The sequence below is a fragment of the Macrotis lagotis genome, chromosome 3, assembly GCF_037893015.1.
Source record: "Macrotis lagotis isolate mMagLag1 chromosome 3, bilby.v1.9.chrom.fasta, whole genome shotgun sequence".
Classification (NCBI taxonomy): Eukaryota; Metazoa; Chordata; class Mammalia; order Peramelemorphia; family Peramelidae; genus Macrotis; species Macrotis lagotis.
The window spans coordinates 128,296,916-128,357,863 of record NC_133660.1 but is presented as its reverse complement, the minus strand read 5'-3'; the positions used below and the strand labels follow the sequence as shown (position 1 = coordinate 128,357,863).

The 60,948-nt window shown below is 35.0% G+C and overlaps 1 protein-coding gene across 1 annotated transcript; it reads left to right on the top strand.

Moving 5' to 3' along the window:
* Positions 1-8,979: 8,979 nt before the first annotated feature.
* Positions 8,980-27,356, top strand: ZNF330 (zinc finger protein 330). Its single transcript, XM_074229253.1, has 10 exons — positions 8,980-9,343; positions 14,033-14,164; positions 17,235-17,254; positions 17,359-17,429; positions 19,516-19,595; positions 21,337-21,463; positions 21,862-21,966; positions 23,821-23,867; positions 25,158-25,275; positions 26,601-27,356. The coding sequence occupies exons 2-10, from the start codon at positions 14,045-14,047 to the stop codon at positions 26,867-26,869; spliced, it is 957 nt and encodes a 318-aa protein (XP_074085354.1). The 5' UTR covers positions 8,980-9,343; positions 14,033-14,044; the 3' UTR covers positions 26,870-27,356.
* Positions 27,357-60,948: the final 33,592 nt, after the last annotated feature.

Sequence of the window (60,948 nt, the reverse complement as noted above, 5' to 3'; positions counted from 1 at the left end):
AAACTAACATCTCACATCCTATACCAAGATAAGGTTGAAATGGTTAAAGGATTTAGACATAAAGGAAGATGCCATAAGCCAATTAGGAGAACCAGTAATAGTTGTATCTGTCAGATCTTAAAAGGAAAGCAGTTTATGACCAAAGAAGAGATAGAGAACATTATAAAATACAAAGTGGAAAATTTTGATTTCATTAAATTGAAAAGGTTTTACACAAATAAAACCAATACAACCAAGATTAAAAGGAATACAATAAATTGGGAAGCAATTTTCATAGCTAGAGTCTGATAAAGGATTCATTTTTAAAACTACATAGAGAACTGAGTCAAATTTATAAGAATATAAGTTATTCTCCAATTGATCAATGGTCAAAAGATATGAATAGGCAGTTTTCAGATGAAGAAATTAAAACTTTAATCTTATGAAAATTTCTCTAAATCATTATTGATTAAGAAATGTACATTAAAACAATTTTGAGCTATTACTGTGCACCTATCATGTTGGTCAATATGAGAAAAAAGGAAAATGGTCATTGCTGATGGGAATGTGGAAAAACTGGGACACTAACAGGTTTCTGGTGGAGTTGTGTGATGATCCAACCTTTATGGATAGCAATTTGTAACTACACTCAAAGGACAATAAAACTGTGCATACTCTTTGATCCAGTAATACCAAAACTAGGTTTGTATCCCAAAGTGATCACAAAAAAGGTCAAAACCCCCACAAGTGCAAAGGTACTTATAGAAGTTTCTTCCATAATGGCAAAGAATTGGAAATTAAGGGGATGCCCATCAATTGGAGAATGGCTGAACAAATTGTGGTTTTATGCATATGATTGAATACTATTGTTCTGTAAGAAATCATGAGGGGTAGGACTTCAGAAAAAGACTGGAAAGACTTGTATTAACTGATACTGAGAGAAGCGAACAGAACCAGAAGAACATTGTACACATTAATAGCAACATTGTATGATGCTCAACTATGATGGACTTGTTCATCTCAATAGCAAAATAATTAAAGGCAGTTCTAAAGGACTTGTGATGGAAATTACCACTCACATCCAGAGCAAGAACTTTAGAGTCTGAATGCAGACCAAAGCTTACTATTTTTAATTTTTCAATTTTGTTTTATGTTTTATGGTTTTTTCCCTCTCATGGTTTTTTCCCTTTTTGTTCTGATTCTTTTTTCACAACATGATTAATATGGAAATATGTTTAATATAGTAATACATCTATAAGTTTTTTTAGACTGCTTTCTATTAGGAGGAGAGGGGAGGGAAGGAAGGGAGGGAGAAAAATGTGAAACTCAAAACTTTACCAAAAAAATGATTATTGAAACACTTCTTGCATGAAGTTGGAAAAATTAATAATTTAAAAAACTTAATGAGGACCCTCCAAAGATACTTTATTTATGTGGATTATGTTTATTCACATTTACTGTTAAATATTATTCTTTATTATAATTTGCAATTTATTTATTGTTTATGAATAGTATTAGAAATTAATTATTATTATTATGAAAATAGCTTTGACTTCACATGTCCTTTGTGAAGGGGCCTTAGGGACCCTCAGGAGTACCTAGACTACATTTGAGGAACTACTGCTCTATACCATCTTGCCTTTCAAGAAGAGACAAAAAGGGAGGTTTGGTACTCTGTTCTGAATGAAGGTAGATCTCTTTTCTAATTTAATGGTAGAGTTGCCTAGAGGTAGAAACCATAAAACATCACAATTTGGTGAATTTATAACTCTATTTGAAAAATACAATAAAGCTAAGAATTGGAAAAGATCAGGCATGAAGCCCCTCAACAGTCTTGTAAAATTTTAATATGAACAAAATTCTTACCCATGGTCCTACAACCTAGAATTTCTGTAACAAAATGTTTCATTATCCTATGGGTAAACCTGAGGGTGAAAATTTATGAATATAGTTCAGATGATCGTTAGAGAATAGATGCTTAGTCCCTGAGTCCATATTTGTAGTTTGGTTGTTTTTGCTAACATAAGGTCTATTGATGTGATCTTTAATAATCTAGGATCGACTTTATGTTGTTTGACATTCTGAGTTGCTTTGACTTGCACATGAATTGCATATGGATTTACAAGAGGCAGAGTTGTGCAAAATATTCAGCCTCATTCTCTCTTCCTGTTACTGGACAAAAGTCAAGGCAACTAGTTATGACCTAGGATGAAGTATTCCACAGTCCCTACTTAAATTGCCTTCATGGCCACTGGAACAAATTGCTCTCATTCTTTCATTCCACCAGGGAAAGTTTTTACATGCTTGGGGAAAGAAATCCCCCTAACTCACTGATAGTTTTGAGGTCATTGGTTTCCATCTGCAAAGATGGCTGTTACATGTGCTAGAACTTCTTGGAGTTACAGGTGAGAGTTGGGTAAAAGTGTACACCAAAGGTAGATGAGCAGCCCTCATACCAGAGATGTTAGTTTTATCTAAACACCCCATATATCCTACTTCATACTCTCATAAAGTGAATTAAAGTAAGTCTTTGGGGAAAATTACTCTGCACAGGAGGGAGAATCTGCTTAGCATTTCTTAATTTTGAGTATTTGTGATTTGTTCAAGTGAAGGGATTTTCTAATGGTGATGAGATCACAGATTCTTGAAGCATAAATTGAGCTTAGTCGAATTAGTTTTTTATACTTTCACATTGATCATGATAGTAAAGATTCACACTAGGGTGCTAGAATTCAACATCTGCTCTGAGGTTTTGTGTGAGAACTGAGGCTACACAATATGTCCTTGTATACTAGAGAGTTCTCATGACTCAAAGTAAGAAATTCTCCCAGGATGAGTTTAGGGAGATGAAAGGAGGAAAAAGGAAAGAATCAGGAGAGTCTTGATATCATGCATCTTCCATGGTCCTTGGAGATTTTTCTAACCAGCATTGTAAATTTCTGTTTCCTCTTACATTGTTTGAAAGAAATGATAAAAATAATATAGTACAGACTATACACATCCTTGTATGTGGGAACCAGATATGTACTAGGTTTTCAAGTCAACTACCAGATTACTGTACTCTCCAGCAGAAGGTTTCACCAAGTAAATAAAAATGGCAGCAACCATTATTTATATATATATAGATTATATATAAATATTATATATATATATTATCTCTTTCTTTGAGGAAGCCTATTTACCCACTTTTGAGCAGACATACACATGCCAACAGAATTGTACAAAACTGTAAAGGTCCCTCTTCAGTAGACAGACTTTTGTGCCTTTCACTTAAAGTTGGCATCATCTAAGATGTTATCAAAATGCACCACTTTGTAGAAAAACTTGTTAATTCCATTATCTGGATTATGTATGGTCTCTGAAATCTCAAACATCACACAATTTGAAAGATATACAGGATGATCAGGGGCAAAATTTGGGAGGTGGGTTAGTGTAATGTTCTGGTTTGAGGTCTTACTAGGGGCTTCATACAAGAATTAGACCAGGATTTTTTTTGGTAAAAAGGATATCATTTGGTGAAATTGAGAAAAGACTTGAAATATAACTTGAAACATCCAAAACTAGGAGCACAGATAGAGACAAAAACAATAAAAAAGGAAAAACATGATTTGGAAACATCATCCCATCCTCCATCACTTACTTCTGAAACTCCAAACCAAGGTATGCGCTAATACCTCCAGAAATGAATGGAAAAGGATATGTTAGCAATATATATATACATATACATATACATATACATATACATATGTATATTATATGTGTATATACACACACATCATAAGCAAGGATGTTTCTAGGACTTCAAGTGTGATGATCTTGAGATCAAAGTAAAAGGAGGAGGTTCATGACTGATCTGAGGAAGGCTTTTTCTTGGACTTGGTGAGTGTTACACTAAGTTCTTACCATTCCTTTAGTTCAATGGGTGAGTTTCCTTAATCTTTTCTCACTCTATGCATTGTTAGCTCTGGAATGGAGAAGAGGATTAGGGGTCTTTGACTGGATGTTGCAGTTTGTTTCTTGGCTCTGATATCATAGATAAGGAGCCACCAAGGTTGTATCATGGAATATCAAGATGGTAGCTATTGGGAAGTTTGAGGCATAGAGATTCTGGAAAAAGGAAGATATGTTGAATAGAAAGGCATGTCTAGCACAGAAACTTCTTGTTGCAAGCTCAGGAAACCAAAGGAGGATTCAGAATTACCCCAGGAGGAAAGAAGAGTTGTATAATAGATAATACACTGGATGAGGAGCCATGAGTGATAAGAGTTTGAAATAAATTTCCTATATTTACTATTTGTGAGACCTAGAGTAAGATATTTCCCTTAACTATAAAATGAAATTCTAATACTACCAGTTACTGATCATACTAGATTCTGAGAATCAAGAAAGATAATGCATGAATCACTTTGCAAACCTGAAATGTCAGTTATAGTGATAACTGTTGTTATTGGACAAAGTTTTCCTCCCCTTGTATCAGGGAATTGAAATTTCCCAGGATATAGGAGAGTGTTATCATTATTCTATAAATAAGCAGAGCTCTGAAATAAAAAGATCTCCAGGGAATTTTCTAAAATGAACAAATAGAATTTTTAAAAGGAACAAATGTAATATTAGTGCTGTGTTGATTCAATGGGAAGAACTATGAGCAGTGAGTAGAAGTTGTAGGTAGATAAGGAAGAGCTTTCCAGCAAGGAAAGCTATCCCTTAATGTCATCAGTAACTTTGTTAAGTATTGAGCTCTCCATCAATTAAAACATTTAAGAAGAGGCTGAATCCTTATCAGGGACATTGCAAAACACAGCATTGGGAGGGAGGTGACCCCTAAGGTACTCTCAAATCAGATTTATAAATATATCAATCTGTGTTAATGAGTTTTTAAGCCAGCCTTCCAACTTGTAATGCAAAGCACTTCTGGCAAGGCGATTATCACAAATCTGTTTTGATTCATTGAACTTTGCCAGGGAAAAATGTATATTGATCTAAAGAATAAAAGTTTTAATCTGGGCAGGATGTGTTTTGAGATCTGGCAAGTCCTCTTGGTAGAAAGTATAAAGTTAAATAAAGTATATGTATTTAAATTTCTATACTTAAATAGATTATAATCAAGAAGCACAAATTTGAAGTTGTGATGCTTTGCCAACATCAAACAAGAAAATTAAAGCAATCAGAGACTGCTTCAGCAATTTTGCTATTCTCTCATAACTGTCAGTGTCAGAAACCAAATGGAAAAATGTATTTTCATTAGCTTCAAAATTGAGGTGGGGCAGAAAGAGTAGAAGAATTTATTAAATTTATTATGTGGCAGGAAGTTTACAAACATCCCATTTGATTCTGTGATGCAGGTACTATTCCTATCCCCATTAAATGGTTGAGGAAGGTGAGGCCAACATCCTTTGCCAAGAATCTTAAAGCTAATGTCTGAGAGAGGATTTTAACTCAGATCTTCCTGATTCTGGACCCAGTGCTTTATCCATTTAACCATCTAGTTTCTTCTCTTGGTAACTTTCAAATAATAAAAGTGATCAAGAAGGTAAATTTGTAAGAGTTTTCTTATCCTGGATTCCTCTGAACCACTGAAATTCTATGTCTTAGGACCTATATTTTATATACATATACTTTTATATAAAACATTATATAAATATATACATGATAAATACATGTATAATATAAAACATAAAAATGTCATATGTACTATATACATATATGTGTGTATATATATATATATATATATAAGCTACAGGATTCTGACTTGTAGAGATGTTACATCCTCCTTGTTGCAGCTGCATCTAGTGAAGGGAAACTAACTACCTTCTGAAACATTCCAGCCCACTTTTGGGTAGCACTGATTGTTAGGTGCTGTGTTCAATGATACATGTCCTGACCTAGGTCTTGCCACTGGACTTTGATGACTTTGGAGAGTGAGACAGTGACTTCACACAGTTCTGCCTCACTTAATTCATTTGCAAATCAAGACATGACCCTCCTAATGTCTTTGGTCCTCTTTGAGAAAGAAGGGTGAACAAAAACAAATGTTAGAAGTTTTCTGTCTTGCCAAGGAAGACTTGAGTTAGGAAAGGATAGGATCAAGAATAAAAGGAGGGGGAGGTGGCTTTAAAAAGAATGCTCCCTTCTTTCTCAGACAAGAACAAAAGAGAATAAGAAAGGATGTGCAGTTTGGGAGTGTGATTCATTCAACAAACATTTCTTAAATGTCCACCATCTGTCAGGCTCTGAGATTACAAAAACAAAAGTAAGACAGTCCCTGTCCATAAGATGTATCCACTCTGTTAGTAAGGAGACAACATGTGTATATCTAAAGAAACCTAAAATATATAGAGGGGGATTTGGGGAGTGGGTGGGGATAGAACACTAGAAATGGTGTTGGGGATCATAAAAAGATATCTTTGAAGAAATAGCATCTGAGTTGAGCTTTGAAGAAAACTAGGAATTCCAATAGGTGGAGGAAAGGAGGAAAGGAGAGGAAAGAACTCATTTCAATCATGAGAGATGGCCATAGGGGAGATGGAGTGTCTTATTAGGAAAACAGTATGGATGCTAGTTTGACTGGACCATAGAAAGTATGAAGGACAGCACTATGGAAAAAGCCTGGTAAGGTAGGCTGTAATTGGACTGTGACAGTCTTTTAAACTCTAACTGAAGAATTTGTAGACTTTTCAGGAGGCAATAGGGAGCTAGAGAAGCTTCTTGAAGAGGAAACAATCTGTATTTTACAAATATCAATATAGCTGTTTTGTGATAGGTAGATGGAAGAAATGAGAAACTAGAGTCAGGGAGACCAATTAAGGGTTTCCAGTCATAGAACAGAACAAGTTAGAGGTGATGAGATTCTGAACTAAGATTGGTGGTCTTGTGAATAATAATGTTTGTTCTCCATTCTTGAAGAAGACCATGACACATCAGGGAGGTGATCCATGACAAGCATGTGAATTGGATTTGAGTGAGGGGGACTGTACTAGGTCACCAGTCTCACTTTCTCCTTCAGAGTCATATAGGTCCAATGACCAGATATGAATCAGGACCATTGGAAATGGTACTGGATGTAGGCAATCAGGATTAAATGACTTGCCCAAGGTCACACAGCTAGTAAGTATCAAATGTCTGAGACCAGACACCCATCCTCCTGACTCCAAGGCCAGTGCTCTATTCACTGTACAACCTAGCTATCCAATCTTGTAAGTAAAGAAAAAAGGGGTAGAAGCAAGAAGCAAGGCTTGGCAATTTATTGGGAAATAGAGGGGGGAAAGCACTGACCTACATGAGAGGACTTGGTTCAATTCTCACCTCTAATGCTTGCTACCTGTGTGACTTGGCCAAGGCAACAACCTATATGTTCATATGTTTTTCCTATATTAGATTGGAAGTTCCTTGAGGCCAGACTCTCCCTTTTACTTTTGTTGTATCTCCAGCATTTAATTCAGTAGCCAACACATGATAGGTATTAAATAAATATTTGTTGAAATAATTTGAACCTCTGTGGGTCTCAGTTTCATCATCTATAAAGTGAGGGAAGACTCAGGTGACCTCTGAGGTCCCTCCCAGCTCTATAGCTATGGATCTTATGACTGAGATGATGAGCCTTGGCAGAGTCCAAAGGCAGTGGGTGAAGCCTTAAACAGAGATAGGAAAGTTAGGAAGGGAAAACTCAGTTCTTTGTTTCTTCTCTTCTGCTTTCCTTCTTCCCCAGTGGGTCTAACTTTCCCTTCCTGTCTTCCTACCCTCATCCTTTTGGGCAGGAGGTTAATCTGGGGCCTATGAACTTGGGAAAAAAATGCACAATCTGTCTATATATCTATTTCTATCAATCTATATCACCTATTTATGATGTCTATCTCTCTATATCACCTGTTTGATAATATGTCTATCTACATATATCTTTATAATTTCTATATCTCATCTATCATATGTCTATCTGTTTATCATCTACTTATATCTATATCAGTCATCTATCAAATGTTTACCTTTTTGTCTATCATCTATCATCTATTTATATCTTTCTGTCAATCTATCTCTATTACCTATCATTTTTATCTATTTCTCTCTACACCTATTAATTGCCTATGTCAATGTATCATCTATATCTATCTCTATCACCTATTATGTCTGTCTATCATCTATCTATATCTATCTCACCTATCATATCCTATCTATGTATCAATCTATCATCTATATCATTTTATCTATATCACTTATCTGTCATATGCCTCTCTATATATCTATGTATCTATTATCTATCATCTATATCTATCTGCCTCTATTACTTTTCTGTCATCTATGTATCCATCAAACTATCTTTTGACAACAATGGCCCATGAACTTTTTAAAAAATGTTTTAATCATTCTGGTCCGTGAACTTGTTTAAAAATCTTTTTTAACTATGGTTCATGAAATTGTTAATTTTTATGACTTATTAATGAGTTTTTCTTTTCTTTCTTTTTTCTTTTCTTTTTTTTTTTTAGTTTTTGCTAGGCAATGGGGTTGGTTAAGTGGCTTGCCCAAGGCCACACAACTAGGAAATTATTAAGTGTCTGAGGTCGGATTTGAACTCAGGTCCTCCTGACTCCAAGGCCTGTGCTCTATCTACTGCACCACCTAGCTGCTCCTATTAATTAGTTTTTCAAAAAATAATTGAATAATTTTCCTTTTATGAATTTTCCTAGTGACACAAAAAAGGTTAAGAACTCCTGATCTAGTGGAAACCCTCCTTCCTAATCTCCCAGGGACTCTGCTGCACTTTAGTTTCCTCCATGAGGGAGCCCCGCCCCCCCGATGCCAGCCCCGCCCCTCGGAAGGCAGCCCCGCCCAGATGTCAGCCCCGCCCCCGGATGTCAGCCCCGCCCCTCGGAAAGCAGCTTGGCAGCTCGGAAGGCTCGCCCCGCCTACGTGTGGGCGCGCATGCGTGCGTGGTGACGTCCGGCGGACGCCGCCTGGCCCGCCCCTCCGGCCCGTCCTCCCCTCCACAGTGGCCCTTGGCGCCTCCGCCCGCTGTCACTCAGCCGCCGTCAGCGTGGCCCCGCGGGCGCCTCCGCCGTTGGTCCGTGAGGACGCGGGGCAGCGCGGCCTGTGGGAGAGGCCCGGAGGCGGGGGAGGCTGTGCCGGGCGGCGGGGCCTGGCTCGCGGCTCATTCGCCGCGGCCGGGGCTCAGCCCCGCGTTCTTGGGGAAGGCAGCGCCCCCGCTCCCCGGGAGGGGTCCCCGAGTGGCGTCGGGGCGACGCTCTGACCGGCGCCCCCCTTGTTTTACAGCTGAGGAAACTGAGGCGCGCGAGGGGCGCTGACGGCCTGGAGGGCGGCCCTCGCACCCGAGGCCTCCCAGGCGGAGCGGCCTCCTCCGGCCGGCCTCGTCCAGGTAGGGTGGCGAGTCGGGGCCCGGGGGACACCAAGTAAAGCTTCGGGAGGTGAGAAACCCCAACTCTGCGGCCCCCGAGGGGCTCCCCCTGCCCGGGCCCCGCCCCCACGTGGCCGCCTCCTTTCCTGTGAGCGCCCTTGACCTCTGTGGCCGCTCCCACTTATCCCCCCACAGGGGTCATGCTCCTAATTTCACAGAGGAGGAAAGAGGTCTCCTAGGAATGAAGTGGCAGGCCAGAGGCTTCTCCCCATCTAACTGTAATTTCCCCCCCAAAAAAGTGATTGATCTTTTTTTACTTTGTAAAGAACCCTTGTGGAAGGGCCTCACCCTCTTTCCAGTTTTCAACAGTTTCTTGTCCAATTAGGAAATACTTTCCCACTTTTCATTCGGTACTGTAGTTTCTTAAATATAAGAAATTTAGGGTTGGGAAGAGACAGAGAAAAGGAAATCTAAAGAACAGTCATTTGAAATTTCATGCTCCTATTTGAGACAGGTATCTGGAAAAGTCCTTATGCCTTTTAGTGCTACTGCACACATTTTATCCTTAAGATTTTTGTGGGGACAGTGGATAGAGCACCGGTCCTGGAGTCAGGGGGACCTGAGTTCAAATGCTGCCTCAGACACTTAACAATTACCTCCCTGTGTGGCCTTGGGCAAGCCACTTAACCCCACAGCCTTGCAAAAACCTTAAAAAAAAAGTTGCTTGTTAGACTTCTGTAAAAACCTTAAAAAAAAGATTTTTGTCATTTTCACAGTGGGCTAAGTAGATTAATAATCATTGACCTTTAAAATTTGAAAAGCACTTCATATATGTAATCTTACTTGATCCTTAGAAGAATCCTGTGAGATGAGTGCTACAAATAGCAAGAATCTTTTGGAATTCAGTTTAATTCAGTTTCATTAAATTCATCAAACATGTATTAAGAGCCTTCTCTTTGGAGGATACAAAACCAAAATGGAAATAGCTCTAAATTGAGCATGTAGTTAATATTTATTATTCCTATTTACAAATCTTTATTCAACTTTACCAAGCTCTAAACTTTTGCAACTTATCATTCATTCAGCAAGCATTTATTAAAAAGTTGCTTGTAGGGTGCAGTGGGTAGAGCACCTGCCCTGGAGTCAGGAGGACCTGAGTTCAAATGTGGCCTCAGACATTTAATAATTACCTAATTGTGTGACCTTGGGCAAGCCACTTAACCCCATTGCCTTGCAAAAACCTAAAAAAAAAAAACGTTGCTTGTTAGACCTCTGCATTTGGTACTCCTGAAATTCAGAGCTTAGATAAAAGATGCCTCAACATAAAGGAAATAGTAAAGAAATCTGGTTATATTACTTGCATAGTTTTTTTTTCTAGGTGTTTTTCAGTTGTGTCTGACTCTTTTGTGACCTTTTTTGGAGTTTTTTTTGGAACATATTCTGAAATGATTTGCCTTTTCTTTCTCCAACTTATTTTACAGATGAGGAAATTGAGGCAAAGAGGGTTAAGTGATTTGAATAGGGTCACACAGCTAATAAGAGTTTGAGGCTGGATTTAAACTCAAGGAGAGAGAGGTAACTTTCTGTCTCCAGGCCAGATACTTTATCCACTATGTGATCTAGCTGCCATTTAGCTCCATAAGCTGCAAATTAAAAGTTTGCTATAAAGGAAAAAAAAATGTAATTTTAGGACTATCAGAAGTAGTTTGGGCTTCATCAGAAGATTATGGGATCCCTCCTAATCCCATACCTGATACTAGAAGTCTTTAAACAGAAGCTAAACATCCATTTGTTGGAGTTTTCTAGAAGGGAATCTTTTCCAGGTACAGGTTGAACTAAGTGGGCCATTAAGGTATCCCCCAACTGAGATTGTACTTTGCAGGCAACAGTCTTTTCCACTGACCTAGTTCCTGAGAAAGTCTGTCTAGGAGTTGGGGAATCTGTCTTTTTTTTTTTTTTTAGCATAAAAGGCTTAATGAACATTTCTTTTTCTGAAGCACCACAAATATTCCAGAGGTATTTTCTTAGACTCTGGAGATACTTGTGACTTTTCACCCATAGAAATGCCCTGCATTGAGTATCATAGACCTAGAACTGAAAAGACATCTCAAGACCTGCCACCTGACCACGCAGGGCCTAGTCCAAACCCCTTTTACTTCAGATGAGGACAGTGAGACCTGAGCAGGTTAAAGGTTTTGTCAGAGGTCATGGAGTGAGGAGTGTCAGAGTTCTTTCAAATGGATCCTGCATTCTAGATCAAAATATCCAATGCAGTTTCCTGTTACTGATAGGGAGTGGAAACCCAAAGAAGAGTCATGATTTGTATGGTATGTAGGTAGATTATGTAGATAGCTAGTGACAACCAGGACTCATATCCAGGTCCTCTGATTCTGACTCTGCTTCAGTTATTCATTAATAAAAAATATATACATTGTTGAAGGTTCCCAAAATCAACCAGATTCACAAACTGGGAAGCAATTCTTTTTCCCTCCTCCCTATAGCCAATTATTTGCCAAGTCTTATAAATTTTATTTTCATAACATCTTTCATCATGCCTGTCCCCCTCTCTAATCACAGTCACCATCCTATTTCAAACTCTGATCACTTCTTACAAGAACTGCAGGATTCCTATGGGAGTTCAAAATCTGAATGAGTTTCAGTAAAAGGAGTAATCTTGCAAGATTTTAGTGCTAATCAAAAAAGTGAGTTCCCCTTCACTGAAGACCCTTTAAATGAAAGTTAGATGATTACTTGTCTTAAATGTTGTAGATGGAATTCATGTTCAAGTGTTTTATAAGCTGTTTGTGTTGCCTGCTGTGTTTAAATTTCCTGGGGCTAAACTACCTTGATTTTATCATTCTCATGGATTTGTGGTTTTAGGCTCAGTTCAGTAATTGTATTTCCATGGTAAGCTTTTGTAATATTGTATGTCCCTTAAGAAGCTAAACACCAAGCAATCAACCATTCGACCAATTTACAGACTTAATATCTTCCTTCCAGAGTTGTTGCATAGATGAATGGACACCTTGAATTGGTTGCCCTGAAAGTTAGAGCATGGATTAAATTGAATGCTTTGATTTTATTGATTATAAATTTGAGGCCCAGAGAGATCAAATTTACATAGTTTGTAAACTTGAATTCAGCTCAATTCCAAATCCAGTACTCTTTCCTTACAGCATTATTGTAGCCATTAAGGTCATTGTCCTGATAGATAACATCCCTGTCCAAGTGATGCATATTGTTGCCCAGTGTGTTCTTTATTCATTTCCGCCCCCTTTTATTTGGTTAGTCCTACCTCTTAAATGGCAATGTATTTCTTGAGGAGACCCTATAGCATACTTAGTCCTGATATAATTACTGTCATCTATAAATGAATCTGGTGAACCCTTCTATTCTGTTGTGTATGAGTTCTCTTCTATTTGGGATTTGAAATCTGTCTCTGCCTCTCACTAGCTTTGGGAATTGGGACAAATCATTTAACTTCACTGAGTCTCATTTCTTATCTGTAAAATGATATGGTTGGAGTAGCAGATGCATATGATTCCTTCCATCTCTAACTCTATGATCTGATGATTTTTGTACATACCTCACATGAAAAGGTGGTCTGTAGTCTTAAGAGAGTAGACTTCATTTTTCAAATGAAAAAGTTACTGCTTTACATTTAGGATGGGATATATCAGTTCTTTGGAATGTCACATGGCTAGCCTCAGCTTTAGAACTATGTGGCCTCTTTAGTTTTGCTTGATTTGTTTATAGAAAGGCAATAAAAAAGACTTCTTTTGTGAAAGCTTCCTGATTCATACTAAATAGATTTTATTTTCCTGTAAAATCAGGGTTATTTAACCTATGATAATATAGAAAATTTTCCTTCTGAAATTTCAGAGCATGGCTTAATGGCTAATTTCCAACTGACTAAATAAGAGAACTATTAAATTAGGGAATGGTAGATCACTAACTTATGTGAAAAAAATAAAATTATTAAAAACAACTTGAATATATTATATTTTATTATATTAAAATTACTTATAATTTAGACTATATGATTAGTCACATAAAAGATATGACATGAAGATATTCTCTCTTACAGAATGGATATTTGTGAATAATGATGTCAAGTTTATTATATTTAAATTTAGTTTTTCAGGTCAGCAGAACAATAAATTATAAATCTGTTTTTGTATCATTTTGATGGAGCAGTAAAGGATCATATATATGTATGTATACACACACACAAAAGCTTGGATGCTTTTTTTCAAGGTGGGAATTATAGTGCTTCTTTTGAAGAATTCAGCACAAATAAAATTTTAATTATGTATTTTAGAATTATTTTGTGAATGCAAATAAGTGCTTTATTTTTAAAAGACTGTTTTTTGTTTTTATTTTGCAAGACAATGGGGTTAAGTGACTTGGCTAAGGTCACACAGCTAAGTAATTATTAAGTGTAGGAGGTCAAATTTGAACTCAGGTCCTCCTGAATCCAGGGCCAGTGCTCTATCCACTGCACCACCTAGACACCCCAGGACTTTGTTTTTGAGAATAACACTAATTTCTTTGTCAGGTAACATAGCTCATGTATTACATATTTCAAAAAATTTGCATAATGTGGTTAATCCATCAAAATTACCAGATTGAGAGAACATTATTATATAATTTTAGTTGGGATAAAGTAGAAGATGCACCAGATCTCAAATCTTTTCCTCTTATCTGCAGAAAGTACGCAAAATGCCTAAAAAAAAGACTGGAGCAAGGAAGAAAGCTGAAAGCCGTCGAGAACGTGAAAAACAACTAAGAGCAGCAAGAAGCAATATTGATTTAGCTAAACATCCATGTAATGCATCAATGGTAATTTTCCCCCCATTTCAATTAACTACACATTAAGTAAATCCTGCACTCCTGACACACACACACATACACACACCCCTTCCTCCCTACATTACCCCCACACATGACTTTGTTCTGGACCTTTGACCTTCAAAAATCTAAATAGTCACTTCTTTAAAGAGCTACTAGATGCACTTATACATAATTATTGTATGACTGGAAAAAATCAAACTTTGAGAAAAAGGTATAACCTGAACTGATGAAAGAGTGTTTAAAAGGTAGAGGAAAGCTGGGAGTGCATTCTTGGCAGGAGGAACAGTTTTTACTGGAAGATTTGCATTGGAATTCGATGTTGAATTTGGGGAAAGGCAAGGAGGTCAGTTTGGCTGGAGCATGGAGTATTTAAAGGGATGTAATGTAAAATAAACCCAGATTGTAGAGGGCTTTAAATGCCAAATCAGTGTTTGTATTTTATTCTAGAGCATGAGGGAACCACTAAAAATTCTTTTTGCAGTGGTCAGATTTGTGTTTTAATATTATTAATTTGGCACCTGTTTGGAGGATAAATTGGAAAAGAGAGTAGCAACATGGAGATCAGTAAGGAGGCTATTTCTGTGGGTTTTGTGAGATTGTCACCGGGATTAGAGGGAAAAGGGAGTGGATGTAAGAGATGCTAGAAAGGTAAAATCGAGAGGACCTGGCAACTAATTGGATGTGGAGAGGATGATCTGGAGAGGTGATTGAGGGTGCCCTCAAAAGAGATAGGCATGTTTGGAGGAGAGATGGGTTTTGGGGAAATTTTGTTTTTGACAGATTGATTTGTGATTGTAATGGAGAGGCCAAACAGACAGTTATTGTTTCTGGATGTGAATCAAGTAGTGATGTTGAGGGAGAGATGGATTAGAGAATCTGTAGATGAGGAGATACCCATAGGAATTGTTGAGATAACCCAGCTTGACAGTGTAGAAAGAGAAGAGGTGATGATTTAGAGCAAAAATTGATGAAGCCAGATGATGTTATTTATAGATTACAGTGAAAACATGAGTTCCATTATTTACATTGTGTTATCACGTTTAAATTTAGTCTGGAAATTGATGTGACATGATGCTTGTTTCCATGTATGTACATACCTATGTTTCCTGCACTGATTATATTTCATTTTATCCTCTGAATAACACCTGGCATAAGGTATGCTAAACAGAGACTATATCTCCATAAGGAAATATTTCATTGTTAGTGGTTTAGAAGAGTTGTCTCCAAAATAATATTTTAATAATGATAACAGGATATATTGTTATAACTTTATGTGCTAATCAACTATTTAGGTATTGAACTCTGGATTTTAGTTCTGTTCTATGAGAAGTTTTCTGATAAAGAGTCAGCAAATCCCTTCCACATTCCCTAGCTCTTGCCCTGGTTAGTTAGCATTGGAAGCTTATCAACATTCTTGATCTCTGTAGTTTGGGATGCTTACAGACTTGGAAGGACTGTATTCTGTAAAAAACTGGGTAGCAAAGTTTCAAAATCTCTAGGATCTGAAGGTAAAAGAGTAGACTTTAGGGTCTGCTGTTCCTTCTTGGATGGTTCTCTTGGGACACGGGAGAACCCAACTGTCAAAGTACAGTGACATAGCTCCATCTCTTGAGGACCCAGTCCTCTTGACTCTCTTAAGAAATGGGTGAAACCCACCAGGAAGACATAGAGAGCATTTTTTATTGAAAGTGTCAGAGAATAAGAAATGTCCAAAGTGATTAAACTGTTATGATCAACAGTTATCAAGGGAATGGAAACCAGTGGGTAATACTTAAATTTCCCTAACTTTTCACTTCTCATCTTCTACCTCTTCAGCTCCCTTTACATACATGGATATCTTTTTGCTTCTCTTTTACTCTATTATAAGTCTCTTGAATGGTTAATTTAGTCATTTTGCTGCTTATATCTCTGAAAAGGACCCGGGTAATTTCATTGATCCTTGTTCATTACAGATCTCACTACAATAGACATGAGGGATGTTGTCTGTAGCTCTGTTCATCTCTTTCTCTAGTAGAAGCTGTCCTGTTTGGAGTTCGACTGAGATGGTAGTCAGATGGATAATTTTGTGGGGTCTTCCCATCCTGATGCTCCTCAGTTCCAGTCTCTTTACAGGATTCCATGTTCATCCTCTCTTCTTCATTCTAATCCTCCAAAACTTAGCCCAGCCTCTGTATTCTTTATGAACTCTTGGTATTATACATTGATACTAACATAAGAGTTCTTTTCCTCATGTTCTTATTTCTTAGACTGCTGATCTATGTACCTCTCATACTCTGAAGAAGGTAATCTTATTGAAGACTAGAACCAACTTTCTTTTGTCTTTGTATCCTTGGTGTCCAGCAGAAGCCTTCTCACAGAATAGTTATGTAATAAATGTTACACTGTCTGAATTTCATTTATAGCGATGTTCCTTCCCTTATTTGTTCATTTTTCTCTATACTTGTGCTACATTCCTGGTTTGGTCTGATGTTTCCCCAAGAACTGCTATTATATCACTGCCCCTACCACTTGTGTAGAAAGCCCTTCCAGGAGGAATTTCTTTGTAGTTTTTATAAAAATATGGTTCTGAACAGGGTAGGCCAACAATTCTGGACTGGAATTATTCAAAGATGTGTAAATTAGCATTTGATGCATCCTTGTCTCCTCCTGCCTTTTTAAAAATCTCCCCCATTTACCATGTGCCACTGAGCTACTTCGGCTTTCCCCTTTTTAAATTCTGTATCTTTCTTGTCCTCATAATGTTACTCATCTTTTTTTTTTTTAGTCTTTGTTTTATTCTCCCATTTCTTCTACTGTATTTTAATGTCCTATGTTTTGCCTTTTTTTTTCATCCCTGGATGTAACTTTGTTTTCTGTTCCTGTCTTTTTGTTTCCATATCTCCATTTCATAAACACATAATTCATTATGTGATTCCACTCAAGTCAACATTCCTAATTAAGTTTGCATTTAGTCACCTAAAAAAGTACCGACTGAATTAAGTTTATGATATAATCTTTATAAACTCATTACCATATTATGCCAATAGAACATAAATTTTAATGTGTTTTTTTCTTACAGGAATGTGATAAATGTCAAAGGTAAAAATTTATTCATTTTTTCTTCGTACATTTCATTATGAAATTTGCACCTTATTTTTTATGATTAGTTGACTTCACTTTTTATTTTTATTTCTCATAACAAGACGACAGAAGAATAGAGCCTTTTGTTACTTTTGTAATTCTGTGCAGAAGTTACCTCTGTGTGCACAATGTGGTAAGTATATATGAAAAGGACACATCTCTTTCTTTACACAGAATTCTGTTTGTGATGTTAATAAGTTTTGACCTGAACCTGAATGTTCTTCATATGCAATCTTATAGTTGCTTATAACAAGCAATCTGTCCCACAGATAAACTCAATGTTATAATACATTGCTTTTTGACTTGCACAAAAAATATCATTGTCCTTGTTTGCCTAAGAGTCAGTAAAATGTTGGGAAAAAGTTGAAAGTTTCAGGCTCTTTTAAAGAAAAATTTTAGTTTTTACATGGCTAATATTCTACATCTGATTTATAAAGATCCACTTGTTTAGAAATTTGTTTGTTAGAGCCTGCTAATCTGGTGGGTGTGATTCGAAGCATTTTTTTCCACATAACTATTAATAGCTTGGACGGGTTCTTATCTTTTGAAATCATATTGCCTGTGTTGCCTGTTTTCAGTTCAAAATAGAGTAGGTTATGCTACTTATTTTAGATAATAAAAATGTCATTTTTCATCATGAAAGGACATTTAACCTAAAATAAGCAGGTTCATAAAGGATTTAGCTACATTCATGAATGATAGATGAAAGTAATATAGTAGAAAGCCATTTATTTATCATTCTTTCATACAAACTTTTAATGTCACTTTTAGAACTAGGAACAGAAAAAGTAAGCTTAAATGGTCATTGGCTTACCATATGAATTCATTGGAATATGGTATCTAAGGGATGTGATTCTGAGCTACATAAGGGAACTGATGTTAGAAGGAAGATTGAGAGGTCAATTTCCTGATTTTGTTGGGAGTGGACAATGGTAGTAAATATAGAATTGTTATTTGATGATAATAGTGGAGAAATTCTAAGGAAGGAAGCATTTTCGTTGTATATACTGTACCAGCCTATGTTCTTAGTTGATATTAGAAGCATGGGGAATGTTGAATAGTTGCTGGATAGAGTTGCTTTCTCATTTTCTGTAACATCTCTCATCTCTAGCAACTTTTTTGCCTAAAGATTTTGTTTCATAGTTAGGCAGATGTTGTAAAATTGTTTCTCTTAACCATTTTTCCATTTTAATTTTGGATGAGTGCTTAGAAATGGTGATATATGAGATTTATATAGTCCTGAGTGCCTTAAAAAGCATTTTCCCTCATGATTTCCTTGTCGTCTGACTAGGATGAAGATTGGGGTTTTTCATTTTGTCAGTAGTGATTCTCATTGACTTATCTGGAGTCATTGGCCTCAACAAATTTATTTATTTATTTATTGACTATTTTTCAGAAATGGTTAGCATGGCTAATCAGATATTTAAACTCTGTAAATACTCTTTGTCTTGGTGTCATGAGGTAGTTCTGCAAAATTAAATTAACAATATTAAATCTAGTCTTTTATTATATTTGAATTATATAATATGAAATTAATAGAACTTTTAAAAAACCTAAGCATTTTCATAGTATCTTAAATGTGGAATGGAATTTAGCTGTGTTCAATGAGAAGAGAGACCCAGAGAGATTGTGTCACATAGGTAAGAGTTAATGGAAAGGCTAGGTCAAGAGCTCCAGGTAGGCATTGGGAAAGAGCATGTGTGTATGTGTGTTTGTGTGCATGTGTGTTTCCTGATTCACAGGCTATTATTTATCCCCCTACAGTACCAAGTTGAATGTTATATTGGGTCTTAAACATAACAGAAATAAATGATTATCAAATAGTAATGAGTGCATTTTTAAGTGTGCGGTATATAGTTTCTGGTTTTGTTTCACAAGATGCTTAATAGTGTTATTAGATTATAAGTTTGTTAACAGATTTATATTTGGTATGGTTTTGAATATAAATAACTATTGCACAAAATTTTTATTTATATTTACTAATATTACTTATCTAGAAAGAACTTCCACCCACAATTGAATGTCTTAGTTATAACCACTTTCCTAGTCACTCAGATAAGTAGTAAAGAATGTTGATTTTAATTTGTTTTCTTCCTGGGCTATTTTCTGAAGGAGAATAAACTGAGGGAAAAAAATTAAGGCTTAGTGAATTTTTTTGTATTAATCTTCAAAGAGAATTTAAAACCTTTTTAAATTATCTTTTTCTTTTTTAAACATAGGAAAAACAAAATGTATGATGAAGTCTTCAGATTGTGTCATAAAGCATGCTGGTGTATATAGTACTGGCCTTTCAATGGTGGTAAGCTATCTAAAATACATCATCTTATAATGTAAAACAACATATTAAGGATAGTAAATCATTCTGATGGAAAACATCTTTCTAAGTTTGATATCAAGTATTATCTTTTTCTCTCTCTGTGATAGTCATTCTGAATTACCAGCTTGTGAATTTGTAGAAAATTTTAAATCCCCAAATAACTTCTGCTTTAATATTCATGTGCATTTTTTTCTTTGTTATTATGATCAAGGAATGCAAATCTTTTTAATAGTAGGACTAATAATAGGAAGACAAATTTTGTCCATGAGTTGCCACTTGTTTTTATTTTTGGTTTAATTTAAGCTATGGATCCTTCAATATTCTAAGCGTCCTAATCAATCAGGTCTTTAGTTAAAGAAACAGTTAAAGCTAAAATTCTACTATTTCTTGGTAGCTTATTTGTGTCTAATAGCTTTAGCTTTTAAGAAAAATTTAAATTTCCTTTCTTTTTTTTTTTTTCCTCTCCTATCTTTTTCCCCTCACTGGAAGAAAAGGGGGAAAAAAAACCTCACCTTGTAATGAATATGCATAGTCAAGCAAAACATTCTCCTTTTTAAAAATTCCCTAAGGTGTATGAATGAGGAATATAATTGCTTCCATTTATTAGATGGACAAACCAATAAAACCATTTAAATATAATCACACATAATTAGGGCATGTATCTAGTAAAGTGCTGTATTTCAGAATTATGGCTCTTTTAGTGGCATATGCATTAGCATTCCACTTTAAGAGCCAAAAACATTCTGCAGATTTACTGTTCCATGTATTGTTACCACTGTACAAGATCGAAGAGTCTTTATTAGAAGAACATTTAGTATGTGTACTCTTTTAGCCTGGAATAGAACTAGAGTAACTTACTCTGGGGCTTGATTTGTATTCAACTTTATCTTTGTCGACGAAGAAGCATTCTGAGTGATCATAAAAGAACATCATCAGCTGTCTTTTTAAATCACACTTTTAGGATTTTATCTCATTAATTCTAGAATAACTTCATGATCTTTAGAAATTATGTGTAGGGGCGGCTAGGTGGCATAGTGGATAGAGCACCCGCCCTGGAGTCAGGAGTACCTGGGTTCAAATCTGCTCTCAGACACTTAATAATTACTTAGCCATGTGGCCTTGAGCAAGCCACTTAACCCCATTTGCCTTGCAAAAACATAAAAAAAAAAGAAATTATGTGCATATTCTCTTTAAAATAAAAAATGTTGATCCTAAAGTTCATTTAGTTATAAAAAGCCCTTGTCAAAGAAGTTCATGAAGGCTACAACTAAATGGAATTTATTTGGAGAGATATGCATATTCTTTTTTTTTTAAAATAAAAAATGTTGATCCCAAAGTTCATTCAGTTAAAAAAAGCCCTTGGCAAAGAAGTTCATGAAGGCTACAACTAAATGGAATTTATTTGGAGAGATACAAGTGAAGAAGCCATTGTGTCTAGCATCTCACTTTGATTTAATAATGTATAATACTCTCTCTAATGCGGCGTAGATAAATAGGTAGCTGATTTCATGGATTTTATTTTGTTAAAGTTGTCCTAGTCCTTTTCCCTCTGTCCTTATGGTTTTCAATTAGGGTCTGTATGTGGGAATAGTTGTCAGCTCTTCAGGCTGTGATATTTGTGTCCTTGGTGAACTTTCCTGCTATGAAACCATTTATTGCCCCAAAGGTGGACTTGGAAATGGTCAGTGGCAAAGATTAACATTTTTCCCCTCTTTGGTTTCAGGGTGCTATCTGTGACTTCTGTGAAGCTTGGGTTTGCCATGGGAGGAAATGTTTGAGTACACATGCTTGTACCTGCCCTCTTACTGATGCAGAATGTGTTGAATGTGAAAGAGGTGTATGGGACCATGGTAAGCTATTAGAAATAAAGCAAAGTAAGCGAAAGAGTTATTCTGCTTTATTGGATAAATTGGATTATTACTCTTTTATAGCTGCTGTTGGCAGTGTTATTAGTTGTCATGACAATATGGAAAGTGGCAGGCACTGGCAGTGTTTGTAGTAACAAGGATCCAATAGTCTTCTTTAAGAATTGTGAGTGTTGTTTGGGGACAGATAGAGAAGGGCAGTGGGGAAGAAGAACTGAGGACCATAAACTATCTTCCCCTATAGTCTGACAATTGTCAGAAACTTCCAGATTATTTTTATGTTCACCTTCGCTAGAACACCACTTTCTTAAAGCAGTCTCATTTAAGTTCACTTAACTTTACTATGTGATCACATCTGGGTATTGTCTTGGAAATGCCAACAGGAGGAAGAATATTCAGCTGCTCTTTTTGCCATAATTTCCTGTGTGAAGATGATCAATTTGAACATCAAGCCAGCTGCCAGGTTTTGGAGGCAGAAACGTTTAAATGTAAGTAATTTCTTCTAAGTTGTTTTGTCTATCCTTTTAAGAGGATTAACATTTAGTGGAACAAATAGCATGCTTCCAATGGACTGATAATTTAAGTGAGAATTGATTTTCCATTGTTGGATAAAACAATTCAAAAACACATACTGACTCTAGATTACTTTTATTTTTGAAAATAAAGCCAACTTATTTTCCACAAGACTTGATACTTACATAATTCAGTTAGTGGAGTTTCTGTATTAGAAATACATTCGAAGGCTTATGTAGACTTTGTTACAAGAAATACTTTCTAGATAGTTCCTTATCTCTGGTTTTAAAGTAGGTTCATCTACTAAGGGATTTCTAAGATGTACAGTTTGCACTGTTTCTAGGCTATTAGACAAAGTTTCAAAGATTAAAAGGAGTTTGCAATTATGAATCAAGTTTGAGCCTTTAGATACATTTCAAAATATGTAGCAAAGCACTGATATTTTTCCTAGATGTGTTTTATAGCACATGGAATAAAAAGCAGGGAACAGTGAATGATAGGGTTATAATGCTGTCATCTTTTAGTGATGCAGTAAGAGACACAAGCAAAGGCCCAAAGCTTTATAATCATCAGCAATCCAAGAGAGAATGTTCTCTCTGTCATTGGTATGTAATATTAAAATGAGTCTCATTGTAAATTCACAATGTTCTTTTTGTTTGCTATAATTAATTCTTAAAGGCTTCCTTTTCCCTGCCATCTGGTTTGTTCTTCATTTTCTCACTAATTGCTCTTGGAACATGGAAAGGTTCTTGAAATGTTTTGCCAATGGTTCCACATTAGTCCAACAAGTATAGACTACTTTTATTTCTTAGCTGATTGCATCCAATAATTTATGCACTTGACATTATAACTGAATTGCAGGAATTTTTAGTTTGAGTTTTAGCAACATTCTGGAGTGTGGCCCAAACCAAATTAAAATTAATTGGGAAGTATTCAACAAAATAAATAAAAAGATAATAAAACATAGATAACATACATTTTTACAGTAAGTCAAAATGTAGCCTGCAGGGATTCTTATATATGGATTAGTTGCTCTAATTTCTATTTGGGTTTGACATCATTGCATCATAACATATCTTATAAATACATAGTCATCTTTATCTCTAATGAAAATTTATTGGAAAATTGTACTGTATGTGTTAAAAATATGCTGCTGGAAGATAATTAAAAATTAAAATTAGGCAACGAAACTTCATGTCATTGGAATATTTTAAATCCCATTTGTAAATATTCATCTTTTTTTGACTAATAGGAAGTTAGGGACATAATGTATAGAATGCCTGTGTTCAGATTCTGCTCCAAGACACTAGCTAAGCAGCAAGTCATTTAAGCTCTCTCATTTTTCAGTTCCTTCATCTGTATTATGTTTGAGGTAGTCCTTTGAAAAATCCAAGTCATGTGTGGGTACCTTGCTTGGATTAGAGAGGTAAAAGATGATGGTGGCAGCAAATTGTCAGTGGCTCGCAAATTGGAGAAACCTGCAGTAACTGTAGAAAAAGTAAAGCTCCAGGAATGAAAATATCCACAGATTTTGTAGATTTTACTTTGCTTTATTGGGTTTCCATCATCACTGTATGTGCTCATTTTGAAGTTTGCATTTTGGTACAAAGGAATTACAAGTAGGGGCAGCTTGGTGGCACAGTGGATAGAGTACTGGCCCTGGAATCAAGAGAACCTGAGTTCAAATATGACCTCAGACTTAATAACCTGTGTGAAAAAAATTGCAATATAGATATTGGATCTGAGGGTTCAACCTTAGATAGAAATTGATGGAAAATAGCAATGTCAGTGTTAGTGTGAAAATGACAAAACTTTATCTTCTCTCACAGGTGTTTCTTGTAACAGACTGGGACAACACTCATGCCTCCGCTGTAAGGTAGGAATGAAAGTCTGAATATTTGAGTGCAGGATTTCCTTCATGATTCTAATTCAGCAACCAGCTCTTGGATTGTTCATAAACATCCTATGGCTGGAAGGTACTTGAGCAATCTCCTCACTTTATAGTTTATAAATGAGGAAATATCAACTTTGAAAGGTTGAGTCCCTTTAACCTGTTTGTGGTTGTATCAGAGCAGAAATGGGACTAAAACCCAGTTAATCTGAATCCCGATCAAGTGCTCTTTCCACCATTTCTGTTCCCACTGTAGGAGAAATCAACATATTATCTATGTTTCAATAAATGTCATATAAATGGACCATTTTGCTCTTAATTAAAAAAATTATATTGTTACCAGAAAGGAAAGATGTGTCTGGGATCAGGAGGACCCGAGTTCAAATTTGGCCTCAGATACTTGCTTGCTGTGTGACCTTGGGCAAATCACTTAACCCTGATTGCCTCTTATCCAGGGCCATTTCCTATTGTCCTGTTTCATATCTGACCACTGTACTCAGATGGCTCTGGAGGAAGGAGTGAAGCTGGTAACGTAGCACAGCACCCCCCCCTCACTCACATCCAATTCACATGCATCTCATGGCATCACCTCCCTGATGTCATGGTCTTTTTTGAGAACAAAGGGCAAACATTAATCATCAATCAATATTTAGTATTTTGATAACTATTTAAATATACTTGGTTTCCTTTGCAATCCTACACATTTTTGTTGCATTTGAAGACATTCTGAGAAGGGGTCCATGGTGGCCCACAGGGGTGCATGACACAAAGAGAGTAGAGGATCTGTACCTTAGACTTTTCTACATTATTATGGATCACTTAACTATATTTTGATCACAGTAAACCCTTTCATAGTTGTTTTTCTTTCAAGAACATATCCAGCATTAATTTTTCCTTTAGATCAGATTTGCTAATTGATAATGAAATTTCAATTTATAATTTTTGATTCTTGCCTACTTCAATTTTGAACATTTATTGTTATTATATAGGAGAAATCTTTTTATTGTATTGAATGCCTCTGGCTATGGTGTAGTTCATATTAAAAGGAGATGTCACCCTGTGCTAAGTTGTAATTTTGCATTATAATTTACTGGCACTGGATGGACTGATACAGACTTTGTCTCTTCTAAGAATCTCTAGTTAATTGTATTCCTTTCCAGAAGGGAGATTTCTCTGATCCTGTGAAAACTTGATTTTCCTCTGTGCACAGTCAAGATTGTTTCTTGAACTTGATTAAAGTGTTATCACTCAATTATTCCCTTCTTTTCTTCTTAGGCTTGTTTCTGTGATGATCATACAAGGAGTAAAGTGTTTAAGCAAGAAAAAGGAAAAGAACCTCCCTGTCCTAAATGTGGGCATGAAACTCAGGAGACTAAAGATCTGAGCATGTCAAGTAAGAGTACATTCTTAGGCATTATATTGGAGGAGAACCTGTTTGTGCTTGCTGTTTTCATCTAGTTAAGAAAACTAGACTTGATATTACTGTGATAGAGGGTACAGGGAAGAATATTGGATCATTTTTCAATTTAACTTGGAAATAAATCATTTTGAGGAGATAGTTTTTGTGATCAGCCATAAGCTTGTCTTAGTGAATTCTTTACAAGAGACAGAAATTTAAAGAACTGAGCTTTATTTTGCATCCCAGCCCTCTGCCCTTCATTTTCTTATTTATGGTTAGCTACTAAATTCGGAAGAAATATTTGATGGTAATTTTAGGTTGGGTGAAATTACAGGGCTATTTCCCAAGCTAGTCTTAAAATGTTTGATCATAATCATAGAATGAGAGATGCCCATGGGATAGTGGCTAGAGAACAGACCACAAATTGGGAAGAGCTGCCTCTGATACATATTGACTATAAGACCCCAGACTCATCACTTAACCTATCAGTGTCCCAGGAACCAAGACAATTTGTCAAAGAGAATTTGCCAGTCTGCATTGGTAGAGTTTTCTATCAGGAGTTGCTTTCACCAGTGAAATTGCACGTTCATTAAATGAAAAAAGCTACTAGGGCTAAAATTCTATTAGGTTGACAGATGACTTCTGTAAAAAATATATATTTAATCAAGAAAATTGACTTTTCTGAGTTCAAATGAAAAACAAGAAGTTTATTTTTATATTTATTTTTATATTTTGTCTATATTTTAATAAAGATTGCTTTTCCTCTAGGCTAATCCATTTACTGATTTATTTTTCAAATTTTCAGTTGTAGAAAAATAAGACAAATTGAATCTGTTTTCCACATATTTTGTTCATTTATGTGTCTAATTTTTTAAGGAGTAAAATCACATAAGAGAACAAACAAAAGAACAAACTTTTGTTGTAACACTATCCTAGTTAAAATATTTCTTTTTGCTACTACTATGGTCAAGAAATTAGATTTGATACTTACTTTGTATTATGATAGTGTTCTTGTGTCTTAACAAAATAGTTCTCCCTCTCTACCCAGCATAGTTATACACCTTTTCTATTTTCCTATTACTGTAAAAAAAAAGTTTGAGAACAAACTAGCAATAGTGTGTAACCTGGGGTCTCAAAGTAAGAAATGCCGAGACCTGCAAAATGACCAGCCCTTATTAATTTCTTTTGGGAGAGAGCTGCCAGATTGCTATTGAGATGTCTGTGTCTTGTCAAAGAGTCTGTCATATACAGGTCATGTGTATCTTAGAGAAAAGATTTTTTAAGTTGTAAATACTGAATTTATGCCTTTGTTGTTGTAGCACGCTCCTTGAAGTTTGGCCGGCAAACAGGAGGTGAAGAAGCAGATGGAGCTTCTGGGTATGATGCTTATTGGAAGAATCTTGGAAAGTATGGAGATACGGGATGCCAGGAAGAAGAAGAGGATGACTATGAAGCAGAAGAGGATGATGAGGAAGAGGATGAAGGAGGAAAAGATTCAGATACAGAGACCACAGATCTATTCACTAATTTGAATTTAGGAAGGACCTATGCTAGTGGCTATGCTCACTATGAGGAGTCTGAAGACTAAGAATTACATTTCTTAGACATGAGTGATATAGTGTCTGACAGAAGAGTGTGTGTGTGTGTGTATGTGGTTTTCAATAGTAATAGTTAGATCTTGTGCTAAAGGGTAGCCATGCTTATTAAGGGAAAAGGGGGCATAGGTCTTTTATAGAAAACTAAAAATCAAACTTGTAGCACAAGGAAAATGACTTGAGAGGAAATTGTTATTCTTATTCACCCAAGTATTGAAGCATCATGGATGAAGTCGTTCCTGATTATTATCTTGGGGATTCACAACAGAACTGGAGATGTGGGATTGGTAGTATAGGAAGATAATTGTATTTGTTGGAAATTAAATTTTCATTTTTCTTAATTGTGTCTAATTCCATCTTATTTTACAGTTTGTGCTATTGTAGAAATTCATTAATGTATTCTTCTCGTGTCAATAGATTCCAGATTTCTGGTATATAATATATATTCTGAAATATCATTAAATATTCATGTTGTCTTAATTTTTGAATTGGCCTTTTTAATAATATTTGTCCTTCATTTTTGAAGAAAAGACATCAAAAGTGTTGCCATGACAAGCACATGAATTGGATTGGAGTGAGAGACTGGAGTCACTAGTCTCACTTTCTCCTCTGGAGTCAGCTGGACCCAGATTTGAATCAGGATGACTGGAGATGGCCCTGGATGCAAGGCAATTAGGGTTAAGTTAATTGCCCGAAGGTCACACAGCTAGTAGTCAAGTGTCTGAGGCTGATTCGAACTCCCGTCCTTCTGACTCCAAGGCCACTGTGCCACCTAGCTGCCTATACCTTTTACATGAAGCATGTCATAGGTCATTACTGTTGAAATTAAAGTAACTTAATATCTATTTTTCTGTTTTTGAACAATGTATTTAATATTTCATGGAACTGGAATTTTATCCACATGGGTAAAAAAATACTGCCTATAGGGGCCTTTTTCCCCCTCAGTATGGCCACTAGATGACATGGTGGTTAGAGAACAGACCTCAGAGTCGGGGAGACCTGAGTTTGAATCCTACATGGAACAATTCCCAGCTTTGTGACCTTAGGCAAATCACTTAACATCTCAACCTTAGGAAACCCCATTTGCAAAATGAACACTACCTCCTGTGATTGTTGTGAGGATCTAAGTTACCTATCATGATGATCATTTCTGGATTCTTGTTCTTGCCTTGTTCTTGGGAACTGGTACAGCTCTTGAACTTTCTCTTTTATCCCGTGTACCCCCCCACACTTTCTAGTCATAAAGCCCCTTGATGCCATTTGTCATTTCTTTCATAAAGGACATCATTGGAAGTACATTGCATCCCCCCTCCCCCCTGCCACTTATGCCGCTGTTTTTTTAAAAATTCTCCTTTGTCACATGAAATGTCAATTCTTGAGTGATTTTACAAGATTCACACATGCATGCTCATGATAGGAACATTTAAGATTCCTGTACAAAGAAGCTTTGGCAAGGTCAAAGGGGTACTAAAATTTCCCCAGTGCAAGCATCCCACAGTCTTTTGCCTCTTTTTTTTAATTCTGGGCCCAACTCATTCATTTGCAATACCTCACAAAGAAATATGTTCTGATGTATTTACTAATTAAATGAATCGAGCATTCAACCAGTTTTCATTGTCTGAAGAACAGGCGTTCCATTTTTTTTTTTTTTTTTTTTTTTTTTTAGCATAGACTGTTAGACTTAGCTCTTGAGTCATTACCAAGAAAGTCCTGTGGTCATTTCCGTGATGTAATCAACACAATGTCATTTGGGAAGAGAAGTATTTGTAGAGATCCTCACTATGGGAAGCCCATACTCTGACCTTTAATGATTAGAGGGAGACAATGTACTTTATATCTTGATGTTAGTATTGAGAGGGCAGTGAACATTTATCTCTGACATCATATGTGGTCTTTATGTATAAGAAACTGATGGAGGATAGCCTTTAAAGCTGTGTTTTGCTCTTAAGAATCATGTTTTATAATAAAAATAGGAATTTATTTTTCATCTTTTTAAAGGCTTTTTGAGACATCTTGAACTTCAAAAACCAAAGAAAAGTGAGTATTTCTATATACACAGAACACAAAATGAAGATTGCATATGGAGCCATGAATTTATACTTAATATTACTTGATTTAATATAGATATATATGTATGTATGTATATATAAAACAAATTAACTCACTTTCAAAACTATCCTATTTGTGTTTTCCTCTGAACTGTGCATTTAAAAATCTATATTTCAATAGCCCTCTTTAATATCATTTGCTACCCCCTCAATAAAAAGCACCTCTTCCCAAATAAAAAAGTTTTTAACAAGTATTGTCAAAGTAAAACCAATTATAGATCCTTTAGAGACATGATAGATTACTCCATTGATCAGTTTTTAAGTCTTTCATAGGGTTTGGGTTGTAGTTTTCTTTGCAGTGTTTCCTTGTATTTGCTTACTTTTATCAATTCAAGCTTCCTAAATTGTCTGAAATTGTCTTGTTATAGTTTATAAAATAATTTGATATTTCATGCCACAATTGAATCATTTCTCAATTGATGGCACTCTATTAATTCTCCCAGCATCAATAAGCAAATTTTACTTGTAACTGTCTTACCTTCCCTTATATTTTCTTCTATCTTAACTTGACTTTTACCCTATCCACACATTTTCCTATGGCATGTGAGATATTTCTATCCCAAATTCTGAATGTGTTCAAGTTATCCTTATCTTTCAGATAAGTGTAGGTCATCTGATGACTAGAGAAATGCTAGCAAAAGTAATAAGAAAAAAAATTGGAGGAATCACATTGGGCAATGAGCAATTGGGCAATAAAACACTAGGCAGACATGTGATCTATACTTGGAAAAGTCTAGAGATTCAATTAAAAAGCTATTTGAAACAATTCTAACAGTAGCAAGTATAAAATAAACACATAAATCATCAACAAAACCCTGCAACAAAAGATAATCAGGATCAAAGTCCTAATAAATAAAAATAAATTTTGGTATCTATTTCCACCTGTAATTCATTCACCTTTTAAGAATTTGAGGTGACAGCTACTGTGATTTTTCAGGATGCCTGTAATGTAAGCCCTACCTCCAAAATTAAGTCCCAGTTAAGAATGTTAGCCAGACTGATGCTGCATTTAGTACATCCATTGCAATACATGATGGATATATTGAATCATGAAATATTGATATATAATTAGAAATGACAATACTTAAAGTAGATTTGTATATGAATAACATGAACAAATATAGATTTCTTTGTTCATTAAAAAAAAAGACATTTCCTGAAAATAAGCCCTAATGTGTCTTTTGGAACAAAAATTAATATTAGACCCTGTCTTATTTTGGGGGAAATACAGTGGGCTGTGAAGTGGATAAAACATCAGCCTTGGAGTCAGGAGGACTTGACTTCAAATTTGACTTCAGACACTTGATACTTATTAGCTGTATGACACTGAGCAAATTCCTTAATCCCATTTCCCCTACAACCTCCTTCTCCCACCCCCCCAAAATTTGAATGCTATAGCATTTGGTGTAGATTATCTTTATTATTTCATTATCTATGGTATCTTTTAGCATAGTGCAATTTCCCTGCTTATCTATTTTATTTAAATTATTTTGGTTTTAACTTTGGACCACTTTTTCCAGTTAGTTTAAAGAACTCTTTTTGGACTTGGGATCATTATACATTTTTCTTTGAAGCTTTATAGATAGCTGTTTTATCTTCTGAGTCTGAACAGTTAGGGCCCTCTGTGACCACACTCCCTGACCTGTACTTGCTCCTCCTTTCCCACAGCCACAACCTGGGATCACTGGAGGGTTCTTGCAATCTTCCCCTGATCAGCAGCAGGACACCCCCCTCTACCCCAGTCCTTGAATTGAATACTCCTGAAGTTCCTGAAGCTAAGGCTATCACCTAAGCAGTTACCCCTGCTTGCTGTGTTGACTTGGCAATCATTTCATTCAGGCCAGATGACTACCCTGGAAGGTCTGATTGATCTCCCAAGTTATCTTAGACTGAATGTCTTCTTTAACTTCTAATTATTTCTTCCATCTTAAAATTTCCTTTGGGTTATTATATTATTTCTGAGGGAATTTGGGACCTTATTCCACTATTTTTCTACAATTCCCTATCCAAGGTCTCATGACCTCATAATACTTATCTGTCTAGATGTTCTTTAAAAACATGTCCTTAATACCTTCTGCTCCATCATCTGTTGATCCTGCACTGCCACTGAGAAAACAAAATGTCATATCATACCTGACTAAGGATCATTTATTTTTCCTCATTTCATGGACAGCCATTATCCAAAAATTTCTTCATCTGGTCACAATTTCTGGCAATGATTTTCTTTGTACTTAGAGTGGTAATTGAACAAGTAGAACGAGTCTGTGATAAGACTGAGCATGAAGTCTCTGCTTTTGCATCATTGTAGACAGTAAGTTATGTTTCCCTGGACTACCTTTTGAAAACTCCAGATCATTTCCATACTACAATATGAGTAGAGATCAGAGTAGAGATTTGCGGATGAATTTTTCTTTTACTATCATAAAGAAAGCAGGAACAAATTCTTATTTCACAGAAAACTTTTTTCTTTAATAAATTCCTTTAGGCACTCAAGAAATTCAGTTGTTCACTCACAACTGATTTGTTTCCAGAAATTTTTGTGACTTATTTTTGAAAAAATACTATCTACTTATCTTTCTCGATCTCAACATCTGTCTTAAAAACTTTGTCAGTGAATATGCAAGGAGACAGGCCCAATATTCATTAAGCTTTGTACATATATATTAAAAGCTATTTGAAATTATAATCCATCACTATTATTTCTCTCTGTGGTAGATAATGGTCTAGTAACCTCTTGGCTGACATTTTGTTATGCTATATATGGTAGTGACCTTTTACGATCTCCTACAAGCTTTAGCTCCTCCAGAATATATTAGCCAATCTCAACATGAACATAGACTATTTAGTATGCAGACCTATACTTCATGGTCTGGCCAGATACCATTCCTTATGGGAACAATTTCAGGTGTTAATATATTGTCTTAAAAAGTATAGGTGTGATTATGTTAGGAGTCATGAATATTCTCTGATGGATGAAAATTATCAAAGCAGAATCACCAAGAAGCACTCAAAATGGGGTGTAGAGGCCAGGGTATTTTTGACAAAACAATGGGAAATTTAAGTCATCTTATTCCTTCTGTGACCTTCTTAAGTCATCAAGTAACAAAGTTTCTTCTTCCCACAATTTTTTGTTTTCCCACTTCTCCACCTCTTCAACTTCCTTTCCTGTGTCTTTTCCCATTTAGAAGGCAAACTCCTGTAGAGTTGGGATTATCTTTCTATTTTGTTTTGTTTCCCAGGTTTAGATTAGTTTTCAATACATACATTAAAAAAATTCTTGTTGACTGACTATATTACTAATAATTTTCATTTTCCCCCTGTCCCTTCTCAGAGAACAAATGCTTTTCAATTTTTATATAAGTGAAATCATTTATTTTATCCGTGATTATCTTTATTTAATGGTTGGTTAAGAATTTACCCTTTAGTCAAAGCTGCATGAACCTGATCAGAATCTCTTTTAATTTTTTATGATATTACTTTAAATATTCTGGACATATATCCCTTTTGAGCCTTTTATGGTGGAGGTTCAAGATAGTGGTCTAAACCTAATCTCTACCAGACTTGTTTCTAGTTCTCCAAAATTCTTGTCCAATAGTGAGTTCTTTCTTGCTACTTAATATCTTGAGTTATTGAACTAAATTATTTCTGACTCTTCTTGACTAGTCAGTTTCATTAATATAATTTTATTTTTTTTAACCAGTATCAAATAGTTTTAATGAGTACAGTGGCTCTTGTTAAATGAGCCAAGATTTGAAGAGAACTCTGGCAAATACATGGTGTGACTATAAACATGAAAACAATTTTTGATGTTAAAAAATAGACTAGAATTGATACATCCAGATGAATAATTCCATTAAGATATCCTCCTTGGAAGTATATACTTAGTTCAATGATGCTACCATTGTTCAAAATAGTTTTAAAATTCCCTTCAGTATATTTTTAGGAGCAACAGTTGAAAATTAGTGTCAATATTTTATGTTTGCTTCTTGCCTTTACATAAAAATGGCAGGAACTTTCTTGCTTACCTTATTTGTTGAGTATTTATTATAAATCAACTGTTTCCAAAAATCAAGTCTGTATACAAAGATGAGAATTCAACAGTATGAAAGGTACTGGAAAGACTACATGGTACTGAAGAAAGTTTGAGAACAGGTATTTCAAAAATGTTTTCAGTAAAGGTAGTTTTTAGCAAAGTCATTGTGATGAAATATATTGTTTCCTAAAATAGCATAACTTAAATAAAACTATAAATCTGACTGAGTTGCTATAAATACAGGTATAAACCTAGAAAATTAATTAGGAAATATGTAAATGCCATTAGAAAATTGTCAATTTAGTAAATTATAAAAATATCTAAACTATTAAAATCTAGTGAGAAAGTACTATATGGTGAAAAAACTAACATATCTAGAAATTTAAAATACATGTAGTAAGCTACAAATAGAGTTCTAAATGTGGAAAAATAGAAACAAATAAATACAGAATTCTAAAATCTTTCTTGGAATCAATGAAAAAAGAAAGCTAGAAATCTAACCCAAAAACTGTAAATAGAGATACAATCTATAAATATAGGTAGAAGTTCCTACAGGTGCTTGCCTTCTAATGGAAAAAGACACACAGGAGACCTAGCCAGAAGGCTACAAACTTTGTTAGGAAAATACACACAATATGAAAAAGCAATTCTATTAATTTAAACAGCATCTAAAATGACTTAACTAGCTGGAGAGTTAAAAATATTACTAGAAATCCAGAATTGCCAAATTTATGAGTATCGTTTTACCAAAGTTTTAGATCACAGTTTAAAATATGAGAATTATAGTCTTTTGGTCAGGGAAGGAATATACTTATAATGGACTGGTAAAAAAAAAATATATATATATATATATATGCCTTGAATCATTCAAATCTAAGCAAAATGACTCACTTGAAAGGTAAGAGAGAGAGAACTACATATATACATATACATACAATACATACATATATATATATACTATATATATATATATTTACTTTTCTCTTTTTCTCCCTGTCTCTGTCTCTGTCTCTCTGTCTCACTCTGCCTCTCTGTCTCTGTCTCTCTGACTGTCTCTGTGTCTGTGTCTGTCTGTCTCTCTGTCTCTCTCCCTTTCTCTCTCCCTTTCTCTCTCTCCCTTTCTCTCTCTCCCTTTCTCTCTCTCTCTCTCTCTCTCTCTCTCTCTCTCTCTCTCTCTCTCTCTCTCTCTCCCCATGCTGACAAAAAGTAGTTACAATCTAGGAAGAATTGTGGTAGAGACTCCTAGAAGTTTCCAGGGCACAAAATCCAAGAAAAGATATGGCATTAAAACTCACAGATTTAGATGTTTTTATGTCAAGAGCTGATGAACCAGATTGTTGAACTATATAATCTAAAGCAAGGAGGCATATTTAACCTTAAAAGTATGTTAACAAAAACTGACATTTTAATAGTGTTTTAAAGTTTTCAAAGTACTTTATGGGCCTTACCACAATTCTGTGAGATCAGTAATATAGGTATCATTATTAGCATTTTCCAGATGAAGAACCTGAATCTCAAAGAGGCTAATTGACTTGTCATTGTCATAGTTAAGTGTCAAAAAGACAAGATAAAACCTATTTCTTCCCCAATCTATGTATGGAGACTTGGTAGAATGAGAAGCTATGATTAAAATAAGCTTCTGGCTATACCAGTTTCAAAGGAAATATAATGGGTTTTAAACAGTAGGGTAGGGTAGAGGCTGTGTTGAAGAGCAGAAATGTGTATTTTGAGGACATATTCATGTGAAGATATCTAGGAAACAAAATTGAGGGAATTATTTGCATGAAGGCACCAGACAGAAACAAGTGATACTGTTATCAGAATAGGCTACAACACCTGGACACAATGAGGACATAGATAAGTTTGGGAAATAAAATTGACTTGTCTTGAAAATGTGATATCACAATGATTAGGGACTTCATAGGCTCATCTGTGGGAGTTCTCTGTTGCCCAAAACAGAACAACTAAGGAGTTTTTTTAAAAAACATCTTAAAACTGGAATGAGGTTCCACTTCACACCTATCAGATTGGCTAAGATGAGAAAAAGGGAAAATGCTCAATGTTGGAGAAGTTATGGGAGAATTGGAACATTGATGTATTGCTGATGGAGTTGTGAATGAATCCAACCATTCTGGAGAGCAAAATGGAACTATGCCCAAAGAGAAATAAAATTGATCATACTTTTTGACCCAGCAATACCAATGCTAGACCTATATCCAGCAGAAATCATAAAAAATGGGAAAAGTCCCACATGTACCAAAATATTCATAGCAGTTCTTTTTTGTAGTGGCAAAGATTTAGAAATTGAGGGGATGCCCAGCAATTGAGAAATGGCTGAACAAGTTATGGTATATGATTGTTATGGAATACTATTGTTCTATAATAAACCATGAATGGTTGGACTTTATAGAAGCATGGAACAAATTACAGAAACTGATGTGGAGTGAAGGTAGCAGAAACAAGAGAACATTTTACACATTATCAAAAATGTTGTGAGTTGATCAACCTCGATGGATACAGCTTTTAGCAGTTCAGAGCTAGGACAACTCTAGGAGACCACCTACAGACAGTACTATCTACATTCAGAGGAAGAAAAACAAAATAAAACAAAACCAATAAACCCTACAGAATCCGAATGAACTCTACATTCACTTTTTAAAAATTTCTCTTATCTATTTCTTTCCTATTTCAGGGTTTTCTTTCTTTTCCCTTAATCCTAATTTCTCATATCAAAAATAACTAATCTGCAAACATGTTAAATACAAATGCATATGTACAATTTTCACCTAACTTTTCACTGCTGACGGGAAGGGGGTGGAGTTGGAAGGGAGGATGGAAGGAAATTGCATGACTTAAAAATATGCATATGCGTGTGGATGAATGCTGAAAAACTTTCATAACATGTAATTGGAAAAATAAACATTAATTAAAAAAGGAAAAAAACTGGAGGAATAACTGATGAGAACTTATTCTAAACAAGAAAGGACTAGTTACTACAGAGGAGTCAGGAGCCTTTCAGGAGAGTGATCACTCCATTTCAGAATTTCTTATAGAAGAGGAAAAAAGCTTGCTAGACTCTGACATGGGTCTTAGATTTTTGACATATTTACACAATTATAGGAGAATTTCTTCATACTCCTTTGGTTTCTGAATTGGAATGGTGACAACCTACTTTCTTAGGTAGGTAGTGTTGGATTTGGAGTCAGGAAGACCTGGGTTTGAATCTTAACTCAGATACTAGCTGTGTGACTCAAGGCAAGCTACTGAACTTCTCAGCCTCAGCTTCCTCATATGTAAAAGAGGGGGAATGATAACATCTACTTCTTAGATTGTTGTGAGGATCAAATGAGATAGAACTCTTTATAAACCTTAAGAGGTATATAAATGCCTATTACTGTTTCTGGGAGGGAGGGCAGCACCATCTAGGTTTGAATATTGATTGCCTTAACATAATAATTTCATTCCATCTTAAGTGTTAACATAAAAGGAAGAAATAATCAAGTTTCCTGGCACAAAATCTCCCTTTCTTTATTGAGGCTACTGATATATACCTAAGGATGAAAATAACAATACTTTGCATTTGCTTTTTCTTAAAGCTTAGAGTTGACCATGTCATTCTCCTTAAATAGCCTTCATTAAATAGCATTAACTCTTTATTGAATTAGGATCAAATAAACATTCTGCTATTTTACTTTTAAAATTCTTTTAGGCCCACCACACCTTCTTCTTCTTCCTCCTTTTCCCACACGCTATGATATAGTCAAACTAGCCTTTATATTTTTCCTCACAGTCCACATTCCGTCTTTCTTGTACTCATTGACTCTCCCAATGTTGTGTTATGTATTTTCTTCTCACCACTGCCTCTTAGAAGTACTAGTTTTCTTCATCACTTATTTCAAATTCTATTTTCTACAAGAAGCCTCTTTCCATATTCCCTCAGCTTCCAGGAGTCTTCTTCCCCCCTATTGGCACAATAAAGGCACAGCTGTTTGCAATTCTAAGAGCCCTAGGTCATTGTGCACAGAACAGGACCATGGACATTTCTCTCTTCCATAAGAGACAGAAAAATGACAGAGTGAATGAGAGACACTGTGAGAAACCCTTTAAAATGGGCTTAGAGGTCTTGATTGTAACAGTTACTGGAACTCCCACCTCTTTTCTATCTAGCTGAAGGTGTAACCTTAAGGAAAAAAAAATTCAACCCCTCAGTTGTATTTATCTCACAAAATTAACAAAATACTGTGTTAATGCTAGTGGATTCCCTCTGTTTATTCTTTCCATTTCATCCTGGATATATCTTGTTTCTACATAGGTGGGGTTATAGCTAGCTTGGGTTCAAGTCACAAGTCATTCTGACACATACTTGCTGTGTGACCCTCAGCAGTCACAGTGCTCTAAGTTAGTCACATCAAATTCAGATAGAAATGGGGACCACTAAATTGTAAGTATGAATCCCTGTGAGCCAGGTATTGATTGACTAAGCTTTAAAATATGTTATGTGTTTTATTATATTTTTATTTATTTTGCTAAATATTTCCCCATTACATTTTAATCTGGTTTGATCTTTGCATTCTTAATTTGGTTCATGCATGCTTGACCTTATAAAACTATTTGTTGAAGAGAGACATTAATACAGAGAATTTCCTCAACTGGGAAATCACTGGACCTTTGATTTCATTGATTATATCAGTGATTTATATATCAATGATTGTTGTCATATCAATGAAATCAAGGTCTGGTCTCTATCCCTATGTTCTATATCTACCTTTTAAGCTTCTTGAGGGCAGAGACTATCTTATTTTTGTCTATGTATCTTTGACACCTATCATAGTATCCGGCACATAGTAGGCACCTACTAAATGCTTATTGATGATTGATTAATATATATTTGAATTCAGTAAAGGACTTTATATAAATTATTTAATTTGCTCTTCATTAGAACCCTGCTACTAATATTATAGTCTAGTTGCTCTTATTGTCCTCACTTTATATGGGAAGAAACTGAGGCTCAGAGATGATATATGACTTGTACATTGTCACAACTAGACAGAGTCTGGACAGGTATCTTTTGGTAAAAACCAAGTTATCTGATTGCTGAAGTGATTTGTGTGAAAGTATTATAGATATGGATGAAGGTTTTATAATCTTTTGATAATCTAAATATTTTTTTAATTTAGTGACAATAAATTATGATATTTGAATCCTTATTGAAAATTCCTATTAAAACCAAAATTTGGGGCGGCTAGGTGGCATAGTGGATAAAGCACTGGCCCTGGAGTCAGGAGTACCTGGGTTCAAATCCAGTCTCAGACACTTAATAATTACCTAGCTGTGTGGCCTTGAGCAAGTCACTTAACACCATTTGCCTTGCAAAAAAAATCCAAAATTTTTGGAGAATATAAAATATTATGTAGCACAATCTATCCAATTTGAAATAATTCATCTCAAAAAGTAAAAATGATGTATTCTCTATAAAATGATCTACCACTTCAGTATCTTTGCCAAGAAAACCCTAAAAATGGAGTCACAGAGTCAGACATGATTGAAACAACTCCACAGCAATTCAACTTTTGAGTAACTGCTATATCCTAACTTGCCACAATGTCACTTGACTATCAGTGTCCAAGATAGTACTTGACTCTTAAACCCTGGAACCAGCTATGTAGAAACAAGATATATCCAGGATGAAATGGAAAGAATAAACAGAGGGAATCCACTAGCATTAACACAGTATTTTGTTAATTTTGTGAGATAAATACAACTGAGGGGTTGAATTTTTTTTTTTCCTTAAGGTTACACCTTCAGCTAGATAGAAAAGAGGTGGGAGCTCCAGTAACTGTTACAATCAAGACCTCTAAGCCCATTTTAAAGGGTTTCTCACAGTGTCTCTCATTCACTCTGTCATTTTTCTGTCTCTTATGGAAGAGAGAAATGTCCATGGTCCTGTTCTGTGCACAATGACCTAGGGCTCTTAGAATTGCAAACAGCTGTGCCTTTATTGTGCCAATAGTTACATATTTATACAGCAAAATAATCCTTGAATTGGCTTGGCTATTGATAATTATGCTTCCTGGGCTTGGCTAGGTAGGAATTTGAGTCCATGCCATTTGGCCTGGTTCTCAGTGTTATGGGCAGATGACAAATCTAACTTTAATTGTTTTCTCCCAAAGCTTAGTGGGTATGTAAACTCTTTGCTTCAAGTGATGAGTGTGCATGTAGCTTTAAACTGCTTATCCTGGAGGAGAAAAGCACTCTTTCCAATCAGCCTGCCTCCTTGTCCAGGAATTTCCAAGAAGGAAAGCTAACTGTTTATCTGATAAACTGAAAGGTGGGGGTTTACAATTGTTAATCTGTAACAATAACTCAATACTTTAAGGGGAGAGATCAAAAGGACTAGCTTATAGGTATACTCCTCTGAGTATTATTTAAAGCCTTTCACAGTTGGATTCCAATCTATCTTTCCAGAGTAGTTTCACATTGCTCTTCTTCCCAAATTCCATATTCTAGACAAAGTGACCTATTTCATATTCTCTATATGTGGAAATTCTTCTCCCATCTTCATACCTTTGCAAAGGCTGTCCCTGATGTCTAGAATGCCTTTCCTCATTACCTCTGCCTCTTGTAATGCCAAGTTCCCTTTTCCACAAGTGCCACCTCCTTCAAGAGGCCTTTCATGATTCTTCCAATTGTCTCCCCCATCCCCCATTAAAAACACTATGCATTTGCTTTGTATAAATATAAATTCATTGAGAACAATAAATATTTTATTTCTTGTCTCTGAAACCTCAGGGTCTAGCAAAATGTATATGACATACTAAGTGCTTAAAATATGTTTGTTGTAGTCAACTATTATTGAGCAGCTAGGAGGTACAATTAGAATGCTGGTTTTGGAATCATGAAGCTTCATCTCCATGAGTTCAAAAATGGCCTCAAAAGCTTATTAACTGTGACCCTGGACAAATTTATTTAATCTTGTTTGCCTCAGTTTTCTTATCTGTTGGACTGGAGAAGGAAATGGCAAATCACTTCAGTATCTTTGCCAATAAAACCTTAAAAATGGAGTCAAAAAGAGTCAGACGTGATGGAAACAACTTCACAACAACAATTCAACTTCTGAGTTGACTGCTATGCAAAAATTTGAAACACTCTCACTTGACTATCCATGTCTATGGTAGTGATTGACCCTTAAACTCTGGAACCAGCTATGTAGAAACAAGATATATCCAGGATGAAATGGAGATAATAAACAGAGGGAATCCACTAGCATTAACACAGTATTTTGTTACACAGTAGGATTTCTATTGACCATAAACTACCAACCCTCTAGTTGTTTTTCCTGTATGTGTTCACTCAATTACTTCTAAGATCATATTGACTTATAGAAGAAGGAAAGATTTCTATTGCCTGGTATTTTCATGTTACTGTCAGGATTCTATGAGACCCGCTAAGGTCCCGCTATTGTCATGGACACACTTGAGAAAATAGGAAAGGGCTATCTATGTAACATTTGGCAAATTAGTTTCTTTGTCCTTCAGTTTTTCTCATCTATAAAATTAGGGAGTTGAAATAAAAAGACTTTAAAGTCTCTTCCTATTTTAAATCCTATGAAATGCTTGCAATGTACTGAATCCAAAGGCTTCAAGGAGGTTAAGAAAGAAGAAAATCAAGAAAATTTATAATTATTACAATTTATATTTTACAAATATATTTTCCATTGATTACTTTTATATTATACATATTTTAAATAGAAAATGTACATATTTATATTTACTATTATTTGATTTATAATTAATATGGTTATTAGATTTAGGTGATTAGTCATAAATTAAGAGACAATTGATAACCTTGGAAAGAACAATTTTTATCAAATGGCAAGGTCAGAAACCAGATTTAACTTCATTAAAATTAAATTGGATTGTGGAGTTTGAACAAAGACTAAAGCCTATTACCTTCAATTTAGAAAAAAAACCCTTTATCTTATCATGCGATTTGCTATCTCTTATATTTTATTTTTCTTCCTTAAGGATATACTTTCTCTCTCATCACATTCAATTTGAATCAATGTATACCATGGAAACAATGTAAAGACTGACAAATTGCCTTCTGTGGGGAGTCGGGGGTGGGAAGCAAGATTAGGGGGAAAATTGTAAAACTCAAAATAAATAAAATCTTTGAAAAAAAGTAAATGGGAAATGGTTGAACAAATTGTGATGTGATTATGATGGAGTACTATTCTTCTCTAAGAAATGATGAATAGGAAACTCTCATAAAAACCTGGAAAGATTTACATGAACTGATGCAAAGTGAAATGTACTGAGCACAAAGTAAAAGCAATATTGTAGTATGATCAGCTGGGAATGACAGGTATTCTCAGCAGTACAATTTTCCAAGACAACTCTGATGAAAAATGCTATACATTCCTAGAGAAAAAACTGATGGTGTCTGAATATAGATTAAAACATACTTTAAAAAAACAACTTTTTTTCTTGAGTTTTTTAAATTAGGGATTCTATGTTTTCTTTCATAACATAACTGTTTTGAAAAAGTTTTATATTACTACCCATTAAATTGAAAAAAAGGGAATAGGAGATAAGAGAAAGTAAGGAGTTCAGATCTTTTTTCCCTTTCTTCTGGGAGTATGGTCAAAGTGAGGAGAAACAAAAGAGAGATATTTGAAAACATGACAAAAGATAACATGAAACCTTGCCTGTTCCTTTCTATACCTACTCTCAATGGAAGGTAAATTAGTCTCATGATATTTTGGAGAGGTGGGAGAGAAAACCCATGTATTGGTACTTCTGAAACACTGATATCTTTCTCTCTTTTAAGGTATTTTCAGAAGCAATTCCTTGTTGTCTACCAATAATGTCATTCCCAACATGAGTTTCCTCCATGGATACTGGTCTGGCTTAGTTTCTTTTTCTAATTTTGATTTCTTTTAACGTCATTTTCTGTTTCCCTCATCGGGAGAGTGATATTAGACTACAAATGTAATGCTTCCATTCTCCTTGAAAGAGAAAAGGGGTTGTTTTAAAAATCTTTAGAGATCATTTTCATTTTGTCTTTTTCCAGCCTCATCCTTTAATACTCTCAGTATGATTTTAATTAGCTTAATTGGTTTAGCAAAGCTTTTTATAAAACTGTTTTTCCATCTATTGTTTCTTACTCTTTTATGTAATGACAATGTGACAATGTCATAATCTTCCTCCATGGTTATCTGTAAAATTTTATAAATAATTTTATATTCTAAGCTACTATTATTTTGACTACTCTCTTCTGCTTAGATGAAAGTTTCTGAGTTTTCTCAGTCATATGGATGTTTAATTTATGCTGATTGAACTTCCCTAGGAATTGTGATAGTCTGTTTTGATGCTTGTTCTATTATACATTATGAAACTTTTTACATCAATGGCTTGTTTAAATAGGTTATGTTGAAGTTGTCATATCTTGGTATTTTTTTCTCTCTTCTGATTTTGTACTGATTTGATCTTTTTTTTAAAAAATTATTTATTTAAACCAATGGGGTTAAGTGATTTGCCCAAGGTCACACAGCTAGGTAATTATTAAGTGTCTGAGGCTGGATTTGAACTCAGGTCCTCCTGACTCCAGGACCAGTGCTCTATCTACTGCACCAACTAACTGCCCCTACTGATTTGATCTTTAAGAAATTGATAGGAAAAAAAAGATGAGAGACTGATTTCAAATATAATTTCATTAGGTAGTGTGAGGAAATGGAAAGAGCAATGAATTTAAAATTACAAGAACTGAATGAAATACCATATCCAACAGTTCCTAACTTTTTTGGTCCTTAAGAAGTAATTTATCTCCATGTGCCTCTGTTTCCACATCTGTAAATTTTTTGCATTACTGCAATAATGAACAATATGAGCAATCATTGCATTAATCATCTCATATACTACTGTGAAGAAAATGTTTTGAGACACTTGTGAACTATTATTGGGAAGCCCAGAATACATATGTAAAAGAACCATACCAGGGCATAGGATATTTCCAAATGGATTGTAACTGTTATTCAGTCTACATAAGAACAGCAGGAACAGCCCAGTTTCTTGTTCTAATTGACCTTTTCTATTTCAGGGGTTACCTTGTAGCAAGTAGCTTATCTGTTGCTGCCCAATTTAATGTTAAAGAGAGAGGAAGCATGACTGGTCGCCTTTCTGTATCACATGAATTTTCAGCCAGCTTCTCTCTTGGCAGGAAGCCAATTGCAATAGGGAATAGCCACTAGGAAGAAGTTATTAGCTACTAAAATGGCCATTAATAAGTAATAGTGTGCCATTCAAATAAATGCCTTTGCATACCACATTAGACTAAACCATGACTAATAAAGCATTAAATAGTACCATTGGATTTTTCTGGCATTCTTCATTTACTTTGTATTAATTTTTATTAATTTTGTTTGGCACTTGCTTTGGCTAGGCTCCAGAAAACCGATGACTGTTCAACGTATTGGTGCCTTTTAATAGCTGAGTGAAAAACTGTCCTGACCTTAATTTAGCTCAGCTCTATGAACTGAATCTAGAAATGTGTGCACATTATGTTTCTCAGTGAGGTGAATAGGTCTTCCCAATGTGTGTGGAACAGAGACTCTAGTTTTAATGAAATCATTTCCTTCTTTTTTGGGACAGCATGGTAGTGCTTCCAGATTTCAGGAACAAATAAGGGTCACAATCTTGCCTAATTCTTAATATCCTATGGTAGCAGTTACATAACATTTTAACATTTGTGAAGCACTTCATATACGTTATTTGATTCTCATAGCAGTCTTGTGAAGTGAGTGTTATTATTATTCTCATCCTATAGATGAAAAAACTAAAAGTTTAAGTGATTTGCCTAAGGTCATGAAGCTAACAAGTGTCTGAGGCATTCATTGGGCTTGGGCTGGTTTCACTCCAATTCTAGTACCTTTTCCAACTGGTAACCACTATTATGCTATGATCCATAGGAAAAATTCCCAGTTTGGAATTCCCAAAACCTGATCCTTTGGGGTATATCAAGGGTCTTTATGTTTTCTCATTGATTTTTTATAACACTTAAATTTAGATGTGACTTTCAGGATAGTTTCCATTGTTTATATTCTACAATGAAAATAGCTACTTTATCCTCAGAATAAGTTCTCCTTGCTGAGATGTCCTATCTGAGATAGTTTCTGATTAGTTACATGCCACTTTGATCTGATGTAAAATTTCTCCTAAAATAGATGAAAATCAGAAAAATTACAAAATTGTAGCATTAGAAGGGAACATCTGAAGTTATCTAATCCAAATTTGACCTAAATAGCGTCTTGTCCATACTGCCATGGAAAAGTTCTGATCGAGCCTCTACTTGAATCAACTGGAGAGCATTTATTAAGCATCTAATATGTAGTAGAAAGACAAAAATGTGGTCCTCAAGGAGTATATTACATTGTATTAGGGGAAAATAAATAGATCCAAATATGTATATGCAAAGTGGCTTAAATTCAAGGTAAATTCTGAGTACATAACTTGAAGATTTGAAGAGAGTCAGATGGCACTTAAGTTGTTTTTTAAAAATTATTTTACTTTGAACTTAAGAAATAAAGCATGTATTTCTATAAGAGTAGAATAGAAAAAATATGATTATATTTGAATCCATAAAACTATTGAATACAACTTGCTAGTCCTTTTTAAATATATGATAAAGTTATGTGACTTTTTCCTTTCCCCCCAACCCTACAGATGAGTACCATTAGATGCAAATATATATATATATGTATATATATATATATGTGTGTGTGTGTGTGTACATATATGTAAAATCATTCTATATATAATTCTATTTATCAGATCTTTCTGTGGATGCAGATAGCATCTTCATAATCTGTATGTTTATAATAGTCAAAATAAGTAAGTCACTCAAAGTTGTTCTTAAAATGATATTGTTGTTAATGTATACAGTGTTCTCTTGACTCTTGATTTTCTTTTTCAAGGAGAAAATATTTTAGGCATGAAGCAGCCTGTGAAAGGAATAGAGATGGAAGATGGACTTTGGTTTAAATCTCCTTACTAATATTAACCAACCATGTGACACTAAAGAAATATACTCAACTTCTGAGCCTTGGCTATAAAATGGGCGTAACAAAAGTACCTGCCTTATAGGGTTGTCATGAGGATTGAACGAGATAAGGTATATGAAGGATTTTGAAAATCTTAAGTGCTGTATAAAGTTGAGCTTTGATTTAGTTCAGATCTCTTTAACTTATCCACAATGGAATTGTAAAACATTTTGTCAAATATTTTATTCAAATAATGATTTACTAACCTTGACAAAAAAGGACATACAGTTGAACATGACTTGCTATTAATGAACCTACATAGATTCAAAGTGATCACTTCTTTCCTTTCTCAATGTCCAAAAGCTATCCCTTTAGTAATTCTCCTGTAATGTTATCAGAGAATAATATCAAACTCACTGATGTATAGTTTAAATTATTTGCCATCTTCCACTTTTAAAAAATTGGAACAACTTTGTCTACCTCCAGGTTAACAACCAGGGCAAGACAAGAAAAAGTTGTTAGATGAGATATAACCCTGAACTTACCAGTGAGGTGTTAAAAAGAAATTTGTAACTCACTAGCATAATAATAGTTTACCATATCATATGTTCTCATCCAAACTCAATAAGCATTAAGTACCTACTATGTATAAAAAATGGTGCAAAGTCCTGGCTATACAAAGAAAAAAGAAAAAAACAGCCCTTACCTCAAAAATTTTTTTATCCTACTTGGGGAAGGATTTCAAATAGGTAACTATATCTATATATACATATATATATGATAGAAGAAAGATGGGAGATTTCATGGAGCAGGAGGCATATATAGGTTGAATGTTGATGGAAGTCAGAGATTCCAAAAGGGCAGAGGAGGGTGGAGTGAATTCCAAGCTTGAGGATAAACTTTTACAGAGTCATGAAGGTAGGAGATGGAATATTGAGAATGGAGAAAGGATAGTCTAGTTTGACTGAAATAGTGCAGTACATAAAAAAGAGTAATAAGTCAAAAAAGATATGTTAAAGTCAAATCAGAAATCTAGAGCTAGAAAGGATCTTAGACATCTAATCTAGTACTTCTCAAAGTTGTTTTAGGACCCCTGAAGGTTCCCTGAGACCCTTTCAGGGAGTCTGTGAGGTCAAAATTCTTTTCCTAACAAAGCCCTTTGGGGTCCTCAATAATTTTGAAGGGGGTCCTGAGACAAGTCACTGATCTAGTCTGACTCTCTCCTCTTAAAGATGAAGAAAAACAGAAACAGAGAAGGTAGCAGACTTGGTCAAAGTCACATGGGTAGCAAATAGCAGAGGAAGGAATTAAACTTGGGTTCTTTGACTCCAATTTCAGGGTGTGTGATTTGGGGTTTCCTTGGTAGAGAAACTGAAGTGCCATTCCTTTTTTCAAGCCATTTCACAGATGAAGAACCTGAAACAAAAAAGGTTAAGTGACTTGCCCTGGGTCACATAATTAGTTGGTGTCTGAGGCCATATTTGAACTCAGGGAGAGGATTCTTTCTAACTTCAGGCTCAGCACTTTATCTGCTGTGCTACTTAGATGTCCTTAACAAAAATACAGAAAGATTATTGTCTGTTATCTTACTTGATCAGTGTGAATATTGTTATTAGACCATTTTTCAGAAGAGGAAATGGAGATCTAGGGAGGCTAAAGAGGTTGTCCAATTTCATCCCCTTACATATGGTGGAGATGGGGCTTCTGAGTTAAAGCTTCATTCTCTATGGTTGCCTCCAGGTGTACAACAGTGGAAAGCAAACTTCCTGGTAAGCAAGCATTTCTGACACTCTCTATCACTTCATCGAGCTTGTCAAACACAAATGATAACGTGCAACTTAGCCCTTTGTTCAAATACCCCACACTTCAAAGATTCAAGCTCCAGCACCAATGTGCCCCAGATAACTGAGCATCTGTGTTCCCTGGCAGTGCCAGTTTGGGCAGGTGAGAGAAATGCTCTCAATTCTTGGTGCATGGAATGATTAACATTACCTAGGGTTAGCTCAGGGGCAGTTTCCAAACTTTGCAGATTTGAGATCGCTGGGAAGACACTTTCTGGCAGCCTCAGGGTGCTGTTTTAGCAGCATGCATCAAACCATAAATGCAAATTGAGTAAACAGATGTACAGTCTAGCATGGAATTAGTATTTAGAAATATAAGAAAAAAGTAGAGCCAGAACTAACGGTGGATATGGTGGGCTAACACTAAAAGTCAATCTGCAGGTGGATTGGAGGAAAACTTTTACATTAATTTAAATGCATATAAGATCATCGATTTAGATCTAGAAGTACTTTATGAATCATACAATGAGGTTATGAGACCAAGGAAGATTAAATGATTTGCCTAAGGTCAAATAGTAGATAGAAGCAGGTTTTGAACCCAGGTGCTCTGATTTAAATTCAGTTCAGTATGTTTTTATTGCTAGGTAGAACATTGTTTTCTACCATACCGAACTTTTTATTTTGTGATAAATCTCCTGCATTACAGTGAAGATTTAAAATCTCCAATTGTCAATAATTTCCAGGAACAATTATGAAAACTTCCATAAAGAAGGAGAAAATGTCTCATTCAGTTTCTGGTCATAAAATCTCTTTGAATGAAACCAGTTAGAAAGATCAGCATATCCCTTTCCTGTTTATTTTATCCTTTTGAGAAGTGTCATACTTATTAAAGTGAGAGAAATGATTATTAATAATAATGATTTGGTGAGATACAGGTTTTCCACCTTTTTTCTATTATCCTAATTTCAAGATCTGTCTCTTCTTTATTCAACCTCACGCATTTTTATAAGGAATCACTAGTTTAGGGTGAATTCCATTCAATCAAACTTGGGTGGAGATGGATCCTTTTGTCTAAATGAAGGCAGAAAGAGGTGGTATCCAAGGCTTGAGTCAGCAGCTTGACAAAATAGTTATTGAGTCTTTTTTCAGTAATGTTTGATTCTTCATGACCCCTTTTTGGGATTTTCTTGGCAAAGATACTGAAATGGTTTGTCCTTTCCATCTCCAGTTCATTTTGTCTAGATTGTCCAAGGGTGGGAATGGTCTGAGTTTAGGGATGGTCTCTATCCAAGAGTGACATGATATCACTCTCTGACCCTTTTTGGAGTGAGCTCATTTCTCTTTGTATAGTTCACCTCACATTAATTGTTAACTAATAAAATTGATTTCCACACTAAGGAACACTCTTCTATGAGGGTGTATATATATATATATATGTATATATATACATATATATATGCTGTGAGTCTGTCCATAATTGTCTTTAATCTGAGAGATGATTAAATGACCATCCTTTTATTAAAATGCTGCTATTGTTAATAAAATGATGAAATCACCTAGAAACCATGTGTCTTGAATTCTTTTATCACAATAAAATTATTTTCCACTGACTGTATTTACTTCATATGTTCTGATGTGTATTTATATATATATATATATATACACATATATAACTTGTCTCATCCATTAGAATATAAGATTCTGGAGGACAGGTGCTTTATTTTTTTTTTGTATTGTCATTCTAGGGAATGGGAAATGGATAGGAAGTTCAGCTCAGAGTCTTTGAGAGTTGTCTAAGGGCACTGAGAAATTAAGCAGCCTGTGTCAGAGGCAATTCTCAAATTCAGTGCTTCCTTATCCCCCAGCTAGGCTTCTGACCACTTATCCTCTAACAAGCTTCACAGGGTCATAGAATTAGAACTGGGAGGAACCTTAGAAACCAAGTAACCCAAGTGCTTCACTTTAAGGATAAGGAAACCAAAATTTATAGAAGCCATATCCAAGCTGACAGATAGTAAATGATAGAATTAAGATTTGGATCCAGATCTTCTGACTTGAGTTGGTATTCTTTCCCCTGTACCATGCTGCCTTTCATCATAATGGGATTACTGTTTATATCTCCTCCTTCAAGAGAAAATGGTTCCTCCTTTGGAGAATTAGGAATATGGTTAAAGAAAAATTAGACAAGTTTCCTTATGACAATGAATTATAAGCAATGGATTCATCAGGATTCTCATGGTTTATGCAATCTTTTAAAAATGTGAATAATTTTCTGATTATAGTCATAATTTATTTAGATTTTATAATGCTTCTACTCTTCAGACAGTGCATAGTTATTAATACAAATAGAAAATGTACATAACAAAAAAGAAACCAAGCTGTCTTCTGTATCATTTATTATTTTCCTTACTTGTAAAATTCTTTACATAAAGACTGGTCATTAAGATGAAGTCCTTGGTTTGTCCTTACTTTTATTTTTCAGTGTTTTGAATGCAGGTGCCAAAAATCTGCTGACTTTTAAAAAATATTCTAATCTTCTTTTCTATTTTTTATTGTAATAGTTTACATAATTCTTTATCCCCAGCTAGCATTAATTTAAAAATTAACCAAGGACAAATGCCAAAGATGTGCTGTGACATTAGGAAGCAAACCTGGAAGGATCAGTGATTTTCTTCCTATGCTGAGCAAGATAGAATATGTAAGGAAGCTGAGGCACAAAGAAATGACTTGCTCAATGTCACATAGGTACTTAGTAGCAAAGCCAGAATTTGAACATATCTTATGACTCAAAAATGGTCACTCTTTCCATTAAGCCAAATAACAAGGCCAGAATTCACACCAAGGTTTGACTATAGATTGTAATGATTTCTTTTTTAAATGTATTGTAAAATTCACATTTTACATATATGTATATGTATGATATATGTATACTTAGTCATGTAAGTGATTTTCACTTTACTAAGGGTTTGAGAGGAAGCATGCCACAGTAGACTTGCTTGAATTCTAACTGCTACTCATTTTTTTTTTTTGCAAATTAAGGAAAATGGTCATTTCTCTGGGCTTCAGTTTCCTCATTTGTAAAATAAAGATGTTTGATTAATTATTTTAAAGTCCTTTCTAACCCTAATTCTATGATCCTAAGACTTCATATGTAGATTGAATTTCCATTTCTGACATATTAGCTGCATGACCATGGATGAATCCCTAAAACTCTTTGAGCCACATCTATAAAATGGACATGATATTATCTCTTTTACCTATCTCATGGGACTGTTGTAAGGCTCTGTTAGTGTATGGAAGTCACTTTGCAAACTTATAGGATCATAAAATCATAGATCTGGAAGGGATATAAAAGGTGATTTAGTCTAACCTCCTTGTTTTATAGGTAAGGCAAGTGAGTCCTGGGTATGATGCTAAAATGACCTTCTCAGTGTCACAAAAGTCTAAGTTTTAGACTTTAAAGTCTCCTATATTTCATGTATTTAAAAATGGTCATGCAAAGTTAATTGCCTATCACTTCCCTTCCTCTCCCTTTTCCTTTTCTTCTCCTTTTCTTTTCCCATTCCCTTTCTTTCCCTTCTTTTTTCTTCCTTTCTTTATTCTAGACCAATTTTTCTCACAGCATTGTTGCTACTCCACTGCCATACTGCCCTGGGACCAAATGTCAAGATTTAATCAATTATCTTATGTTATCTTTAAGGACAAATGAAGAAACATGGGGTGATAGGAAGTACAATCAATTCTTCTATAAAATTTGTTTTGAAAACACAAATTTGTTGCCAAATGATGACTGTATTAGAGAACATTCTGAGCATAATTTGAATTTTAATTTGCTTCTGCTAAATTTCTCAAGAGGCAAAAGGTCACTCACTGAGCCACACCCATCTACAGCTGGTATTACAGATATTCTCCTTTAAACACTGCACAATAACTCACAAATTACAGGCTTTTTGATACCCACTTCTGTGAGTAAATTTCAGATCTTTATCCAGATAAAGTGGCATATTTATTGTCCCCCTTCTGAAGAACTAGGAGCTGTGGGTAGAGGAGGTTGATCCTCACCCTCAGGCTCCCTGCCATCTCCACATCTTCCACCAAGGCTGCTGTAGCCCTTTTCACTGCTGCATCAATAGTTTTTTGATTTTGCCAAACTCTAGGGGTCCATAAGAATCTGTGTGAAGACTAAACAGCAGCCCAAGGCCATGAACACTGCCACAATTTATTATAGCATTTATATATTTCTTAACCATTTACAATATATCAAACTATGTCAACATTTTCTGGGGGTGGGTAGGTGGCACAGTGGCTAGAGCACTGGCCCTGGAGTCAGGAGCACCTGAATTCAAATCTGGCCTCAGACACTTGGCTGTGTGGCCTTGGGCAAGCCACTTAACCTCATTGCCTTGCAAAAACTAAAACTAACAAAAAAAACTATGTTACCATTTTCATTAGGTTGCTACTTTTTAAAATTGAGTCACTAATGAAGAAATTGAATGTTATGCCCCAATCCCATTTTCCACATACATCCTATGATATTTATTGACTAGTTTTCCAAAGTGGAGTGAATCTTAGAAAACCACATGTTGAGCTATAGCAGAACTGACTTCTCTTCTTCTATTTTAAGAAGTGGGTTGGATGAAGGCAAGGAAAATATGTTTTCCAATTTATAGTTAACATAAAGCTAATATGGACTCTAGCTATTACACAAGTGTGGGGTGTGATGGTAGAATGAAGATGCAACATGATATCATCAGAGGGAATTAAACATGGGGAGACAACAAAGTAAAATTTAATGAGGGTCACTGTAAAGTCTTATATTTAGATTAAAAAATCAATTGCCCAAGAGAGAGTTAGAATGAAAGCATTTTATGTGACATGGACTGGGGCTTTTCTTTAACAGAAACTCATTTCAGACTAACATGGTAACAGGCTTCCAAAGCAAACATAATATGAGGCTATGTTAATAAAGAGTGGGTCTGGAACCAGGTCATATAAAAATTATATTATGATTGTCATCATCATCATCATCATCATCATCATTTATTTTGTGTTTTCTTTTGTATAGATATATATGTATGTTTTACCTTTCTTGACAGAATGTAGCTCTTTGAACTCAGAGAATTTTATTTTCATCTTTATATTTCCAGTATTTGATTCTGAATACAATATATCACAATGGTTTGAAAAATACTTATTTACTGAATGCCATTTTTGCATTTAGTGATTCAGTATTGATTGAGTGAAACTGCTTGATGTGATCAAGAATGTGATTCAGTATTGGTTTAATGTGATGTGATCCAGAATGTGATACTTATACATGGACAATATAATTCAATGGAAAAGCTACCACTATGTGGTAGAACTTTTAAATACACATATTAGTCAAATAGATATCTACAATAGTCTATGACTCAAAAAATGATGCTGGAAGTTACTATTATCAAAATAAAAAATAACTTTTTTTAGGTGTTTTTTTTTTTTTTTTTGGCAAGGCAATGGGGTTAAGTGGCTTGCCCAAGGCCACACAACTAGGTAATTATTAAGTGTCTGAGGCCGGATTTGAACTCAGGTACTCCTGACTCCAGGGCCGGTGCTCTATCCACTGCACCACCTAGCTACCCCATCTCTTAAAAGTCTCCTGTACAAAAGGTTTTCTAGGTCCATTTAGACCTGAATTCAAATTCTATCTCATACTTACTATATGTTTTAAACAAGTATTATATCTCTCTTAACCTCATTTTCCTTATTAGTAAATTATGATAATAAACATGGTTGCTGCAGTGAGTTAATTTTTGTAAAGTCAAACCTTGAAGTGCTTTACAGATATTCTCTATTTTTATTTTTTATTTGCTTAATGATTTGCAATTTACAAAATGTTTTCAATGCTTAGCTCAAGAGAGGAAATTAAACTGGAAAATGACTTCAAATACTTAATGCAAGACCAAGTAAAGAGATATAATGAAATAATAATTTACATTTACAAAGCATTTATAGTTTTTAAAAACATCATGCATGTATATGTATAGGAAATGTATATGTATATGTATATGCATGTGTATGTGTATGAATCAATCTACAAACATCTATTAAGTACCTAGCATAGGTACATTTATTCAGTACCTATCACAAGCACTGTGTTAAGTGCTGAATATAAAAAGAGGTACAAAACATACCCTGTTCTCAAAGAGTTTACAATCAAGTGGAGGAGTCAACATGAAAACAAATAAATACACCATACCTACAAATATGTATATTTGTATATGTATACTCAGTTGTGTCTGTCTCTTTATGATCCCATTTGGGGTTTTCTTGGCAGATATACTGGAGTGATTTACCATTTCCTTTTCCAGATGAGGAAACTGAGGCAACCAGTGTTAAATGATTTGCCCAGGGTCACACATGAAGTAAGTGTCTGAAGTCAGATTTGAATTCAGGGAGAGGTCTCATGACTCTAAACCTGGTGCTTTATCCACTGTGCCACCAGACAACTTAAAGAATTGTGAAATCTTAAAATGAGCATGATGCTTAAACTTCAGCACCATTGTGATTTAAACCTTGGAGGGGCCCATGAAAATGTTCTCTTTCTGAATATCTCTAGAAAAGGAGCCCAAAGCTATTTTGAAAAAAAGGAAGACTTTTGGAAATACGCATTTTACTGGGAGTCACTGCTTCACAAGAGACAACCCCAACTTCTGCATTTTGCTATTAAAAAAATCAATGGCCTTTCTTCCTATGCTTTCATTTTTTTTATTTTCATTCCCAATTATTTTGTCCTTTTGTCAATTTTTATGTATTATGGGAAAAGGAGGAAGAAGAGAAGATTCTATTTATGAAGGAAAGTTACTTTGAAAAACGTCATGAGATACAGTGGAAAGAGCTCTGGTCCTGGTGCTAGAGAATCTTAGTTTTGTATCTGCCTCTGACACTGGCTGAGGAGTCTTTTCACTTCTGTGAATTTCAAATGCTCTATTTATAAAACAAAGCAATTGGAGTAGATAGTCTCCATAAACAGTAGGAGTATGACCTTTGCTTCCTCTTCTATTTTCTTTAGTTTTGTTTTAAGATCTATGACCTAAAGCTCAATTAATCATTGTTTATATCATTTATAATTTTAATTTTAAAAAAATTCTCTAATCCCCTATATCAACTACCGAGTAATGCAATGGACTTTTTTTTTTACTTACTGACTCATTTTAAACTTTATGGTTTTATACTATATCAAGGAACTCTAGATTTTCATCTGACAAACTTGAAGGATAAGATATTACATTTTTTATGTCCTCTAACTCTCTTCCCTGGTAGTAAAAATAATCAATTGCAGAGTGTGTGCATGTGTGTGTATGCTATAGAGAAATAGGCAAAATCTTTTTTATTAGATTTTTTCAATTCCTATGCATCAACTAATTCAAGAGTTAAAGTTAGACATTCTTGATTTTTATTACAATTTTTATTACAATTTGATCTCTCATTTGTTGTTGGGCAGCTGTCTTTAGAAATGTCTGAAATGTCTAAAATCAACCTCAGCTCAAAAACAAAATTTTAAAACAAATTTATCAGAAGTTGTGGGGCTTTTAACTAGAACAGAAGCAGGAATATAATCATATTTTTTTCTCATATACTTTTTTGCTATGCTCTTTTCCCTCCTTCCTTTACCTTGGTAATTGGTTTCAGAAGAAATTAAAGTAGCTTAAACCTTTCAAATATTTATTTAGTTCAAATAACTTTACTTCTCAAATTCTTCTTTCTTTTCTCATTTTTTGCCCAGGTATAAGGAATGAACTAAAGGAGAGTAGAGAGATGCAAAAAGGTCATATGTAATTGTAGTATGTTACTAGAATTTATAGGAACATCTGGGTTCTAATTCTGTCTCATGTACTTACTAGCTATGTGACTGTGTGATTTGATTGTTATATAAATCTCAGTTTTCTTAACTGTAAAATTGAGACCCAGACAAAATGACTTCTATGGTACCTTCTAATTCTAACTAGTTGATTCTATAATTAGATGATATGCATGGAAAAATTAGTGTAAAAAAAAGTATAATCATGAAAATATGGGATCCAAAAAAAGGGTGGGTTAAAGTGAGGCATAGGGATGAACTATTCTCATGTTGCAACAGTACCAGCAATAAGTTAGAAGATTTAGCGACAGAACTCCTTCAATTTGAGAAGACCCCAACAAGAGATTAATGGGAGCTGCCTTAGGCAGCTCTCTGAGCCTATAAATTGAACCAGAATTGTCATTCTGTATTAGTAGGGGTAACTGCCAGTGAGAGAGAGAGAGAGAGAGAGAGAGAGAGAGAGAGAGAGAGAGAGAGAGAGAGAGAGAGAGAGAGAGAGAGAGAGAAGGTAAAATGAAAGGAAAGAAAGAAGAATGAGTAGCCATGGGTTACTATATTCTTAGTTTAGAAGCATCTATACCATTGAGCTCATTATATAGTTGGTATATGCTTCTATCTTATCTCTTTTTTAAACATACCTCCCAAAAGTTCCCATATACTTCTATCAACCCTGAATTCATCTCTCTCTTTGATCCTGTTCCACAACTTCAAAAACAATATAAAAAGACAGAGCATGGTATTGGGAAAGAGTCCTCTGAGGAATGTGATTCTTGAATTGAGTAATTTTAAAACAATTCATTTGGTTTTTCTAATTTTTGTTGCTAATTGAGGTATGCTTGAGGCAGTAGTCATTTTGTGTTCTTTCTCTATATTTCTTCGGTAGAACAATGAACTTCACATTAGTAAGTTTCTGTTTGATAACTGCAGATATGTTCCTGTTCAATTTTTGCTATTCTGACCATTGTTGACCAAATACACCCATTATGATGGCTAGTTATAAAATTTCCTAATCCACACGAACAGCTCCTATCAGAGAAATTGCTTTTAAGAGCTGGGGGATACTTACCATTTGTTAAATTTCATGGTCAAAGAGAGGAAATGGAGAATTAGGCTATAGGGCACCAACTAGATAGCAAGATAAGGGTTTGGAACCGTTGAAAAGATTGAAAACAACTAGGATACTGCATGCTTTTCTACGTTGGCTAAGATTGTGAATTTCGTCTGATTTCTTCTCGACAAATCTTTGTCCTTGAGGAAGGGTGGTGCCAGCCGCGGACATGGAAAAGAAAATTTCTGATGAAAATCAGGGACAGTAGAGAGTTCTAAGTGACACCCCATAAACTTAATATATTTGATATTTTAACAATTCAGAAAAACATTCTTTCATCTTACATTCATTTACAGTTTAAACAGAACTTAAATTGACTCCAGGGCAAATATGTTTCCAGGTTCAGGTCTTTGAAAGCAGGGCTATGGTTACTTCTTTCAGTTATAGTTGACATCCTACATTTCTATCCCTAAGACTACTGTTTATGAGATTCACTGAATGTTCATGTTCATGTAGCATCAGAGAACTTAGAACAGAGAATAACATTTGAGTATTGCTGATTTTATGGGGATCATAAATGGATCAAGCCTATTTCTATCATTGTCTTGCTCAGTTTTTCTTCAAATCAGTTAATGTAAAGCTTATTGGAGAGTATTAGGCAGATTTAATTGACCATTGATCAGGCAGCAGCTCTAAATGAATAGAACTAGAGATACAAAATTTCCAGAAATGAGGAAGTCTTAAAACAATTTTGTATTTTTTTTTAATGGGAGGCAAGTAGGAAAGGCCTGGGAAAGAAGTCATCTTAAGGTAGGGGGGAATGGAAATTTACAGAAAAATTTAAATATAGACAATTCATAAATATGGCTTTTTTATTGATAATCTCATCCAAATGTGAACTTCCTCTCTTGGGACAAATGGCAAGTCATCAGTATCACAACCTGTAGGATTCTTGTCCTTGTTCTCCCCAAACTACTGCACAAGATGCTCACCCAATATGTTAGAGACTTTTCCCTTTTTATGCTATGTAGATAACAATAAAGGAGCAGCTGGTGTTATAGTAGATAGAATGTCAGGATGGAATAAGGGAAAAACTGAGTTCAAATTCAGCCTCAGACACTTACTACTTGTATGAACTTTGGCAAGTCTCTTAACCCTATTTACTTCAGTTTTCTCATCTGTAAAATAATTTGGAGAAGGAATCGGCAAACCACTCCAGTGTCTTTGCCAAGAGAACTCCAAATGGAATCATAAAGAGCCAGACACAACTGAAATAATTGAACAAAAAATAGATGGCAATAAAGTCCTTAACTTATTTATAAATTATGCTATGTGACTGGCTTGCCTTTTCACTTTCTTTTATACTTTATATTCATAAGTTAGATATGTCCACATGGGTTGTCTAATTGTGACTCATGAGGAGGCATAGATATTTCTGGAATCCTTCCCAGTCCTCTACAATTGCAAATTTGATTCTCACCTAGACTAGGAGAAGGGACCATGATGATGTTTGTCCTTCATTCTGGAAGAAGTCCATGACATCAGGAAGGTGAATGCAAGACAAGCATGTGAATCGGATTTGAGAGAGGGGATATTGTGATAAGTCACCAGGCTCACTTTCTCCTCCAGAATCATCCCAGTCCAGGGACCAGATATAAATTAGGATGACTGGAGATGGCCCTGGATGGGAGGCAATCAGGGTTAAGTGACTTGCCCAAGATTCATTGAATGTGAATAGTGCTAGTGTCAAGTGGCAGCTAGGAAGAGAGCACTGACCTTGAAGTCAGGAGAACTGGAGTTCCAGTCCAGCCACAGACACTTGACACTTGCTCGCTGTGACCTTGGGTAAGGAGAAGGGGCTATGTTAATGCTTAGTTACAAGAAAACAGGAAACAATTTAGATATTTTAGAAACCATTAGTCTAAGGAACCATGATTAAGTGGTCATATTTTCTGGATCTGTTTGCTTCAACTACTTGCATGAGGGAATGATAGTATGGAGAAAAATGCTCCTCTGTGGAATAAAGAGATTTTGAGAAAAGCAGAGAAAGAAAACTTTATTTTCGTATCTTTTCATTTGTATTTGTAAAGAATAAAATACTTTTATTCTTTATCTGTAATACAAGATGACCCTCCAGTTCCTTCCAGCAAATTCTTTGTTCTTTGTGTCATAGTGAAGTTATGAAGGCTCTAAAACATTGATGTACAGTCATATACTCCCAGGAAAATAGGATTTTAAAATTTTGCCTGAGGCCTTGTCCCAGCTTCAGTCTTGACTCCCTGAACCACTGCTCTTTCCATTTTCCTAGAAACAACACCTTAAAAAGTGAAAGAAACTTCTGTTTTGAGAGAGAAAATTGATTAATTTAAAAGATTTAGAAAAGGAGAGATGCAACTTCACTCACCCTTCATATAAACAGGTACTTTGCTGTCATTAATAAGTGCTCAAGATATGATTAATTATGCAGCATCTTATTCCAGGAATGGGTTTTCTAGGCATCTCTACCTTTCCCCCATATATCTGACCAAGAATCACCATGATTAAAACAGAATTCAAGTGAAAAGAGCAGGTTATTATTGTTTTGATTTCTATTCCCATGTCTGATATTGAATTGTTGAGATATATACAGTATTGACACAGTCTTTGTTGCACACTGAGGGTTGTTTCCTCAACTTAACATCCCATCCCCCACCTACCTCTCTTTGCACAGGATATACCTTTCTTTAAATGTACTCTTCTGTCTCTTAGAATACTCTGCTTCCTTTAGGGCTCAGTTCAGGCTCTGTTCCCTATATGAAGGTTTCCTTTTCTTATCCCTCCTAACACTTCTGGCTCTTTTCTTCTTCAAAGCATCTTGGATCATATGCTTGAATATTGATTACCTCCAATTTCTTCTGTTTGAATCTAGTTTGTACTTGCATGTTTGCATGTTATTTTTTCCTTCATAATGTGTACTCCTTGAGAGCAACGACTGGACCTTTGCCTTTCTTCATACCCACACTTAATATACTTGCTATATATATATATATATGTATATATATATACATACATATATATATATATATATATATATATATATATACTCTACATATACACCTCACATACATATATTAAGGAACTGACACATAGTAGGTCCTTAATAAAGTTTCTCAACTGATTGAATAGACAGTTCAGAGGCAGTGTGACATGCTAGATAGAGTTCTGTACTTAGAAAGATGTGGGCTCACATCTTGCTACTGATTCTAGCTGTGGACTACAAGCACACCACTCAGTCTTTATGATCCTTAATTTTCTCATATGTAAGACTGAGGGAATGCTCTCTATATACCTATCTCACAGGGATTGCTATGAGATTCCAATGAGATAATATATGGAAGACACTTTGAAAACCTTAACAGGCTTTATAAGTGTTATTTGCTATTGTCAGAAAAGAAACTGGGAAGGAGGAAGAAATACCCAAATTGATTTGCAATTTTTTGCCATGTGGCATTGTGTTGAATTGACCTGTTTTTTAAACTAGAATAATCAGTTATCATTGTCACTTCATTTCTACCCCTTTCATGAACTTTTGAAAACTGAAGATGCACTTGGGTCTTTAGCTTTTCACAGGTTAATTTCTTGATTCATATGATCATTATTGAAACAAAGACAAATTTATTTCACATTCAGAAGGATATGAAAGGAATGTCAAAAAGTGAAGAACAAAAGTCAGAGGCCATAGTGAGGAAAGAACTTGCTAGCATATTGTTGGAATGTAACATTTGGCAAAATTTCAAAGTTCATTTCTTGACCAAACATTTGAAAATTTTTCTGAGCTCTGAAAATATTGAGATTGCCCTTTGAACATCAAGTCTTTGGCATGCTACTGGTTCTTGATCCAGTCATGTGCAACAGAAATGTCAATATCCTTTACAACTGTGCTTTGAATCCTTGGAATGAAAAGATCTGTAATAGCATGAAATTTCTTGCAGCAAAATTCTTCCTTTATTATTAAATTTTTTCTTTATGTTCTTCTCTATTTAACAGCAGGAATAATTATTAACATAAGCAAAGAAATAGACTCCTGGTTTCTGCAGAAATAAATGGAAACTGTACTGTTAGGATCCCCTTTACTTTTTATTTTGGTTTTTGCAAGGCAATAGGCTTAAGGGACTTGCCCAAAGTCACACAGCTAGGTAATTATTAATTATCTGAGGCTGCATTTGAACTCAGGTTTTCCTGACTCCAGGGCCAGTGCACTCTCCACTGTGCCACCTAATTGCCCCTTCCTCTCTACCTTTAATTCTTTGTGGCCTGGTGAAGGAATTGTGAGACTTGAGTAAGGAGAATGCAACTTACACATGAACTTCTAGTATAAAAATAAAAAATTTTCACATTATAATAACTCACAGTTTGTTTTCTAAATTTCTAAAATTCATTCATTCATTCACTTATTCATTTAGCAAATGTTAATTGAGTGCCAACTCTGTACATTATGTTGTATCCCAAAATTTGATATCTCTTGTTTTTCTAAGCTATGTGATTTCCTATGCTTGACTTGTGTTAGGAGACCTGAGTTCAAATTCTATCTCTGATACTCATTATTTTTGTGACCCTTGACAAATTATTTCACCTCTTTGAGTCTCAGTTTTACCATCTGTAAAATGGATATTAAATGGGACCTATCTTGTAGAATTGTAATGAAGGCAGTGATTTATAAACCTTAAAGTACCATTTAGATGCTTGATGCTTTTATTATTGTTGTAGAAACTGGTGGGGAAGGATATCTAGGACATCTTCTAAAATGACCTTGAGATTAAAATTAAAAAACTATATTTCTAAAGCTAAAAAGATAAACTTTTTTTAATGAACATACTTTTAAGTTAAAAGAAAAAGGCATGGTTAGATTTTAAAAAATAAAATTAACATGTTCTCATTAAGGAATGCCAGAATTCTTGTCATTCTTATATGACTTCTCTAGAATTCAATCCAATTCAATAAATACCTAATATGGGACTATTGTGTACACTATGCTATTGAAAAAGATGACTTGTTAAGAGAAAAGTCAATTAAAAATGAAATTTGAATACTTGGGAAGTAGAATTAAAGTAATGAGAACAAAGGATAAAGGAAATATTCTTATGAGCAACATACAATCTTTTTTCATTTAACAGTTTTTTATAAAGGGGGCATTTGTATAAGCACATGTATTTTTCCTTAAAATAAATATATTTAAAAATATATAG

Excerpts from the sequence above, each read along its gene's own strand:
- ZNF330 (XM_074229253.1), top strand. The coding sequence starts at position 14,045 with ATGCCTAAAAAAAAGACTGGAGCAAGGAAGAAAGCTGAAAGCCGTCGA. Across the intron at positions 19,596-21,336 it reads GTACTGGCCTTTCAATGGTG|GGTGCTATCTGTGACTTCTG; the intron begins GTAAGCTATCTA and ends CTTTGGTTTCAG. Across the intron at positions 23,868-25,157 it reads ACTCATGCCTCCGCTGTAAG|GCTTGTTTCTGTGATGATCA; the intron begins GTAGGAATGAAA and ends TTTTCTTCTTAG.